We start from the raw sequence: 65,726 nt of genomic DNA, 5'->3' as shown, positions 1-65,726 counted from the left end.
GCGGCGGCGGCGGCCGCGGGCAGCAGCGCTGCGGCAGGGTCCAGGCGGCCGTGCCCTGCGAAGGGCCAGGGCCGGGCGCGCTGCGAAGCGGCGGGGCTGGAGCAGGCGGAGGGCGAGTGACGGCGAGGCGACGATCAGCGCCGGCTTCGGCGGGAAACGAATCAGCCGTAGGTGGGAAATGAGGGTCGCGTCTCCGTTCTCCCGAGGTGAGGCAGAGCACGGGGCTTGCGGCAGCGCTCCGGGAGACTGAGGAAAAGCCTCCTGCGGGGAGAGGCAGGGCGATACCCACTGAAGTCACATCGCGGGGCTGTCACGAGGCCGCGGCAGGTCCCCGCGGTGCGGGCATCATCCGAGCTGTCGCTGCGTCGGGCCGATGCCTCCGTGCCGCCTGACAGCGGTGTTGGCGCTGCGCTTTAGCCTTATTGTAGAGCGAAACCTTTCCACGCGGGATTTGGTCCCTAGCGCCGGTTTGCTGGTATTGCTGACGTCCCAGGAAAACATGTGCAGGATGCTCACGGCACTGCGTTATGGCAGGGGTTCAGTCGGCTCGATGCTTGAAGCTGCTAGATGCTGCCTCAGCGTTTCGTTAGGACTGTGAGAAGTCAGGTCACTGTATTGATGCAGGGAGCTGAAATACAGCATCGAACTTAAAACATGGATTCTATACATGGGATTGCTCAATCCAGGGTACGGGAGGGAACTTGGCCGAAGTCCTCTGAGGCACATGGAAGAGCCCTCAGGTGAGTTGTGCTGTAGAAGTGCAGCAAAACCGCAGGAGCACCAGCCGAACGTTAGTGAGTCCCTGCTGATTTGTTTGCAATAAATGTGACTGCTGTGAGGGTGTCTGGCACAATCACATTAGCAATCAATGCAATGACCGATTAGGTTCTCATTTTTAAGGTAGAAAGATGCAACTTTCAAAATATTCAACACCAGCCCCCTGCCCCCAAGCTATCTTTACAGTCAATAGACATGTAAAATATTCAGTGTGAAAAAAACCATCATGTGTGACTAGAGAGTGATGAAATACAGTGTGCGGCACTGCCGGCTCATGCAACAGCTCTGTGTGCACTGCCATGCTCACAAGGCTCAGCCTCCTCCTGTTCCTGGATTTTGATGAGAATCCAAAGAGCAGGAGGCAAACAGATCACGCTCCATGCACCTACACACACACACCAAAAAAAAAAAAAAAAAAAAAAGTGCTACTCAGCTTGCATGGAAATACTACAGAGCATGTTTTTCAGACAGTAAATCTGTGAGCAACTTTTTGAAGTTTCGGACATAACTCAATCATGTGAAAATCAGCTTCTTTTCTATTAAAGTAGCCAGCAACCTAACTATGCTGTATACCTCTCCCAAATTTCTTGCAAGTGCTTTCCTTAGGGACACTATTTTTAAATTTTTTTATATATATTTCACTGATATATTCAAAGAAGAGCTGGACCACTTCAGTTTCCTTAATCAAGCAATCTAACTGTTGTCAATAAAATATGTTCCTGAAGAGCAAGAATTCGCACACAGTTTAAGGAGGCTAATAGGGACCCATCCCTAGCAGCCAAGGACCAGCAATCTGTTCAGCGACTCAGGAATGCCCACTGGGAGGCCAGCAGTGACAGCAGCCAGGTGAGCCTAAGGAGCAGGTGGAATCAGCAAATGAGTCTTCTGAAATGCTAGTTTTAGTGTTTGTGAATGAAACTTACAGATCTCCTACTACAAAGTAGTGCTCATGTAAAGCCTATCTTTTTATGCCGTTTCCAGCAGAGATCTGTGAGTACTGAACTAACAGTACATGCATCTTAGTGCAGTTTCAATTTCTGTGAAGTCATTTTTGCTCTCGGATGAGGATTGGCCTTCTGCACATCAGCCTGGAAGCAATCAGCCCATTTCCAGGGCCGCTGCCTCTGACAGCCCCATCTGGCCCAGGACCATGCTCCAAAATAGTGATGCTGTATTAACAGACAGGTTTCTCTTTGCTTTGCCCATTCCAATGCCTCACCACTCTTTCTCATTTAGAAATGTTTCTTAATATCCAACCTGAACCTTCCATTACAGTTTCATCTGAGGAAGCTCTCTGATATCCCAAATATCTATACAGACACTGTGCTTAGCCACCTGATCCACAAAACTGAGGACTGCTTAACACCTGTGAAATTTCACAGCATGACAGCAGAGCTGAGGCTGGAAGGCACATCTGGAGCTCCACCGGTCCAGACTCCTGATCAGAGTATGGGCGGTGAGAGCACGTTCCCCGGGGCTGTGTCCAGATGGGTTTGGGGTTTTGTCAAGGTTGGAGACTCCACAGCCTTACTGGGCAACCTGTTCCAATGTTCAGCCACATTCATGGGGAAAAGTGCTTTTCACATGTTGAATGAAATGTTCTGTGTTTCTGTTTATGCCTACTGAATAGCATTACGAAAAGTCCAGCTTCATCTACTTTACCCCTCCTATCAGACTTTCACACACTTCAGTAAAGTGTCCTGTGCCCTCCTCAAGCCTCGCTTTCTCAAGGTTAAGCAGCCCCAGCTCTGTCCTCCCACTCCTTACCTCTGTGGCTGAACACATGCCTCCTCCCTGCTTTGCTGTTTGGAAAAAGCACTTCATTTCCTCAGACCTCAAAACCTCATTAGTCAGCTACTGTGCTCCTAATGGATTTTTCTTCTATCCTGCTGTTGTGGGCTGACCCCAGCCAGATGATCAGCACCCACATAGCAGCAGGCTTGCTTCTCCCCACATCCTCCCCCAGAGGATAAGGGAGATAATAGGAAGAGCAGAACCAAAAAACCTCATGGGTAAAGATAAAGGCAGTTTAGTAAGTGAAGAAAAAAAATGATGGAAGACAATCACTCACCACATCCCAAGTCCCACCGACAGCCTGATGCCCAGGCAGTCTCTCAGTGACAGCAGGCTCAGAAGGCAGCCCCTGCCCCCACACCCCAAGCTTTATTGCTGAGCATGACGTTAGGAGGTATGGGACATCCCTTTGGCCTGTCTGGGTCAGCTGTCCTGGCTGCATCCCTTCCCACCTCCTTGCCTATTCAGCCTGCTTGCTGGGGTGGGAGTGGGGCAGTGAGCAGTGCTCAGCTGCAGCCAAAACAGTGGTGTGTTATCAGTGCTGCCTTAGCCATAGCCCCACAGAGGCTGCTATGAAGTACATTAACTCCATCCCAGTCAGCCCCAGTGCACCTGCATCCTTGGAGGAAAAGATTTCCCCCTTTGAAATTCCCTTGTTATGGTTATGGCAGCCAGACTCAGCAATGCCACTGTGCTCTATCAGTTTCCCCAATGCCTTCTTACTGTCCAAAAGAAGAGAAGGTAGCACATTAAACCATGGAAAAAAAAAAAAAAAAAGGAGAGAAACAGAAGCTGAGAAAAGTTAGTATACAACTAAAGAGTTAAATATAAGAACCTGGACAAAAGACAAAAATGTGTACTCATTGAAAGTAAAAATGTTAACTCAGAGACAATGACATTGCAAATACTATTAGTATGTTGCTACTGGATGTAAAAAAAAAATAGAATTGCCTAAAAGAATGTACAAAAGCAGAATTATTTGATCAATATTTCTGTTGTATATTTAGTAAACATAAGCTGGGCTTTTATATTACATTGAAATACTTCCCTTTAAATCAATAATATAAAAGGACAGTAAAGATCAGCAGAATACATTAAACAGTTATTTTTAAAATGGCAGGTCAAGGAGTTTTCAGAAAAATAAATGAAAGTAGAGTTAGGTAGCAATATTAATTATTAAAATCGATTCCTAACATTTTCTGAAATGCTAAGGAAATTTCAGAGAAATAAAAGGAAGTTAATACTGTAACAATATTTAAAGGGTAAATAGGATGACCTATTTAATTACAGGCTCATCAGGCTGGCAGCAAGCATGGGCAAAATTATGGGAAAGGCAGGTTTAGGACTCAATTGCAGAAAGGAATGAAAGGGAGAAGAACCGGAATTGCCAAATGCCAGGCAGTGGGGCAAGCTGTGCAGCCGTGCAGTCCCTGCCTGCACCGTGTGAGTCAGAGTGTTTCCCAGATTTTGGCCTAGCCACTGCCTCTATTTTTGCAGTAACAGCCACCAATAAAATGAGCTGGCAGAAAATACTCTTTGAAAAACTGTTCTGATATCATTTCAGAGATGCCACTTTTTTTTTAAGTACTTACATAGAAATCTACTTGAAATCTTATGCGTTTGGATCCCCATTGACATTCCAATGAAAAAGCTAGACTGACACAAAATCAACATTACATGCAATGCACAGGTGTACCAATAGGCTTTAATTCATGCTACATACTTTTGAGTCTATTTAATATTTTAATCAGTGAAACAAGAGATTGCAAAACACCAAAGATGAGGGAAACTAAAACTAATGGCAGAGAGAGACCTCTGATGGTAAAACTCTAAGCTCTTCGGTTTGTTGGATACAATCTAAAATATTTCAGAACAGATGTGAGAATAAGAACAAATTACTCATGCTGTTTTTATATGACAAGAAGGAGAAAAAAATAGATATGGATTTTAACAAATATAAATGATGCTGTGGCTAAAAATGGTAGAGCACTTTTGGGATGTGAGAAACTAATGTGTAGCTTTTGATTTTACCAAGAAACTTCTGTTTTACAAGGAGTAAGTTAACGGATGATTTTATCATTGTTGATAGATTAAGTCATAAAAACAAAGTATGAGTACCATATGATACACAGATCTAATTTTGCAGTACTGATGGAACTTGGACAAGAAGATGTAGAATTGTGTGAGCTTTTACATGTGGTAAAGTAGAACTCCAGTCCTGCTGTCACGTGATAAAAGACTTACAAACATAAAGCAGAAGCTGTACTAGTCAGATAACAAACAAAACTTAACCATTAGCTGAAGTACTTACTTCTGTTCATCCAGACCAAATTTTCTTTTTGTAAGCAGAATTCTGCTTCAAATAATCATATTGATTTCAAATAGATAGGCAATACACACCTAGCCTAGATAAAATCACTAAAGAATAGGTAGAGAGGTGAACTTACATCACTAATTAAATACCTTTTGTATCCGCTCGCCATACGGATGGTTCCAGCTAGGGGTGACTTCTGTGTTAGGCAAAGAAAAGAATCATCAGTGTTCAGCTACATTAATAGTTGTACATACAGAGTTAGAGAAAACCAAAATTAGGAAAAAGCTCAATCTGAGTTCAGACTTCCATGAATACTGCTTAACCACAATGTACAAGCCTATTGTAATGGTAGAAGGTGTCAGAAAGGCGGGGTTCAAGAAGGAAAAGGTCAGAAAAACAAGAACTGGTAACAGAGGAAGTTATTTAATGCAACACAAGGAGCTTGAGTACCGATCTGAGGTGAGGGAACAGAAACAGCTGGAGCAGAGAACACTGATAAAGCTGATGGGGCTAGGAGTTCCAACAGAGCTTCTCGCAAACTTGACACTGCAGCAATATGACACAGAGGCAAATATATACCAACAAAGCAGATAGATACAGGTGTCTCAGGGCCATAGGATCATAGAGTATCGTGAGTTGGAAGGAACCCAACAAGTATCGTTGAATCCAACACCCAGCTCCACACGGGAACACCCAAAATTCAAACCCTATGCATGAGACCACTGTCCAAAAACTAACAGAATTCTGGCAGCTTGAGGCCATGACCACTGACCTGGGAGCCTTTACCAGGGCCCAGCTACCCTCTCAGCAAGTGATCTTTCCCTAACCCCCAGCTGCCCTCCCCTGGCACAGCTGCATGCTGTTCCCTCGGGCGCTGTCGCTGTCACACAGAGCAGAGCTCAGCGCTGCCCCTCTGAGGAGCTGCAGCCGCCCTCAAGCCTCCCCTCAGCTCCTCTGCTCCGGGCTGAGCAAACCCAGGGACCTCAGCTGCTCCTCTTGCCCTCTAAACCCTTGCCCTCTAAACCCTTCACCATCTTCATAGCCCTACTTTAGACTTCTCCAGGCAGTGAATCAAACTGTAGGAACACTGAGTTCTGTTTCCTAATGACTTCAGCGATTATCCGAATGGCATCGCTTAGTGAATCATAATAATTTCACTGAAAATAATCAAACACACCCACATTATGAGATAGCTAATAACTGTCTGAAAATATTTGATAAGAAAATCACATATACCCTGCTGTGCCCACAGAGGTGTTCCTTTGGTGACAGATCTTCAGCTCTGAATAAGCAATGAGAATACCAAGCTCTGTGACCTTTCTTTAAAACTTGTTCTCATCATATATAGGAATATGCAGCATCTCTTATCCAAATAGACTTTTTCAATAGCCAACGAATATCCTGTGACAAATGGTTGCTATTTAGAGCTCACGCTAATGCACTGTGAAAAAAACATAGTTATGCCAAAAAAAAAAAAAAAAAAAACAACAAAAACCTTACAATGAGAAATGTAATAATTTATTTAACAGTTGGAAATCCATTGAAAATGAACAGGCACTTTGAGTAAGTGCTCAAGAGAACAAGTAAGAATGGACAGTGCAGTCAAAATGTCATTCGTTTGTTTAGTGAACTTCCTTTCATCTGTAAGACCAGCAATGAGGGCACTCTAGAATCCTTTGGAGCTAAACTACTGGAGTCTTTTCATTTATGCTGAACATAGCCTGCACCCGGTTTGAAGGTATACAGAAGGGTTTTTTCTGCTTCAGCACTAACAGAGCAGGCTTCAGTGCTAGAAGTGAACTATGCTACTCTCCAGGACCTACACAGCACATCTTTCTCCCGTCGTTCCTCTGTGTTTCTGTCTACTTAAACAGTACAGAATAAGGACCCATGGTGCACATTTTTTCTCACATTTCTCGGAATACTTTCTACAAACAAGTGGCAATAAGATCTCTAACTGGCTTCATGGAGTCCTTTTGGATAAAACCTCCACTTAATGGACATTTTCGCACTATTTTTTTTTTTCATAATAATTTAGAGATGTAAACAGGGTGTCACTTGTGAGTGAGTTGGGAGAAAGACCTGCCTTTTCTCTCCCACAGGTGGGATCTCATGTTTTGGAAGCATCCTTTGTCCCAGGTGGCTCCCGTTCTTTCACCTCAGTTTTGAAATACCTCAGAGAATCATAGCTGTCATCACGATGCCGACATCAAAAACTAGATTCATCTAACAGCAATTTGAACCTTTTCTTAATTCCTAAAGAAAATTGCATAAACTATAAAGCAGCAAAGAGAAGCACACTAGGAGCCAGCAAAAGGGAATGTGAGATTAGATCTAATATGTCCACAGGTATATAAGCCGTGAAGAATCAGGCAGGAACATGACATCTTAGGAATAATTGGTAAAGTGGCAGAGAAAATATACAGCAAAAGACTGAAATTTTCAAATATTTATACCCCCTGGCTACAAGATAAACATGCCTTGGCCAGAGTTGCTTTTGCTTCATTAGACATTAGTTTGTACTAAGTGTACCTCATCATGAGAGGAAACAGCATCTCTGTAGCAATGGAAAACAAGATAAGTACTTGCACAGAATCAGCATAATGCTGGTGTGTCAGTATTTCACAGTGTCTCAGTGCACTCATCTCATGCAAGTAGTAGGAGGAAGTAGAAATAAATACAGAAAGAATGTTGCCCAGTATCTCTCTTTTGAGTTCACTGGGAAAATGATGAGATCCACACTAGCGCTGCGCCAGGGTGTCATCATAGATGTTCTCTACTAGTAAGGTCTTGTCTGTACTGAATTCGTTGATAGATTTCTTATTGATTTCAGTAGAATCAAGATGTCCTCCATGTAACAGTAAGAAAAATAAAAGTACTTTCTCGTTTTTGTGCCATGCATTTTTACCTAATCACTGTTACTATTTTTGAATGTTCTTAAAGACAGGAATATTTGAGTGAGAAAATCTCACAGAGTACCTACTTTCCAGTTACTCCAGACTACATAGCTGCTCATTAGATCATGCAAATTTTGAATACTGCTCTATGCTGAAAAATGACTACTGCCCAGACAAGCCACCCCTTAACAGGAGGTAATTACCAGTCTTGGCAGATAAAGCCTATTCTAAATCTAGACAGCACTGTGTTGGGTGGCTCTGCCAGCACTCACACACTTTCGGAAGAGGATCCTTCTACAGGGACCAGGTAGTGGGCTATCAGGATGAGCATCCCAATGGGACTGAATCAGTTCCAGGTACATTTTCTTTCTCATCGAAAAATAGTTACCAAATACAATGGGGTGGGAGTTAGACCTATGAAAGCAAACATGAAAGGAGAGGCTGCTGAAAGACATCAAATGTACCCAGCCTATTCAGTAATAAATGGATATTGGAAAAATTTTTCTAGTTTGAGACACAGGAAGGTTTTACCTGAACATAGACTGATAGCCTTGTAGTTGTGGGTGGGTTTTTGTTATCGTTTTGGTTTATTTTGTTCCTTTCCATTAAAAAATGATGTTTATTTCCATAAAAGATGCTATGTATCTACATTATTTGAGAAGCAGAGCTTCTTTTTAGTGGCAAGAAGACTTCTCTTCTGTTAAATGAAGACAAAGTAGCTTCACTTATTGCTTCACTATCATCATACCTTACTACAGAACTATTATACTGTACTATTAGTACAATTCCAGCCATTCACTCCCCTGGAGCAGATCACATCCTGCCTGTTTTCTGCACAGTTTTCCCCCAGAATCCAGTCTGATTTAAGACATTATAATGGTATGGAAAGAAAGCACCCAAGCACAAACCATCCCCTGATAGCTAAATGTGGAGATTGTGTTTGTAATTTAGTTTATAAAACTATTCCAAAGGCCTGATATCCAGGTCTTTGAAATTTTTCTTGTTTTGTTTGACCTACAAACCACTTTGAGCATCATCTGATTGTTAAAAATGTCTTATGCACTCTATGCAAAACAAGACAAATTTATTTGCCCTTGTCATCAATAATTAATAAAGCAAACATAGGTCTTAAAGAATTAAAATATTTATTTTTCCTATTGTACAGGAAAGGAAAAAAAAAAGAGCCATCAAGATATCAGCGAGATCATTTAATGCACTTCTGGAATGCGTTCAGATAACCATAAAGGCAGAAAGCAGCATGGCCAGGAGTGTGACTGGATCACAAATAGTTCTGCACAACGATCTTGCAATGGTATTAGTTAGTCACTACTATTAGGGAAAACATACTAAAAAATGAACCACATGAAGAATTCCATAACCTCAAAATTCCAGAGACCATGAGAAACTTTGGTGATCATACTGCCCATTACATTCTGCATGTACACAGAGAATGTAGTTGTCACATTTACCAGATAACAATATGGGCTAGACAGAAAAGGACAAAGATACCAGCAAGCCATATTCAGAATTAACTCTTTAATAATAATTGTATACTTCAGAGAGCAGAATGATGTAAGCAACATGGGAATTCCTACCAACTGTGCTTTGTTTAGTTTATTTCACTAAGCATTTGGTTTTTGTTGTCAAAGCATATGAAAACATGAAAAGAATCAATTGTCTATGACTTTTAGGATAGCATCTTTGACAGTGAGTAGGAACCTCCCAGTAGCTCATCCTTTTTTACCAACAATATTGTAATTCAACTTAAGCAGCTGTCTACCTACCATGTTCCAGGTCACCTATAGACAAGACCTACTGTATCAAATGATTGAGCAGAAAAGCCTGTTGCATTATGAATGTTATGACACAACAGTTAGGTGATTTATTAGCTCATTTATCAGAAATAAAAACAAGTATAAGAGCATAAAGAAATGAAGAGATGCATTCACAGTGCTATAAAAACTTACCGAAACACATAAAATGAGAGCTTTCCTTTACTGTCATAATCACTTGTTATAATGTCAAAGAAGTGTGCAGTTTCCGTAACAGGATTTCTTAATAGTAGACTATACATAAACTTTAGCCTCTATAGAGAAATACCTTCTTACTTGAACATAAGGTGCTGGTTGATTAGAGCTATATATACTGAGACAGGCAGATAACAACAGTGTGCTCAGAAGTCTTATGCTCACAGTCTGTTTGCTATGAACGCTTTTCACAACTATATATTTGAAATTATAAGCAAATCTGGCTGTAGAAGGGGTACTATTTCTCTGCTAGCTGCCCATGTGTACATGGGAATGGAGATTACCGGAAGCAAGCAGAATTGAATAAATGATTTTTTCACATAGCTCTGAAGTTTGTATTCATTCTTATTCAATATAGATGAAAGCTCATCTTAATGAAGGAACAATTCTCTAATGCTATAATTATTCTCTTGAAAGAGTGTTTATTTTTGAAGAGCATGGGGGGTTATTTGTTTATTTATTTTTTGGTCAAACATCAAATTCTGCAATATTGAGATTTAAAAAAAAAATACTTAAGATTTGCAATTTGCCTTCTCAGAAAACTCCTATGAAATGCCAATGGGAATATGGTTTGTTTCATATGAAGCAGATGGAAAGATCCCTCTTCTCTACTTTTGAGCCCTCTGACAGCTTGGTGGGAGTTGCTGCAATGCCACCACAGACAGTCAAGGTGATCCTGACATGGTGACAGACACCACAGTCTCATTCCATTCCAGCATTTCCAGTCCAAGTATGGGTTGCCACCGAAAGCACAGTCCCACAGCCTTGGCTCTGCAGCCTCACTGCCACATTGTGCCAACCATAGTGCTCCTGGGGGGACTCCAGGAACTGCTCTGACTGAAATCTCCCTTTTCTTGGTGAATTTTCAGGTAAATCTGTTCTTTTCAAACATAACAATAGACAGGAAGGAACCAAGAACATAGGACCACTGGCAGACTCGGTTTGGAATGATCTAAAGTAGTTGGGACAATACCACATCTTTGATTGTCACTCTTTAACTCTAGTACTACTTTCTGATTGGAAAAGGTCTTCATGAAGAGTTACTTTATCTATCTAGAGCTTCTGTGCCCTTGAGGATGTATCATAGAGGAATTACAGGTGACTTCTCTGTGCTCTACGAGGTACATTCCATCTCTTGTTTCTTGGTTTCACATGAAATCTTTTTTATGTCTCTGTTAGTTTGTCAAGCTCTGTTAGTCTGCTGCAGTGCTCAGTTAGCCCCAGCTCACCAGCTGGTAACACATCTCCATAGTGATTTCTTTGCTGGACTAGCATTACACAGTGCTGCTCATATGCTGCACTTACAGCACTGTTTCGCATTTCCCAAATAGGGAGTACCTTGCATGATGTCTTAATAGCTAGGGTATGACAAAGTGCAGGCACTCACATCTGTCAACACAATGAAAGCAGCTGACTTCAGGAATTCCTGAGCTGTGAATCTTTGAGAATGGGAAGGTGAAGCAGCAAGTATTCATTCCTTCATGCTTGCCTTATTCTTTCTTTCTTGCCTGTGCCAAGGGATAGGCCACTGGGCTAAATGGTGACCCCGAAAAACATTGCTAACTCTCTGGAACCTGAAAGAGCCATCAGCATCAGGACATTTTGTTGCCCACATGCCCACAGTCCTGCTACATTTACAAACGCCTGCCCATTTCACTGAGAGGCTGAGAGTGTAATAAAAAACACAGTACATATTAAAATTGCAGACTACAGCACACTACACAAGAGCATTTTTAGAGAAGAGTTACTATGCATCTTCTGAGCAGGCAGCCCATGGCAGTGGGCACAGCCCCAAGCTGCTGGAGTTTCAAGAAGAATCTGGGCAATGTTCTCAGACATAAGTCTGGGTTTTGGGGATAGCTGCGTGGAGCCAGGAGTTGGGGCTCAATGCCTATGGGTGCCTTCCAATTCAGGTTCCTGTGGTTCTGTGATTCAGTGAAATCATGAAAAATCAGTGGATAAAGCCTCCCTTGTAGGAGCAGGGGTTTGAGGTGAAAGCTGTGGTTCTGGGCTGTGTTCCCTAATTTTTCTTCCAGGCACTTTACTGCTGACAGGTTAACATGGAATACATGTTCAATACAGAACGTGTAAGCGTCCCTCCTCGCCTCAGGCAAGACAGCCATCTCCGTGACAGGTGCCTAGAGATCATCCAAACTCCCTTCGGCCATTTTTCTGTATTCCAGCCTACAGACGGCCGCGCGGGCACCGCTATAGGGCGGATGAACGCAGCACCACTCTCTCGGGGGAGGCGGCAAGAGGACCCGGCCGGCCCGAGCAGCTCGGCGGGCTCTGCTCTAGGGGGCAGCAGCACCCCGCCCGCCGTGGGGCTCTGGGGCGGCCCGGCCCGGCCCGCCGGAGCCCGGAAGGCGCCGCGCTCCCTCCCGTCGGCCGCTGAGTGGCGGCGGCGTGTCACGTGTGCGCGGCCGGGCCGGGCCGGGCCAGGTCGAGGCGCGCTGCCCCGGGCACAGCGTGGCTGGCGGCGCCGGCGCAGCGGTGCGACATGTCCCACCAGACCGGCATCCAAGGTACTGCCCTCTTTCCTTCCCTGCGGGCCGTCCCCGGGTCCCTGTTCCGCAGCGTCGTTCTCCCCGCCGCTTCTTTGTTCGCTCCGAGCTACCCTTTCTCCCGAGGTTACACCCGTAACGGAGCGAAGCGGGAGCTGCCGCACGGCGAGTCGGAGCCCCGCGGGTGACGGTTCTGCGTCTGGCCGCGCCCGGCAGCCTCGGGGCAGCGTGGATCGGGTAGGGTGCGGCTGGAAGGGATCTCCCGCAGAACGCCCGGCGCGGCGCCTAAGGCGTGCCCTGCACACAGGTGTCCTCCGGCGGCCGGACGGGGACCTCCGGCCCCGCGAGGTATCGCCGCAGCGCTGCGGCAGCGCCCAGCTGCCCCGGCTCACTGAGGAACCGCAGCGCTGGAGGAGGACCTTGAAAGAGCCGGAGCTGGGAAGGAGGAATCCCGGCGAGCCCTTGTGACGAGGAAAAAGTACAGGAGAGCCCTTTTTTTCTCAGCGTGTCCAGGCCTTGGAGAACGTGAGGAGCAATTGGAAGACTGCGACGTGCTATTTCTCGGGATTATCGGCCTCGCAGCATCACAGCACTGCTAAGCAGGGATAATGCAGCAGCAGCAGGATTATGGGGTTTGCGGTTTTATTATTTGCTTTCTGCAGCCTCGCTCAGTGACTAATGTGGTGTACTTTGTCTGCTCGTCTGCATTTATGGTTGCAGGTGACTTTTGTCCCGGTCTGGGTTGCTCTTGACTACTCTTCAAACCCCTTTTTGGCTGCTGAATACGTTTGTTCCGCAGCCTGTCACCTCTGTTCTCTTCCTTCCCCCCCCCCCACCCAGTGCCAGCTTGCCATTAAGTTGATGTGGCCACTTGTTTTAAGTTGATTGTCCCTTCCTGGCCTGGGGTGCACCTCAAGCAGTGTTTTTCCACGTTGAGGAATACTGTTCCAGTGGCTCTTAATTCTCTTATGCTCCTCCCTCCAGCCCCAATAATAGGGAAGGCAAGAACACCCTGTTGCTTACCATGACCAAGAATGGCTAAGCCTCTTCTTTGAGAGCCTTTTGTCCTCTGAAGAGAGCTGCAGTGAGCTCAGCTGCTTTCCTGCCCTGATCCTGCCTTGGCAGGCTGGGATGCAGCCCAATTATCCAGGGTCTCATTTGTAGTAAAGCTTCTGCAATTGGAAGAGGGATAGCATTTGTTGTGCCGTTGCTGGCATTAGCAACAAACAGGCTACTGTCACTCATAAACAATCACAAGATTTGGCAGCATGGAGCGCTCTTTTCTGGAAGCAGAAATGAAGTAATGGGGACAGTGATGTGTACCAGGCGAATGTTAAAAGGACGGGGCTTTCAAACAAAGCAGCAAATATAAATAGTTGCAGGGTGCATTGAGCTGTGGGAGATTCACAAGACTATGTTCAACTCTTCCAAATTATTTCAAAAGTGTATTTTTGAAATAAGTCTCATTGCATTTCAGTGTTCCATATTACAGATAAATCACTTTGAAAGTGCAACAGAGTAAGTTGTTGGTGTGTGTGTACGTTTACAGGCTGTTTTACACAGTCATTTGAAGACTGTAACCAGTTTTTATAAAGGGACTGTTCAAATACCAAAGAGTTTACTTAATGCAAATTTGCTCATTGCGGAAGGTAGCATGTTGGTTGCTCTAAAGTAATGCCTATTTATTTCTTTGGAAACTGGAGCAGATAAAAGAGCACTGTAACGCTATTTGATAAAGCAAAACTCTCAGCTACAAAGCTACTTTTCAACATAGTCCCCACTATTAGCTCTGCATTTTGGCCACTGATGAACAAGAGCCTGCGTGCCATGCTCATAAAAATCCGCACCAGCAGAGGTGACCCCTGTAGCTGTTGTCACTGCTGAAATGCACCACTCGCTGCCTCAGTGTGCTCACATCCACTGATTGGTCTCCATAAATGTTCAGCAAGCATTGATGAATGTCAGTGGGTGCAATTTTTTCTGCATGGAGGAATTCAGTTGCATGCTTTTACTTCATACTCACTTCTATGTCAGACATCATCGTGTCAGGCTGCCCTTCTGCTGCCATCTGTCACACAGCAACAGCATGGAATGGAATATTGGTGGGACGGTCCACCATCTACTGCCATATCACCACCATCTACCTCTGGATGGTGTCATGGGCTGACGTAATAAAATAAGAGGCATTACTTAAAGAGCAGACCTCATGCATGTCAGCTTGTCTATCTTAGCTCTGTATGTTGCATCCTTTGAAAAGCGCCTGAGTACAGCAGTGAAACAACAGATAACTTGCACTGCTGGATAGAATAGGGTATGTAGAACTAAGACATATCCCATGTGTTTCTTCCCACATGTACAATGAAGTATTTCCACTACTGAGATATAACTTCTGTAACAAAAGCAGTGATGTATATGGAGAGAATTGACATGTTTATCATCACATGTTTATCATCATGAATGTTTTTTAGAAAAGAAATTAAACTGCAAGTTGGCCAGTGAGATTCCAAGACCAAACTGTAATTGAGGTCTTTGCTCTGCAGAAGGTTTAAATAGAACATTATATTGCTCTGTTGTGAATTTTCTGATCTCTGTATGGAGAGAAAAAAAGCGTATCTCACAGATAGTGAGTCTGTCTCTCGATCACTAACATCTTGTCTCAGAAAATGACTCCAGGAGCTGTTGTGGTTCTGGTGTCAGTGCAAAGGACTGCTGTGTCTCAGTGTTGTTTTGGTGTGCAGGGTTGATACAAGAGTACAAACAGCGAGGGATTGTAGACCTGAAGAGGACAACCATTTCCGGGGGAATTGGGAAGTCAGGAAAGTGGTGTAATGTTTGTGTGCTGAATGGAAGTGCAAGGAAAGGCAGAGATGGTTGGAAAAGCTGATTACAGAGGGTCTGCACTGCTGAGTGGGAAGGTGCTAACTGAGATGAAGGTGGGCTTGGACTGGAAATCCAGCACAGTTCTGCTTGTGTAAATGCCCATGCTTCGTCTCCATCCCCCAGCCCATTGTGGAATTCCAGAATGGACCTGCCCTTTGCTTTCATGGACCTGAGTTTTACATATTTTGAGTATGGGTAGAAATACAGCCAGATGCCGTCTGTTCCTTCGGCCTCATTGTGACTGTAAATAATCCTTTTTCTTTGTTTCCTGGTTTGCTGTTTGTTTTGCGGGTGCTGTCCTCTGTGCTGTGGGATTACTTAAAGGACCAGCTTGCAACAAGTGTTCTTTAGTAAGTGCAGGACAGCCCCCTGTCCGGGGTATAATTAAACTGATCTGCGCACAGATCATTTAGCAAAGCAGTTGAAATTAGAATAACGTCTTCAGGACTCGAGCACGGTTCTTCCTCGTGCTTACAGAAGGGGTCGATCATACTTGTATTGTAATATCAATGTTAATTACAGAGATTTGTGAATTCGTTTAATCTGCCCTATTGTGATGGGTCAGGGATTGGAAAGTGTCATCAAAATGCTTGCAAGGTCATGACTTGATAGAAAAGGTGAATCAAGAGTGTTAGCCTTCCTTGGTACCCTTCAGAGAGGCATCCTTAGGAAAGGCAGGTGATTTTTGCAGACAGGCTCTAACATTTTCCTGGCAGGCATCAAGTTTGTGTCCGCAGGCTTACTGCAAACTTTCAGACTTCATGAAGCTCCTGTAATTGGAGATGCATTGTATTTGTGTTGTGTTACTGTGTGAACTGGGAAACCTGAGAGTGATGATGTGATGTCACCTTGAATTTTCACAATGTTGAAAATGATACGGTATTGCAAGTGAGCAGGGCTCTTTTGCAGATGTTTGTGATGTTGTCTGTGATCTTTCTGTGGCTTGCCTGTGGCTGGAACAGCATTTGACCACTCCTGTGTTCCTTTTTCAGTCCAGCATCATAGTGGTGGGCCAGGCGTATGCTTTTCCAGTGTCGTTTTTACCTTCCTGAGTACTCTTTGTTGTTGGAAAGAAGAATGTGTTAATTTGCGTACTTTTATTTTCTCTTTTTCAGCAAGTGAAAATGTTAAAGACATCTTTGTTGGAGCCAGAAATGGAAAATACAGGATTTTGAAAATAGTCATTGACAATGGTCAGTCAAGTTTTACTATTTTTCCCGTATTCTTTTGGATATTTCCCTAACTATTTCAGTGATTTTCATGTTGAATTATTTAAAAAAACAAGAACGCTTCAAAGCTTAATCTTACCAAGGTCTTTCATATCCTGAAGGTAGAATTTGAGTCTTGGTGATGCTAAATTAGAATTTTTCTTCCAAATATCATTTCATATTCTCCCAAGACCCATTGCTTCTTTCAGAAGTACATTAGTACCCATTACATGCCCACCTCGTTACCTCTTTTTTTTCTTCTTCCCAAAGTTCACTCATTACAATACACTGAAAAACCTGTTAGCTAGAGAAAGGTGTGTGTGTACATGCATACACATACATACGTACATTTATTGTTAGGTAAGTAACTTGCTGTTATATTCTTTATGTTTGCTTCAGTTTTTCCCTGCTTTTCTCAAGGAAGCAACAGTAATATTATAGTGAGATCACTGCAAGTCTCAGCAGCACGGGTTACTAAGTCTTGGCCTGTATTTTTTTATTAGGAAAGTTAAAACAATGTGCTTGTGTGTACATGATACTTCTTAGTACAAAATGAAGGTCATAAGTAGGGAGTGTCTTCCATTTTTATCTTAAACTTTTTTCTCTGTGTGCTTGTGTGTGTGTATATGTATACACAATTTGTCTGTTTGTGGAAGTAGAGACCAGCTTAATTCTGTTTTCCATAGTTCAAAAAGAGGCTTCTAATGCTTCCAGAATGCTGGAAGCAAAATGGTTGCCTCATATGTCTGCAGGAGCTTTCAGCAATGCCCTTAATGAGTAGACAACACTCAAATGGAGTTCTACTAATTTGAGTGAATAAGGGAACTGGTTTGCTGCTGGGCAATATAGTTGCCGTGTTTATTTTTTTGTGTTTGTTTCTTTATTAAATTCAAGTGATTATAAAGCCACCTAGAGCTAAGAATTGCCAAGTACGTTCTGGGTGTCCTGGTTATCTATGTGTATAGCTTCAGCTACTTTGCACCTAATGCAGAGAAGTGCCAAATGCACACTCTCTCTCTCTCTCTGAGCTGTTCATGCTCTGTGCCTTGGAAGACTACTGTGGGAGAGAGCCTTGTCTGAAACATTCTGCAGTTTAAGACTGTTGTACATCTGTCTGAAGTATTAAAGACCAGGTCCAAGGCTCTCAAAAGATACTATGCGTGCCAGCTGCTATGGGCCCTTAAACTGCTGTGGGAACCGTTTAAACAAGGTGTTTCTCCTTTGGCTGTGCGGTCTAATATTTGAAAGTTGGTAAATGTTTTGAAAGATACTGAGTAATATTTTTCTTTAGAAGCTGAGATGTGATTTATATGTGAGCGAGAAATCTTGTTGCTACAGTTGTTCATATAATTAAATCTCATCTGAAGTATTCTTTATGGATTTAAGCCAATTATACATAATAAACAACTTCAGTAATTTAAAGAGACTGCAGTTATGAAGCTGTATTAGTTTATCTACATACATAGTCAAATTAAAGTGATTACTGCAAGCATGTTCATTCCAAACTCTTTTCATTGTGCAGCTGAGTTACTGTCCTTACCATAAGTACAAACATTGGAGTGTGTCAGAAATCAGTAATTCTAATCTTAATTTTTAAAAACCTACTCTCATCTTATTTCTATTAAGTATTTCATTTTAAAAGTAAATGAACTAGCAAAGGGCAGTTTTTATTTCTTCTCTGTACGCATTATGCTAAACACTGATATCAGTCTTACCTCTTCAGATCAAAGAACTTGATGACAGCCAGTGCGCTGCTTCTCAACTAATTGTATTTTGGTTAAAGGAAGTTAGGCTTTATGCATACACAGCTTTTGCAGGAACTCGCTTACTATCACACTGAGTGCTCCTGACTTCCATTCTTGTGGGCATGGTTACAGAATATGAAGTGTTTGATTAATTATCATATATAATAATAATAACTAATTTTGAAAAACACTATCAACTATATATTTGCTAACCTATGGTTTTGGTTATTGGTTTTAGAGCAACTTGTTCTGGGATCCTCTAGGCGGCCACTTGGATCATGGGAAAAGGATTATGATCCTTTCGTTCTTCCTCTTCTTGAAGACAAGCAACCGTGTTACATTTTATACAGATTAGACTCTCAGAATGCTCAAGGATATGAATGGATCTTTATTGCTTGGTCACCTGATCACTCTCCTGTAAGTAGTAGTCACAGAATCATAGAATGGCTTGGAATGGAAGGGAGTTCAAGGATCATCAAGTTCCAACTCCTTGCCACAAGTGGGGTCACCGACTTCCATATCTTATACTAGATCAGACTTACACTAGATCAAGGCCCACCCAACCTGGCCTTGAACACCTCCAGGGACGGGGCATCCACAGCCTCTCTGGGCAGCCTGTTCCAGCACCTCACCACTCATAGCAAAGAACTTCCCCCTGACATCCAACCTAAATCTTCCCTCCTTCAACTTAAAACCATTTCCCCTTGTCCTGCCATTATCTACCCTTTTAAAAGAGTTGACTCCCCTTCTGTTTGTAAGCTCTCTTTAGGTACTGGAAGGCTGCAATGAGGTCACCTCGCATCTTCTCTTCTCCAGGCTGAACAAGCCCAGCTCCCTCAGCCTGTCTTTAGAGGGGAGATGCAAAAGACATATATTTGTAACATTTATTCAACAGTATTGTTCGATCCAAATCCTAGATGAGAAGGATTTGGGGAATGAAGCATTCCCCAGCCTTCATCACACTTTCTGCCAAGGAAACTGTAGAGATATCTTCCTTGAAGCTGATTGTGAGTCTAGATGGAGTGTAGCTGGTCCAACTTATTTCTAGCTTGGTCAGAGGAAAAGCACACATTATCGTGCTTTTCTTTCTGTCAGTGTTCATGGAAATAATAGAAGAACATAGAACAGAAATCCCCATTGGTGTCGTCATAGAGAGAAAGATTATAGTTTGAGCTAAAGCTGCTTATTCTGTTTGGTTTGCTGGCAGACCAGTTGGCATCTGGGAGTCTGTGACCCACCTGAGAATGTCCTCTTTCTTACAGAGCGTGGGAGGAAAGGGAAGTCAGCCTTATCAATTTCTAGGAGAAAGTAGGGTAGTAGCTCCAAGTTCAGTAAATGTGAGATAGGGGAGGACAAAGTAAATCTATTCCCAGATTCCTGCGCTACTTTGGATAGCACTTAGGAAACAGTAGGAGACCAAGAGCTGGAGTGCACAGAAGAAATTGAGTGGAAAAGATTGGGGTATTCTGATGAGGATGGCATGGTGGTGAAATAAGCTGGGGAAAATGGGACTGCGGGGAGAGGAATATGTATGTTGGATGCAAATTGATAGGAAGCAAGCATCATTAGGTCTTGTGCTCTAGAAAATTTCATTTTTCCATTCTGTAGTTGAACTACCAAATCAAAAATAATAAGGGTTATTTGCAGTCTGTTCTTTCTGTGATGTATCACATTACAATAGACAGACTGGTGACAAATGATCTAATCTGTTGTGTTTATTTTTTCCTAAACAGAAGTAGTAAGGATTGTGTTCTGTTCTGTTTTGTGGGTTTTTTTTAAATTATTATTATATTTTTAAAGCTCCTGCTCTAATTAAAGCTGCAGTTTGGCTTAGAAATTAGTTTAATAATGATGCATAGTCAAATGTCTTACTGTGCACTTGAGAATTTAACACATATATTAGCATCACGCTCCAGAACTCATTCTGTTCTGTTATTAAGAAATGCAGTTTCAGACTGCACTTTCAAGTCTTAAAATATTTGTTCAAGAAGGGCTGTTTATGGACTTGATACCCCAAAATGCTGTTGTTGTACACCTGAGCTGTGTACACTACATAGAAGAAAGAATTAAACAAACCCCTGTTTTATGATATATCAGGTTCGTCAAAAGATGTTGTATGCAGCAACCCGGGCAACACTTAAGAAAGAATTTGGAGGTGGTCATATTAAGGATGAAGTATTTGGAACAGCAGAGGTATGTTCTCAGGAATGCTAATTATATTAGATGATTTTACTGGTATTAATTTGTGGTGATGTTGCTCTATTTGATGAAGGAAACAGGGGGTTGAAAATTTTGTATGTTATTCAAACATTAAAATGTAATAACTCTCATTTGAAAAAGTAATTATATTTAACAAGTCAAGATTAAGATGTCCTTCTTTCAAATGGGTATTAAATCACCCATGACTAACAGTACAGTCTTTTAATCTTACTGCATGTTTATGAATCCTTCAAAAGCTGTAACCATTAAAACTTCCAGCCTAGTTGTTTACAGAAGCCATTGTGGATGTAGGGGTCTGAATCACATGGGCTACAACAGCTATTAGTGAGACTTTGGCAAATGAAAGCAAACTTTTTTATCTTAAACCAAGGGCATGAAGTTGTCTGTTCTTTAAAATTTGACTGTGAAAGTGGACTCAAGTCCATAGTTGCCATCTTAATTTATGGAATAAGAATTTTAGTAGCTAGCAATTTGTCAGTGAAAATGCTAATAGCTGTGTGTTCAGTTATGATAAGATAGTTCCAAGGTGCATGCATAAAGAGGTCTGAATAACTTCATGTATACCTCTGTTTTCACAAAGACTTATTTTTGAATTAGTGAGGTAATTATGGGCTGACTGGAAGTGCTGCCCACTGTACAGTTGGATATAAGAGCAGCCCAGGGAATCCTGCTGTTCAGGATGCCAAGTAGAGCTTGCAAATGCACGTAGACTTGTAGTCTCTGTTTGAATAAAATGAATGTAAATATATGGGAAATAACTGCTGCATGAACTGTGTTAGAAAAAATACTTCAGTTCTGCAAATGATGAGTACTGATACTGTGCTTTCAGGATGATGTTTCACTGAACGGATATAAAAAATATTTGATATCACAGTCCGCCCCTGCACCTCTGACTGCAGCAGAAGAGGAGCTTCGACAAATTAAGATTAATGAGGTACCTACAGCAACTTTCAGCATGGTTCGGCCATTGGATGCACAGTTCCTGATGTATTATAGGCAGAGGCTTTTCCAGAGTAAAAAAGGCAGAACAGAAAATCAAAAACTTCAGTAAGTTTTTGAGTGGATGAGAATATAAATGTCTCACTCAGTGAGTAGGGACAGCAGGATGCTGATGGCTGGAGACAGAGCAGTGTGATCTTGCTGAGCTTGCAAGGGCCAGTGGCTTTGTCGCAGGCCTGCTGCCTAACATGCTTTTAATACCAGTGGATGTGCTTCTGTGTGAGGGTTACCAACCAGTGGCACAGGTTGCCCTGAGTGTCTGTGCAGTTCCCTCATGGGAAATCTTCAAAAGCTGCCTGGAGTGTGGGTGTGGGTACCCTGCTCTGTCTGGGTGGTCCTCCTTGGGCTGGGGGTTGGACGAGGGCACTTTCAGAGATCAGCCACAAATACTCTCTGGTAGCCCACATTTCACATGGTGGCAGAAACTGTAGAAAAAAAACAAAATAGCAACTGTTACAGTGAGTAATTCCGAAGAATATTTCAGCAGCCATTATCTGAGCTTCCAGAACCAGTTCACTTGTCTTTAAGACTTGGAAGAAATAAGACAAAGTTCAATAAAAGTAAAAACAGAAACCCAAAAGAACTAACCATTTCTTTTAAAAATATCCATTCGCTTTTCCCACAAATGCTTTATGGAAAGACTATTAGCATGTGCCTTTAAACAAGTAATGGGATGATCAATTGCTGTTTAGCCAATGACTGAAATGTTTCAGAGGATTCTCTTCTCAATTTTTCCATCATTTAACCTATGTTTGCATTCAGACATGTCTTAATAGATCTTGTGTTGATCTTATGAGTTCTTCAGCCTTATTTTACAGCCATTGTTCACATGTTTGAAATGTGGCATGTTTTTCCCACTGGATGCCAGCAAGCTATCATGTTAAAAACAGCTCTTTATCTTCCCTAAAATTTTCACTCCCTAGTATGCTTTTGCTGTAACAGTGTTGTTTTTTTTAACATTTATTTCTTTGATGTCTTTGCTTTCCAGATCTATTTTTGATTAATTCAGTGTAGAAATATGCTCATAGTTACCAAACACTTCATTTTAGTTGATTAGCTTTAGGCAAAACAACAACAACAAAAAAAACAAACCAAACCAAAACAAACATTAAAAAATGTAAAACTTCCATGGTATCAATGACCACTTACTTCTGATGTCATTGTTGTCTTTTATGCCCTATGTGCATGTTGTGTAACAGCCAATTCACGCTGACTAATAGTTCATGTTCTGTAATGAAACTTCAGGTTGATGGTTGGACTTGATGATCTCAGTGGTGTTTTTCAACCATACTGATTCTATTATTCAGCAGCAATAGCAGTGCTTCTCAAGGATGCATTAACTGTATGTTGCTGCCTTTTTGGCTTCATTTGGAACATCTTGAAGTATGTTGTGTCATTTGTATCTTTGTTATTTCTGTCAGTATGAAACCTGTGGTTAGGCTCAGTGGAGCAGTATTTCATTAACTTTCATGCTTTAGCTTCCACAAACAAAAAGCTTTCTGATATTAAGGGAATGTATGTGTTTAAAAACTGTTTGGATGTCCCTGGTGCTCAGGGACATGATTTAGCAGAGGGTTGTTAAAGTTAGGGTAGTATGGTCAGGTTGAGGTTGGACTTTTGACAGTCTTGAAGGTCTTTTCCAAGCTGAGCAATTCTATGATTAAAAATAAAAAAATGGATTTTCTACTTTTTATGTTCTTTCATAATTACCTAAGAAATATTTGAATTAATCAGATCAAAGGTTTACCTTACTGCTGCCAAGACACTGAGTGAGCAACAGCAGGAATCTGGGAGGGGTGTAAGAGCAAGATAAGAAGGGCGTGATAATTCCTTTGAATATTCTTTGGGGTCTGGACTCGATGATCTCTTGTGGTCCCTTCCAACCCCTGCAATTCTCTCATTGCCTCAGCCTTTGCAGATAGGACTCTTCCAAAGCAACATATGATGTTTTACTATATGCTTTTTTTTTTTTCCCATCCATCATGCACAGTCCTGTCATTGTTCTAAATCCTCATAAAGTTTTGTTGGCCACAGATCCTATAGCAGTGTTATTACAGCTTGGCAAAGTACTACGTAAAGAACTGCTGCCTGCTATCTATGAACTCATACCCTGACAGACAGCATGGGGAAGGCAGAGAAAAGCCATTCCTCACTTTTTTCCCCTCACTCTCCACTATATCCACAAGACCTCTGCATTCCTTACCAGTTCTCTCTTCTGGGCTGAAAAGTCCTCATCTGTGTACTTTTTCCTCCTGAAGTAGGCATGGCACACTTCTGATCCTTCTGCTTTTCTCTGCAGTTTTTCCAGTTCTTCTATAAAATTTATGAAAAGGAGGGGTGGAGAAATCAGAACTGCATGTGGTATTCAAGATACAGGCATGTTACTGATAGCTGAACTGTGTAATGATGTATTCTGTACTCTTAACGACTTCTAACATTTCATTTGTTGGTGGGTGGTGCCTTGATTGCTTGGTTGATTTTTGCCTAAAGTAACCACTGGGCTGACATTTTCAGATAAATATTCAGATAAATATACTGAATGTCAGTAGCTAGTTCATCACCATGCAGGTAGAAGAAAGGTATTTTTCCTCCTGCATATAATGTTTTACATGTACCCACATCAAATTCCATCTGCCACTTTATTACCTCCTTGGCAGCCATCACTAACAAATGTGATGGTATGATTTAGGTCTTTGTAAGTGACTTGGATGTTCTGTTTAGCTTTAGTGGACTTATATATGTTATGTCATGGACAAGCAGATTTGGTTCCTTCTCCTAAATCTAGTGTTATGCTGGGTTATTTTCTTCTTGTCCCCAGACTTCGTAGCTGGCTTTTCTAGTTTTTAATGTTTTTACTACATTTTGTTCTGTGATGCCAATTTAATAACATTTATTAGTCAGATTTTATGCAGATATATATATTTTGCAAATATTTGTCATACGATTGTATTATGAAATTTACTAAAATTAATACAAAAGTAAACTCTTCTGCCTACCTGATTTCACATTCTCCTTCCCTGATGCTGAGAAGCTGTCCTTTAAAATATGAAGTACAATTTAGTATTGCCCCAAGTATCTTTGTTTTTCATTATTTTCATCATTGTTGAATATTTCACTATCTGAACATCTTTCAGCTGATAGATCTAAAACCTACACTTTCTATTTTGTATGCTTTTCTGTCTTCTTAACTGCCTCATCACAAATGTTACGTATGTTTGTAAAATTGTAAAAGGAAGTCAGTACATTCAAAAGCTAATACTTGCACAAAAAGATGAGGTTTGGCAATGCTGGAGGCCAGAGCTCATTTTCAGAGAAATTGTGCATGAATATTAAGATATGCCACACAAATTCTTGAGAAGTGTCTTTAAAACAGCTGTCCTTTTATCTCAAATAGTTTTTGTGTCTACGATAACTAGAGTATGAACAACTGTCTAGCTTGCAGTTACCATAGGTTTTTGCACTCTGTGTTAAACCTAGAAGTCAAAAATCAAAGCTCTGCTTGTTTATCTGTTTGCTTTCTTTTGGATAGGCTTTTTGAAGGAGGATGCTGAAGTGGAAGGGAGGGAGGGAAGGTGCTTCTTTTTTTTCCTTCAAGAAGATCAGTCTCTCTAAGACATGTTTTTTCTCCATTCTTTCCAGAATGTTGGCTTCCTATAATCACATTTTCCTATTCTTGTCTAAAACGTATCACGATAAAGTTCAGGAACAACACTGTGAGTTCAGAAGTACAGTGCAGCACAGGAAAATCAGACTCTTTGCTCCTGGCTTATTCTATGTTTGTACTAGAGTTTAGCTAGATCTTCACTGACACTTAGGCAGTTCTCTCTTGTAATTCCATGGGTTCTGCTGCTTCATATATGAAACTGTTTTCAGGTAAGCAAGCAAATGTGACCTGTTAGTTAAAAACAAAACAACAAGTTGTTCGTATAAGGGGACTGATGGTTTGGCGTAGCATATTCTTGTAATAGCTGCTGACAGCTCTGTGTGTAACCACATGCAGTGCATTCTCAGAAACCAAATGAATGCCTGCAAAGGTTTCTGTTCATATTTTCATTGGCTTGTGTTCCAGGTACAAACGGATGTTGGTGTAGATACTAAGCATCAAACTCTGCAAGGAGTAGCGTTCCCTATTGCTAAGGAAGCTATTCAGGCTCTGGAGAAATTGAGAAATAAGGAACTCAATTACGTGCAGCTGGCAAGTATAAGATACTTCAGATCATTTTTAATAATAGGTACTAAATACTTGCACACCAAACAATGTGTGTTGATGCCATATACTGATAAGTTACCATTCTGTACTTGAAATCTTTTTTTTCTACCCTGTCATACTCTCTCGCTTGTTTTCTGTGTATTAACTGTATGCCATTTTTCTTCATTAACAGCAAATTGATATGAAAAATGAAACTATTATTCTAGCCAACACATTTCATACTGAACTTAAGGACTTGCCAAAAAGAATTCCAAAGGATGCTGCACGTTACCACTTTTTCCTGTATAAGCATACTCACGAAGGAGACTATTTGGAATCCATAGGTATGGGGAAATTTCCCAACATGAAATGTTGTTGGTTTGTTTCAAATACTTCCATAACCTTGAGGCAGAGAAAGACGCATCATAAAAGCAGATAACTTGGAGTGTCTGACCTCTCATTGTATTCATAAATTTCAAAGTCACTTGGTTGCCAGACTGATTTCTGAAGAGTCTTTATATTTAGAAAGTAGTGAACTATTCCTTTTGATTATAAGCAACACACAGATCGGTAGTCATGTGAAAAAATAAAGATACTTCCTTTTAGGAATGAAACACTTACTGAAGTAAAATGCACAAAACCACATTCTGGGTGTTTTAGCTTTCATACTATAAAGTTGATTCGCACAGTCTTTCTGCTGTAAATGATTCTGTGATACAGGTTTTGATAAGGTTTATTTTTGTTCTGCTTTTTTTTCCCCTGCAGTTTTCATTTACTCCATGCCAGGGTATACTTGTAGTATACGGGAGCGAATGCTATACTCTAGTTGCAAAAGTCCACTTCTAGAAATTGTAGAAAGACAGTTGTGGATGCAAATAATTCGAAAGGTGAGTACACTGGGAATACGCCATCCCTCAATTCCCTTTTTAATATCTAACCATAATTGTTTCTGCCACCACTTTCTGTAAACAATGAAAGGTGCTGTATGGCTATTAAAGACCTATTTAAGAGCTTGTTCTGAACAAGAAATACTTATTAACTAAGGTTCATAATTTCTACGTAGTTTTAGTAAACCTGTTCTCGTGCGAGAAGGTCTTTGAAAGTACTCTGAAGGACTATTCAGAAGTAACATGATTTCTTACTAAAAGGCCTGTCATTCTTCAGATCACAGCACATTATTGCTGAACTCTGAATTCCTTTAAGGCCAAGGTTTCGTAATGATTTTCAAAATGAAGGAAAAAGGAAGCAGCAGTTCTGGAACTTAAACTGACTCTTAGGAGCCTTTGATGGGTAATTAAGGACTTAGGAGAATGCTGGTCTTTCCAGTTGCAAAGATTATAGTACTGTGCATAAAGAACAAGTGGCTTCTCACTTCTAGAGCAGAGACCACAATAACGGTCCATGTAAATGTGAAATATGTGACCTGTTAATATTTCTATTCTAAGTTCAGAATAATTTTGAGGTTTGGTTTCTGATAATTGTCTACCTGAAAGAAGTTGTTACCGTGATGATGTAGCTTGAGTACATACAATTGCTGCATGGTTTTATATATCATTCCTCACAAATTTCTTCATTAGAATGAGACAAATGTACTACGTGGTGCCTGAAATTCCTGTAGACCTCTTTCTGAGGCATGTACTTCAATGGCAATACAGTGGCTGGCAAGTGCTATAGTTAGGGGGCCGTGAAATGCTGAATGCTCACATGCAGTGCCAAAGCATTTGTCTGAACTCTGAATTTGTTGTAATTAAAAACTGGGCCTTGGCTTCAAAACAGTGTTTTCTTCAGGTTTACATTCTTCCACTTAAAACAAAACAAACAAAGAAAAATCTCAGGCTCTTTGTTAATTAAATTTGTTCTATCTTTTCTCTGGCATGAATACTTGCTGAGTTGCAGTACTCCACTAATTGTGTGAGTTGTTTGTACTCTCACTTTTGTTCTCAAGAGACAGCAACATATATGCACATTGCTTTTACAATTTTTTAATGCACTTTATAGTGGAAAAAAAATTCTGAAAGTGTGAAGATCACATTGTGGAACTATTTGTTTTTGCTTTCGAAGGGAGAAGAAATAAAAGAAATTACCAGTTCTGAAAGATGCTGCTCTCTTTTATTATAAAGGAGATTTCTAACAAAGGACTAATAAGCACTTGCTTTTACATGGAATGTGTACTCTTATTTATTATTATGTACACTGTGCTAAAGCTTGGGGCAGGAGAAGTTACTTGGTGTATGCATTTCTGCTTTTATTGAAGGAAGAGCTAATTAAATCAAAATGCACTTAACTCGATACTGGTTAGAGTATAAGAAAAGCTATTCAAGAGGAGGTGAAGTGCTTAGGCACAAGGTAGGGAACATCATGCTGGACTCTGACTATTATTGCACATATTGGTTTTCATATAGCATTTACAGCTTCAGCAGAATTTCTGCATTTTATTAAATACATCTTTAAGATGAATGTAACTTTTTTTTTTCAGATTGAAATAGATAATGGCGATGAGTTAACTGCTGACTTCCTTTATGAAGAGGTTCATCCAAAACAACATGCACATAAGCAAAGTTTTGCTAAACCAAAAGGTCCTGCGGGGAAGAGAGGAATAAGAAGACTCATCAGAGGCCCAGCAGAGACTGAAACACCCAGTGATTAGAAACTGTTGTTTGCATTAATGATAGGGTTTTACAGTAAGAAAAAATGAAATCCTGACTTTTGCCAATGAACTGACACCATTCCATTTATAGATGCTAGAGAAAAAAATGTTAAAAATATTCTTTCTACTCTCCCCTCTTCTGAACTCAGTACTTCCTTTGTTGTTACACAATTATATTTGTTGACCATATTTTACAACACCTGGAAGTGTTAATTATTTTAAAGGTAGAAAACTAAGCTAGTACTCTTTTGTTTTAAATTAGAATCCATTATTTAATAGCAATACACGTGATCATAAACTTCACAGACAAGACTATTAAGCCCACATTTTCTGTGGGTAAGTAGCAGCTGTATGTGTAGATAATGAACCTGCATTTGTACGAGTAGCCTACTGAAATCTGCAAGATTTCACTTGTATGAAGAGTTGAAGCTGTCATTGTCCCAGATAAATCTTTATTTTACCTGGTAACTTTCATGGACAGTAATGCAACAGAATGTTTTCTTCTGTTTTTTGATGTGATGGATTGTTGGGTTTGGGTTTTTATACTACAAAGATTAAAGTCCATTATCTGTTAGTTTATGCAAGTACTTGTTCAGGAATAGATTATTTTTATTTTTTCCTGTGCAAAAGGTGGTCATTTCAAATTTACAACTAATTGGGTGGGCTTGTCTCTTAAAGAAATCTGACATGAAACCACTACAGCTTTTCCAGACTTAGATACCACTCATCAGCCTTATATATTACTGAATGACCAAGTCTAATGTGATAAAATATGCAGTCACTAAACTCAGTAAATTATGGAGCTGCTTTCAAAGCAATAAGCTTAAGGTTTCTTCCAAATCATTGATTTTCTGTGCACTTGGATCTAAAACTGCAAATTCAGTGAAAATGGGAATAGACTTGCTTCGTAATGCTGACTTACTGAGATCCTGGTGTCATTGCATTATCAACTGCAACTTGAACTTTCAGGTTATTGTTTGAACTTTCATAGTAAATTAAATCTTAAGCAAAATCCAACTAGGTCTTTGCCTGGCACCAGGGTAGCATTTTGTGGAATTTGTCTATTTTTTCTGCTTCTCATCTAAACACTGAAATCAGCCAGGATAATTGAACTGCAGCGAACCATGAGTCATCTGTTTATTAGGAAGAGGAAATAATAGATGATTTTAACAAGGAGGTTAAAGAAGAAATAGATGTAGAAATCAAATGACCTTAAACATTTTAAAATTGTGTGATGAGGCAAGTTCTAAAGGATAGATTATGTTCCCCAGTGGGGACTTGCTTGTTAGTGTCTTGTATTGAGCTTTGTATTTTTGATTATTTCTTAAAACTAATGGGAGTTGCAAGTCTTGGATCACTGCATATAGGTGTTGGCTGTACACTTAGATATCTGAATCATTTGTTTACCTAATGGAAGGTAGATCTTAGAATAGTTCTGTAAGGAAATAAGGCTTAAACACTACTAGTTCCTGACGAAAACAATTTTTATCTCACGCTATTACGCCGCTTGGTGATCCTAACTTGTTAGTGACATTTGAAATTGCACTGTGTAATATGAAGTGCAATACTTGCTAGTTTTATGGTGTTTTTTTTTTTTCTATATGCAGTAGAGATCTGACACCTCAGCTTTTTCATTTAATCTTATACACTACATCAGCCCAATTCAGTAGCTCCTGATGATCCTCAGCTCATCTCCCGCCCTCAGCTGCTGTTCCTTTTCTGCCTCTTGCCTTTCCCTTTAGGGCAAGGAGCGGTCTGAGGAATTTTTCTTCTTGTGTACATGTCACACAAGCATCATTGTTCTTAAACATTGTTAATGTGTATGCAGCTTGCACACTGTAACTACGTTTATTTCTAGTTGAAATCTAAATCCTATCAGCACCAAATTCCTTTTTTTTTTTTTTTATAAGGTAAACATGTGGCTGTAGCAGTTTAAAAATGACTTTGAGAGGGCTTTTAGTTTGAATTTAATAGTCCTGTCTGCATCTCAGCCATAAGAAGTGCACATACATTTTTACCCTCATTTGAGCTTAGCTTCTTAATATGAAATATTTTGAATAAGGAACAGTTTGGCCGGATATGCTCATATGCAGGTTGTGGGGTTGTTTTTTTCATCCCTTAATCCTGCCCTGGGTTAGCGAGGGTAGGAAGTAGAAAGCTTAATCTGGAGGATGGCCAGAGCTGGTTAAGTGATTACACGAACGAGTTTCTAATGAGCTGCTGTACAGTTCAACCCAAAGCAGACAATAAGTTATTCTACTAACTTCAAAATATTTCATGCTGTCGTACAGCCAGCCAGCAGAGTGATGTCCTGAGTGTATTCCCCTCTCCTTTTTCCATAAAAGAGAAAGCTTGCAAACAGTTATCTTTAAATTATATGAAGTCTTGCACTGCCAGCTGCCTCTCTTGGCCCCTTGTAGCTTTTCTCCTGACAAAGCAATAAGCATCTTTCTTACAGAAAGATCTACCATGTTTACATCTGCATAGTTGCCTCACATAACACTGCTATTGTTAAAGAACAGTCAGAGCCAGCACAAAGTGAGGGCATTAAGAAAAGTTATTCTGTAAACTCTCTGGTCATTTCATAATTGAAAGTGTCCATTCAGAATTGTTGTTGGCCTTCATAAATGCCCCACAGCAATGCAGCTGCTTGCACTTAATTCATAAGCTATTTAATAGCTGCTAATTAACGTGACAGGTAATTATTTTTGAAATGTTTATGTTGCCAAGTAGGGAGAAATTGATCTAATAAACTTCCTGTCAAGGGTCTGTAAAACTAATCAAAGTAATAATTGCTCTATCATACAGATAAACACACTGATAAAGGAAACTTTTGATTTACTGTGTCTGTGTATTCAATGAAAAACACCTTCAGGTGTTGAAATTACCTATTTTGTAATCTACTTTATAAATAAAGATTGATGCTTTAGTTGGTGTTTGAATCATTTTGTGTTTTGTCTCTTACGAAGATCTAGAGGTGAACATCATGATGTATAAGTAACAGTAGTTTGCTTCTCATCTTTCTATTGCCCTCAGAGAACATTCAGTGTTCTAGCTTTTTCTTTTGACGTATCCCCATGGGGAAGTGCACGATGTGGCAATTGGGTGGTGAGAGAAGGAAAGTTTCAGATGCTTTGAATTAGGAATTGAGACAGTACTTTTAATGCAAAGGTAATACAAAAAAAAAAAAAAAAAACAAAACAACCCAGCTACTTTTCTAACAGGAACAACAGAAGAGGAAGCTCAGTGCTGTGTGAGCATGAATATCATGGACTTATCTGTATTTCATCCACTGACCAAAAGGCAACTCAGCCCAAATACAAAGATGAGATGATTCTTCACATTTCCATACAAATAAGAAATACAGTGGCTGATGAAAATTGTGTAGGCTCAAAAGAAGCTGGACAAAGAAGAGATAAAATCTGATAGAGGTGGAACAAGCAATGAAGACCTTGAATCTTTCTCAAAAAGTTAATGAGCTGCAACCCACAAAACCATAATGCTCCACTGAAGCAGCACTGCCTGCACACTGTCTGTCACAGTCACCTGTCCCTCAGCAGCCACTACTGGCTCATGTCCCAACCACTTGTGGCTGTGCAGACCCCTGTGACCCACAGCACACTTCCTAGCATCTCTGGCTGTTGCCAAGGAGAGAACTGTTGCCCTTCATATATATACATGGCAACAACATGGATGTATTTTAGCCCTTCAGCAGTAAGAAACAGAAAAAAAATCTAGTAAGAAACCTTCAAGTAACAGCAAGAAGAGTTGTTTAAAGAATTACTTAAACAGATTTTATTCTCATTTCCAGCAGTTTTTTTTTTTCTCCTTCCAGCATTTGAGGTCCAGAAAATACATTACGTGAAGACAACCTCTTTCACTGAGTAGCTGAGCAGTAGCCTGCTGGTCCAAAGTATCTAGAATCTTATTCACTTCATTCAATTTTGAAACTGCTTTGATATGTCAATCTTTAAATAAAGCCATACAAACAGAAAACACCCAAACAAAAACAAAAACCCCCAAACACGAAAAGCTTTCTGCAGTAATTTTATGTATTTTTATACTTCATTAATATACATACATGTAAGAGCTTAATGATTTGACTAAGGAGAATGCAGAATTAGTCCTAACATTTGACTCCTTCAACAAAATAAACCATCAATATTTGCAATGTCTCGCATGGACTCTTCTCCTGACACATAAAAGAAGAAGTAACTAAGTCTTCCTATGAACAGTGATTAAAAGGTTCACCAGCAGAGCTCACCAGAAGAAAGCCACACATTTCTGCATTTGCACTGTGATGTAATTGCTCTGCCTGCAAAACCTCGAAACCTAAGAGATGTTCTGCAGCACTTATTTGAATGAAACAAGCCCTGAGAAGGCTTTCTAAAAAATAGTCACATTCATGTGTGTCACCAGTTTGTTCACACTACTATGAACTCTCAAGCTAAAATGCTAAGTTTGTTTTAATGTGGGTACTGCTATTGCCTTCTGCCAACAAGATAACACAAGTGCCATTTACGTCTACTAAACGTTTTTGTGTTCAGTAAAGAAAGGTCTAGGAGGTCTTCTCAAGAAAAAAAATTGCAGAAAAACATCCACCTTGTTACTACCACATTGCTTTGCTGAAGATACTTGATATGTGGCAAGGAGAAGTCAGAGAGATGGTAATACAGAAATGTGCTTAAAAACCTCTTAGAGGCTGTATCAGCAAGGCAGTTTGTTTATACCAAAAGAAAAGAAAAAAGGCTTTCTCATGCTGAAGGTCCTGTGGCTATAGATGTATGAAAAGGTGCCCAGTTAGTAAAAAGAAATAAAAAAATAAAAAATAGTGCAGTGACAAGACACCTGCATGTCTTATATGTGGACCAGAAAGTTCTGGGAAGCAGAAAGGCTGATCATGTCACAGTAAGTGCTAATACAATTCTCTACTTGCTCCTGGTCTGCACTCCATTTAGACAACAGGTGTATCAGAAATGCATGTCACGTTTTTATCTCTTGTAAATACTGCTGGACCTGCAAGAGAACAGCGAGAAGTACAAGTAACTGATACCATAGCTACAAACACCAATGGCTAAAAATAAGGCTTCAATCTGACAGGCTACATACCATCTGAATGTTTGGCCTCCTGTTTTTTTTCTCATTCAGACACTGATCAGCAAGTGAATACATCTTATGAACTGAAGCTGCATCCCAGTCACTCATCTTTACATCAACATAATCCTCTATTGTCGCCTCCTCATCCTCAATTTCATCCTTGATACTTAACTACAAGAGAATTGCAACCAATGAGCAGAGAATACCGTAAGCATCTGAAGATCATAGATTCCACACAAACACTTTCACAACTTGCTTTTCACTTCTCTTCATTTTTTCTATCGCTTTTCTAGACAAAGAATTACAATGGTTGGGTAGCAGAATTATTCATCAGTATCTACCAAAACAACTTACAAGACTATAATGTGTAATAAAAACTTGTCAGTTTTTGAAGCTAAGGATGCCATATTGTCTCACACTGCACACTCCTTGTGCTCCCAAAAGGACATTAGAATAAACAGGTACCAATCAAATCAGAATCTAAAATGGAGTATAAAGTCTACCTTGTGAAAAAAAAAAAGCCTGCTTTTAAAAAAGAAGATAAAGAAAGGAAAGAGAAAAGCTCAAGGATTGTATCTGACAAGGATTTGAGTTCTCCAAGGTCATCACAGTTTAGAAGGATAAATATTATGCCACTCCAGAAGATACAGCTTAGAGAAAGTACTCTATTAATAGTACACAGGTATTCCTAAAGCTGTGTATGTGTAAGAGGGTGATCAGCTATCCAGTGGTGTGGAACAAAACCAAACCAAAACTCAGTGCTATTTCATATCTAGTAAACAACTAAGTCTCTATATGGAAAATCCTGGATTAAGCAACTTGAAATTTAAACTAAATGAAAGGCTAAATTAAGAGAAAGTTTATAAAATTTGTAATTGGAAAGAGTAAGCTCAGAGATAGAGTTTCCAAATTAGCAGGCTGAATTTCTAATTGAATATTAAAACCAAAACATCCCCAAATAGCCCTTACATTTCCAACTTCCCTAGGGCCAAAAACTAAGGTACTTGCAAATAACTAGGAAAGTTGAAGAGGATGGAAAATGATGCAGGGCTAGTAAGAAGCATGAAGAACTGAAGAATCAACTGAGATGAATACTTCAAAATGTTCTGGTGAACGAGGAACTATCAGGGTATCTGGTAAAACAAGGGTATGCTGGTAAAGCAAAATAGCATTGCAACAAGAAACAGTATCAGAACAAGGAGAAATACAGTACAGATTGGAAGGAGATGACCGTGGGCACTGGACACTTTCCTATCAGCTAAGAGAAAATTTACATAACTATTCATTAAGAGATGTAATTTGCTCCTCTCACCACCTGTGAACTGACGACTATTTTATATGAAATGATCCTGGAGGGAGGAAGAAAGCAGAAAAATAAAAATACCAGCAACTGTGGCTCCCGGTTTTCATCTACTGGTGGCAAACCTGTTATTACTTCTAGTAAGACCTAGAAGAAAAAAAAATAAATCAGAAGAGAATACATTAATCCTCAACGTAGAGACTGTTCAAAGAATCAGAAGAGGAACATGATCCTCAGCCTTTCACACAAATGCTCACAGGATCAGTAGCTGTCCCACTGCACTGCCCACTACACAACTGATTGCTTTTGCTGTCCCAGGCCTTCTTCTCACCATCTGCTATTAGCAGCGATGTTTGGCACCTTTCCACATCCTACAACTGTGGTGCCTCTAAACAAGATGGAAGAATTTCCCAGATACTCAGATACAGTATTTGGCCTACATCCCCATGGAACTAAATGCCACAAAGAAGGGAGTGGATTCATTTGTCTCCCAGATAGCAAGCAGTTGTTTGGGTTTTTCTGACTGGCTATTCAGTACTCAGCTTTCAGTCAAATCCCACACTGACACCTTCCATTTGGTGATGAAACTCACTTTGGATTGTTTTCTTTAACATTTTCAATCACCTCTGTGTGAAATACTATGGAAGAAGTAGAAATGTTTTATGTTAATTTAAGCTTGCTAGAAGTTGAAATGTTATTTTTCTCTGGTCTTCCACGCACAAATTCACATTTTAAGATAAGCACAGCAAGCATTAGCAGGTGCAACATTTTAATCAACATATTTAAATGCTTTTAAACCACTCCAAGAGTAGAAACACTATTTAAGTGCACATGCACAGGGAGTAGGAGAAATAATAGATCAAAGTGGATTGCTTAATTTCAAACACTCTTGATTTTGTACCCTTCTATCAACATTAAATCAATCAATACAAAAATGCAATCGCATACAGCTCCCCTCATTCTACTTACTACCCCAAAGCTGAAGATATCAGATTTAGGAGTTATTTCTCCTCGCAGAGCTTCAGGTGCCATATAGGCTGCTGTTCCCACAACTCTGTCTGTCATGATGGTTCGTGTGAACGTTACTGATGCTCTTGCAAGTCCGAAGTCCGAAATTTTGGGCACGTACGTCTCAGTCAATAAGATATTTGCACTGGTGAAGAGGGGAGAAAAATGAAAAGAGTTTTCCAAAACAGTATCTGGATTTTAATACAGACTAACAACTCTTTAGTAACCAAATGCAAACTGCTATTCTGAGTGTTTCTAGGAATAACAGATCACCCCAACAAAACACAAAAGAAAAACACAGCAAAATTGAGTAGCGGAGCATGCTGGAATTCTTAACCGTTAGACCTCTACTCAGAACTAATAAAAGCTGGCTTTAATGGTTTATATCTATTATCTAATGAAATGTCAACTGTTACAAATTCCAGTGTCAAATGATTATCAATACTTGTATTCTCCTGAAAGAGAAACAATACTGCTTAATGCTGGAACAATCTACGTGCTGTGTTTCTCTTTATCTCCAGCTTTCTACTGGTCTTACAGAAAATCTAACAGTGAAAATGCAAGAAGTTGCAAAATGGAATTGAAGCGAAAGAAAAACAAAGCCAAATTCTATCCTGTAATACAACCAACTCACAGCAGTTAGAAAAGTAGCATAAGGTAAGAAAACGCGTTCCTTCCAGGCACTGCCCATGTCCTGATGCTTAAGCAGGAAAGAAAGAAGAAACACGAGTTGTCAAAGCAGCAAGTACCTTTTATGGGTGAGCTGAAGCAAAAACTACTTCCTCACAGAATGGAAGTTCACAAAACCTATACAGCCTACATTTAGCAGAGATGTCAGAAGCCAGAAAGCCACTGAAACATTCATCCATGACACCCAACCCATCGGTTGCTCCTTGTCAACCTACAAAAGAAGTGGGGTATCTGTATCTAGGCATTTTCTTGAAAAATTTTGACTGCTTTGTCATAGCAAAAAAAACCAAAACAATACAAAAAACAACCAAAGCATCAATCTTGCTGTAACAAATAAGTGGGCATACATCAACCTTAAACATCCTTAAGCTTCATAAACCTGATTTCAGACATTTTAATCTCTTCATATTAAATAGCAGGAAATAAAGGAGGCACTCAGAAATACTCTAGGGAAAAAAAAAAAAAAGACAGAAAAAAAAAGACAGTGGATTTTGATCTGAAAAACTCCCAATTTAAAAAGTCCCAATGTTCTGTGACAGCAGCTCTTTTGTTAGCAGCAATTGCAAAAGAACAGAACTCCTACGTCCCTTTGCAGCACTCAGATAACATTTGAAAGTGACAGATTACAACAGCCTCATAATTATCTTTAGAAGCCTGTGTAGTCATGTCCTTGTGGCACAGACAAGATTATGGTGATGGATAGCACTTGCAGAAAGGATTGCGTCCTTGAATAAAGCACTGAATCTTTCAGTCTGTTTTCTCTAACAGACTTTAAAAGGGTACAGCAACAAAAAAAGCACTCAGTGTCAGTAGCTTTTACCTTTTAATGTCTCTGTGAATATGATTATTGTCATGCAAAAAGTTGATGCCATTGGCAGTACCTTGAGCAATTTCACACCTTGTATTCCAAGAAACTGGTGGAGTGCCATCCTTGAATAAGAATGGAGAAAGGAAAGCATAAATGTGAAAATCCAAAGTATATTTTTTCAAAGTATAACACAAACAAAAAAACCCAACAAAAACAATCCAGAACAACTACTTGCTATGTTTTATGGCTTTCAAGTAATTACTTTTAAAAAGATGAATGGTATAGATCTCTCAATTTACATTTGCTGAGATATAGGCATTTGTCACCTCTCTTCCCCACATTCTGCATTAGATTAATTCACCTGGTGCAAAACAGTTTACATTTAGCTCTGACAATAAAAGATGAGCTGCACTGCAAAGAACTACCTACACCTACGCACACATTGTGCTTTCTATCAGCACTTCTTAATCCTGTCATAGCATCCTGCTGCCTCCCTGGCTCCTCAAAGCCCAGGCAAGAAGCAGATGACATAAGCAGGAGTTAGCAAATTCACAGTGACTCCTGCTTTATCAGCAAGAACACACAGTCAGTATACACATTCATCGTGCATTTTACCTTACCAGATGAAGACTCTTTCTGAATTTATATTGTAAATTTGTACCTTTGTTTTCTACTTTAGCTTTCAGTTACCACAATTCCTCTCAGCTCACTCACTGCTAATGGTCAGCAAGTGGACGGATGAACATTTCTGTACACACCCCTATTGAGGACAACAATTTCTACAGGTTAACTTTCACTGACTAACACAAACTGATGTGGACATTCAGCTAGCAGGTTACATCCAGCTGACTGTTTTGCATCACTCTAACAAGTGGCAACTAGTCCTTTCACCAAACAAAGTCACTTATTAAAGGCCAGGGCCACAAGATACGTCATTTGATTAAATCAGATGAAAGCACTGTTTTACACAAGATATTAATTTTAAAAAGTACGCCCTGTTTCTTTGAGCACTTCCAACAGAGACATGCAGACTATGAACATCATGTTACAGCTACTATCACAAGGGCAGTGAGCAAAGGGCAATTTCACAACACAAAATCTAGGAACAAGCAGGGAACAAGTCAATGTCAGATGCAGGAACAATAGTGCAGCACCCTCTGCTCGTAGCAAGTCTGCAGCATAGCATGGACTTCAGGATACTGGCATATTACATTATACTGCTACTCCGCTTTAACTAAGCAACACTGGGCCAAAAACATCTGTATACCATGTTACTGGAAGACTAAGTATTATCATACATGTCTTACTTCTAGAACTCAGCAGTAGCAGAATACTGCTTGGCCATTACAGTTCCAAAGATATTTCAAAAATAGCTCCACTTAACAAAGATTTTACTTACCAGACAAGCAAGTCTGTCAAGCAGCGAACCATTGGGCATGTATTCATACACCAAACAGGGCTGAGCACCATCACTTGAGAAACCAAGCAATTCTACTAGATTTTCATGTTTACACCTAAAGCAAAACAATTCCATTCAGAGATGCTCTGCAAATCTCCTAACATTTGTGATCTCCAATCCCACACTCCAGCCTCTCACTCACAGGTACCAGCCATGTTTCTGCAGCAGTACTTAAACGTAAACTGCTTGTGATATGCATGAAACATTCTCACTTAAGCTGGAAATTTAAGTTACACTGATAAAACAAAAAATAGGGACCACAGTGACTAAGGTGTTATCTGCCAACTTAAGACTCTCAGAAAACGCTACAGTGACATTTATGGTCCTGTACTTACTTTGCCATAATTTCTATTTCTTGATCAAATTGCTGTTTCAAATCCTGTGCACTCACATCAACCACCTACAAAGAGAGTACTTGACATCAATATTGCTGGATGTATTAAATTGCATGATTGCTCACAAAAAAATTAAATTGTAAGCCTTTTTTTTAGTTAGTTACACATGACAACTGCTTAATCGTTTATCAGATTTTTTTTTTGTCTTTGAGTTCAGTTTAAAAAAAAGTATCAGAACATGATTTTTAGTTTTTTGTATCACGTAACATCATATTATTGGAGTAATCAAAACAGTTTCAGCGGTCACCAAGTTACCATAGCAGGCTTGGGTTAGACCCTTACGACTATCTGATTCCAACCCCCTGCCCTGGGCAGGGCTGCCACTCACCAGAACAGGCTGCCCAGGGTCCCATCCAACCTGGCCTTGAGCACCTCCAGGGATGGGGCACCCAAAGGCTCCCTGGGCAGCTTGTGCCAATGCCTCACCTCCCTCACAGCAAAGAATTTATTCTGATCTAAACCCACCCTCGTCCTATCACTACATGCACATGTAAAAAGTCCCTCTTCAGCTTTCCTTATGCCCTCTTCAGGTACAAGAATGTCACTATATAATATCCTCAAAGCCTTCTCTTCTCCAAGCTGAATAAGGCCAGCTCCCTTAGTCTGTCTTCATAGGAGAGGTGTTCTATCTCTCTGATGCTGATCATCTCTGTGGCCCCCTCTAGACCCATTCCAACAGACCCACATCCTATTGCTGGGCAGCCCAGATCTGGATGCAGCACTGCAGGAGGGGCTCACAGAAGCAGTGGAGGAATACAGTCACGTTCCTCACACTGCTAGTTACTCTTACGATGCAGCCCAGGACACAGTCGGCTCTCCAGGCTGTGAATGCAGATTGGCAGTTTATGCTGTGGTTCAACCAGAACTCTCCTCCTCAGGGCTGCTATCAATTCATTTTATATCCAGCCTGTATTTGTGTATTTTATTTCACTGCAGTTTTCTATTAATAGCGCTCGCTAGTTATAAAATATGTTATTCACAGAAAACAGCTATTACAAAGACTAAAATTATATGGTAATGCCTATCTCCCAAAGCACTGTGCCACAGAAATTAGAAGGGAAACCTCTTCTGCCCTTCTTGTGTGCAGGGGGAAGAGGGGAACAAAGGGAGCACCCAGCTCCTCCTAAGGACTGTCTGAGCCACTGCAAGAACTATGGAAATGCAAAATTTCACCTCTGGTCACTGTGACAGCTCACACCACCCACAGGACTACAGGACAATGTTCTTGAACCCAACCCATATTTAACATGGTGATACTTTCTGGAAATGTATTACTCAACTCTTCATAGATGATCAAGTCTATACTATCAAGAACAAAGTTATTAATTGGAAAAATGCTGAGGACAACTCACAGCAGCAAGTTTCTTGACAGCCACATTTCTGCCATTGATGTAGCCTTTGAACACAATGCCAAAGCCACCTTCCCCCAGCTTATTTCCTCCAGCTGATTCTGGTCGTTCATCAAAATTATTTGTAACACTTTCCAAGTCATGAAAGCGAAAATTGTGGAAATCTAGAAGACACAATTGACATTTAGCACAGAACCACATTTTCACTCAAATAACAAGTGTATTAAATAGATCCTCTACTTGCTACAACACAAATCTTGACACAATGGAAACTTATTTTCAGAGATGATGAAGATACCATTAAAAAAAATGCAAATACATACATGTAATCAGCTATGCATAACTTTCTTCTCAGATAGTGTGTAGCAGCCTTCTGACCATATTTTTTTTTTTTTTAATTAATGCTCATAATACAGGTAAATAAACTAAACATGAAGCAGATCACAGAGAAAGCCACACACTGTGTCAGATGTAAAGATATATACACCATGTTTCTGGCAACAAAAGTTGAAATGCAGTGGACAAATTATATACTAGATTACTTTCTTCAGTCAACTTTTTTCAAATTTCTTAGTCATTTCTGATAACTAAAATCCAAATTCAAAGCATAAGGTGCAAAACAGTCTACAAAATCAGTACTGAAAGAAGGTAACAGAATTACATATACAATAAACCACATTACAATTTCAAAGAAGCACAGTATTACAGGTGTTGGAAGAGACCTCTGGAGTTCATCTACTTCAACCCTCTGCTAAAGTGGGTTCCCTACAGTAGACTGCTCAGGAGAGCATCCAGATGGGTATTGAACAACTCCTGAGAAGGAGACTCCACCACCTCTCCCCAGTTTTTCCCCATGTTCAGACGGAACTTATTGTGTTCCTGTTTGTGCCCACTGCTCCTTTTCTGTCACCATACACAGCCAAAAAGGGCCCAGCTCCACACGCTCAAGAGCTGCCCATTAGATACTTAGGACTGATAAGATCCCTTCTTAGTCTTCTCCAGGCTGAAAAGGCATCTCAGCCTTTTCTCATAAGGAAGACACTTCATGCCCTTCAAAGGGCCTTTGTGGCCCTTTGCTAGACTATCTCTAGAAGTTTCCTGTCTTTCTTGAACTAGGGAGCCCAGAACTGGACACAGTGTTCCAGATGCGGCCTTACCAGGGCAGAGTAGAGGGGGAGAATCCTCTCCCTCGACTGCTGGCCACACTTTGTAACACGCCCCAGGATACCATTGGCCTTTTTGGCCACAAGGGTACACTGCTGGCTCATGGCCAACCTGCCATCCATCAGAACATGCTGGCACATCTCTGCAGAGCTCCTTTCCAGCAGGGCAGCCCCCAACCTGTACAGATGCATGTGGTTATTCATCCCCAGGTGCAGGACTCTACACTTACCCACTAGTGTGGCTACATAATATCTCATTTTCTGGTGTCATATTTTCATAGGCTGTATTCACAGTCACAGAGAACAAGATTGAAAAGCAAAAAAGCACAAAGACACAAATAGTCATTACTCCAATGCATCCCTAGGACTTATTTCACACAGGTGAAGGTCAGATCAGCATTTTAACAAACTAAGCACCTACCTGCGTTACTAGACTGCGCGTTGCTATTTTCTTGACTTAAACATGGAGGGACTGAAGGTTGCTTCTCTGTATTCTGAGACAAAACAGGCTTTACAGATGTTACTTCTTTTTCCTGTGTAGGCTGTTGCTTCTCATGTACAGGCAAAGTTTCCTGTGAAGAAAGAGGTAATGTAACTTCTTGTGCCATCCCGACAGCTTCTGAAAATGGAATTTAGAAAAAGTGTTAACCAGATTAGAAATCAGAGAACATAAATAACATTATGCCAGTGTTTACTAAGGTTATATTTTTCCACCGCATGTAAACTGTAGGGCTTTTATTTAAACTTGGAAAATCGTAGTCCACTTCATTAAAACTCTTATTGTAAATAATGTAAAATATATCCTCTTTTGATTATTTTCACCTAATCATTTCTGATCGTCCAGTTACTGTGAAGGTCACTAGCATCATACAGATATGGGAACACAGCACAGCACACAATACATACGGGTAACAGTTACCTGGAAGCAAAAGACTTGCTGGTGCCAGAAACTGGTTCCTAATCAACAGATCCACAAGGTCACCAACCGTACAATTTGTTGTTCCCCAGTCATAAAGCAATTCACACGTGGGACTTTTTCCCATTTGCACAAATGCTTCAAATCTCCTTAAAAAGAAAAAATAAAGCTAACTTTGAAAAGAAAAGTAACATGGAGAACCACAAAGAAGGGAGCGTGATTAATGGTAAACAAAAAGACACAAAATTCACCATGTAATGAATTGTACTTCAGCAGTACAGGAGAAGTACTGCTACATACAGACATACAGGAAACGCAACTACACAAAATAACACCAAAGAAATGCAAACTTGGGTAAAAGTACACATTCTACATTTGTCCACAGCAAATAGTCTGCGGGGCTTATTTGGATTTCCTCAGTCAGTTCTCTGTGGCTCTCTTAGAACCGTTTGATTTGCAACAGGCTCTCATAAACCATCCATAGACCCATCCATAGACCTGAACAGGGACACCCACGGCCAGAGCAGGCTGCTCAGCGCCATGCCCAGCCTGACACCGAATGTCTCCACGGATGAGATGTCTCCCCTCATTACGTCTGACACCATTTCCCCTCGTCCTATCACCACAGACCCCGCTGAAGAGCCGGTCCCCTCCTTTCTCACAGCCCCTTCAGACACCGACAGGCCGTCCTCAGCTCTCCCCGCAGCCTTCTCCTCTCCAGGCTGAACAGCCGCAGCTCTCTCAGCCTGGCAAGACAAGTCTCGCTTATGTCAAAAGCAAACTAGAGAGGAACTACGAGAGTTCCGCCGATCCAGCAGCAGTGAACGCGGTTACGTCACGGGACGGCCACGCCAGACCTGATGTGCGCCTGGCTGTATCTGCTCTCTCCGGCCTGGTCGGTGATGGCCGCGGCCAGCCGCTTCCAGCCCTCCTGCGGGTCGAGGAGGTCGGCCAGCCGCCTCAGCAGCCCGTAGCGCAGGCTGCGGACGTAGGTGGCGGCGGTGACCGGCTGGCTCATGGCGAGGCCAGGAACAGCGGACGGACGGGGCGGAACCACAGGTAGGTAGCCGGAACTCGATCCCCTTGCCGGGGCTGCCGGCCGGCCCCCAGCTCCCGCCGTTCTTCCGGGACGACACCGCAGCACTTCCCCGTTTCGAAGCCTTGACGTAACCTCCGCACCGCGGAGGCAGCGCCTCCTCCCGCTTCCTGCAGCGAGGAGGGCCCGCCCTCCCGCAGCGCGCCACAGCCGGCAGGCGAGGTTGGTGGGGGGGGCGGGTGCAGCTCTTCGCGGCCGTTCCCCCTCTCCTGGACGAGGTAGCGGTGGCCGGGGGGGGTCGGTACAAGCGGCGCCCCCTGGCGGCCGCTATGGGAGCCGGGGCGGCTGTGCCTGCAGCCAGCAGTAGGGGGATGATTTCCCTCCGTTTTCTGTTTTCCCTCTTAAAAAAAAAAAAAAAAAAAAAAAAAAAAAATAGTGTTGTTATTAATTTTTTCTCCTCTCGCAGCGGCGGGCAGGGGAGTCATGCTGCGCTCCCTCAGTTACGTGACCGATCATACCGGCTTCCGCGGGACGATCAAGAAGGCTCCCGCTGACTTCGTGGTGAGGGAGCTGGAGCTGCCGCAGCGCCCCGCGGCGCCCCGGGACGTCAGCCCGCCGCAGCCCGACCTGCCGGCAGGGAGTCCGCCCGCTGCCTCCGCCTCAGCCAGCGCCGGGGCTGGGGGCGCGGTGGTGCCTGCCCGCCGTGACCCTGTGTCGTACCCTGAGCAGAGCCGCTGTGCTGGGGGCGTGAAATCCGGCCCGGAGGCAGCCGCTCTGTTGGATTCCCTTTTGGGAAAGCCCGCGAGTGAAAGGCTTACTAAATTTGCTTGTGATCTGAAGGAGGCGTGGGACTCAGAAAGGGCTTGTGATGTCGGTGCCGGGGAATTCTCTTTGGGAGCCGTGGTGGATAAGAGAGATCGGGCCGATTTGCACGGCGCCATCAGGCAGAGATTTCCCTTCTTAGTCACTGTGACAAAGGACAACGAAATGGTTGTGAAAGGAAACGCTGACTACAGAGAACTCTGTCAGCTAGTGACTGAAAAGGAAACAAGCGATTTCTTTAAATTTTTAGACGCCAAGCTGGAAAATTCCACCTTTTCTTTTGAGCCTGATGGAAATAAGGAGCACAGAAAAAAGGTTCACCACTTCATCAATAAAAAATTTGGGAAAATTTTAGAAACAAAGTCTTTTACTGTGGAAGATGTCAGTTGTAAGCCAAATATGTCAATAATGGTAAGGTTTAGAGAGAAAAGTTGCTCCAGAAAGAGGTCTGCTGATGGTTTCCAGATAAAGCAAGATCTTTATACAGGTAAACATTACATTTTTAGTGGAAGTGTGGGGGTACTGTGGTGTTCTGCAGTAATACCATCAGAATCATTTTAGAATGGTCAGTATGGTCCAGTATGTGGATTTAAGAAGATGTGTTCAGATGCTGGGCAGTTTAGTGAGTTCAGATTTGATTTTATGATCTCATTTCTTAAGGGCGTTGCTAGCATGAAGTCAGGTTACTGGAATTGCATTGCATTTGATCAGGTACCACTCTGAAAGCCAGCAGGGGTTTTTTATTGTTTTCACTTTGTTTATTGTGTCTTTATTCTTTTAATACTGAAAATGTCCTCTTTCCTTTAGTTTTGTGGAGTGGGAGTTGTCTCTGCAGTTGTCATGCTGTTATGGTTTGAAAGGAAGAACCTGAAATCAGCCATGGCAGAGCACCTGTATGATATAGAAGTGCAAATTTCTAATAATTCTGGGATGATTGTTTCAGCTTTCACCCTTCAGAAAGAAAATCTAGAGACACTGGAAGCAATCAGCTGCTTGGCTGCTGAACTTGGAGTTCTTCCCTCAGACTTCAGTTACACGGGCATCAAAGATAAGAAGGCTATTACGTACCAAATGATGGTTGTGAAGAAGGTTACTCCTGAGAGGTACTGACAATTGGGATAGCACTGTTCTAATTTGCTATTAAGTACCAAGCTGCTGCAAGGTTCCTAATGCTTTGTCTTTCCCTCCTCCTGTCTTAGACCACAGTGGCAATGGCTTTAATGTTTTGTGGCTTCTGGGTATATACAGTGTAGCACTGAAGTCCCCCAGTGGAAATTTAAAGAAAAATTTTCTTGTCATACTATGAATATACAATATTATCTATCCTTCTAATTCATGATCATGTGATCCACTTCTTAATTTAAGTTCATCTGCTAGCTGGAAGAGAGAGGAAACCTATACAAAACCCAGCAGTTTTGTCTTGTGATACACAGACAACAACGTAACTTACAGAGAATAAAAAGAAACAAGCAAAATTACCTTTAAAGTAAATAACTGCATTTGTACTTTGGACAGATGTTTATTTTGAGTGTTGAATATGAACTTCTATTATATTGTGCATCACAGAAACATGAGTCTAAGTAAAGAGGATGTCAGCATTCATGAGGATAGAAATACATTCTGGATAACTTGCTGATAACACAAGATGTTCTCATTTTTTGCCAACTCAGCGGGTAAAAAATAAGTATTAAAGTTCTGCAGTTGCAGTAAAAAAAGTTGCTGGTGTAAAAACCACAACTTATTTCTTCCTCAACTTTAACTTTCAAATAAAAGAAACTAGAATTTATGCTTTCAGGGTTCAATATTAATTCAAACAACTATCAATAGTAAAATTCCATTGCAAACTAGGCCATTTGTTCAAGAGAATTAGCAAAATGGTTGCTTCCAAGCTGCTGGTTAATCAGGAAAAATGATTTACTGAAGTGTTAACATGTTGTTTAAAATGTAAGCTGAAAGTTTCCCTTGAATTTAATTACTTCCTTATATATAAGAACAGAGAGATTGAGTGGATGCTTTAAAGGGCAAATACTTGAGCCATCAGCTGCATTTCCAATTACAAGCACGTGCAAGCATGCTCAGAGAATTGGTGTTCTGAGTTTGTTTCTTTAAGACTTACTTAACAAGAGCGAGCAAATTGTTTTGGAGACTGCTAGAGTGGCAGACATTGCTTTTTCCTTTTTCTTTCTTTTTCTCCTCTTCTATTCTCTTTTTCTTCTCTCATCTCCTGTTTTCATGAGAAACAAATTTCTAGGACTTCTAACTTCTTTGTTCAATAAAAAGAATAAAATTCACTTTGGGTGCCTTGAGAATGTTCAGTGAATTGCTTAATTCCCATACCTGTCAAACTACAAAACATAACTGAAGTTATACATAGTCTGAAGATATTTATGGACTGCAGCTAAATCTTTAGACTATCTCTAAGTTTGAGTTTACTTTCTCTGTTTTAAATCTCTTTTGAATTCTATTAAATCTTTTTAATTCCAGTGCAAAGGTGAAGAAGACATTCTATTACAAGTTGTGTAGCTTTAATTGCAGGTGGCTCATATTTTCTCCCAATTATTTATACAGGTTGAAAGACATTGAAAGCAAACTGGAAAAAAAGGGCATGAGAATACACAGCATACATTCAGCACACCAGCATCTTAGACTTGGTCAGCTGAAAGGCAATCACTTTGATATAGTTGTGAGAGATCTCAAACACCACAGTCATGATTCTCCCGTAGATCTGAAAGAAAGAATATCTGAAGCAATGGAAAATATTGAGGTAAAAAGCCACTTGGCTGCAATAAAGAGCAGGGTTGCGATGGCAGAGTAATAGCAATGTTTCCTTCCTTGTGATACTTTTTTTGCTATTTTATGGCTTTCTTGCATTACTCAAGGAACTGGGAGCAAAGCTGCACCCTGAAAGGTGACCACGTGTGCATTCATTCTGTGTTATGGATCTGAGTCCCTAATGTGGTCAGAAAGACAGATGGGATGTTTGGTAGTAAATGAGTATTGAGGTATGGGCTGTCGTGGTACAGATCTAAGGCCAACCAAAGTGCTGTGTTTTACAGTAAAAAAATACACATGTCAACTGCTTGCCTTTTTTGTCACATGAACAAAATATGGAGGCTTGGGGAAAAAAAATATGTATGTAATTTCCATGACATAAATACATCTGAAATGCCTTTAGAAGACAAAGAAGATTCTCTGAAATTCTATGGATTTTGAGTGTAGATCCACCCTGAAGAAAACCTCATCATCAGGCATTCTGAAATCGCTGAGAAGTGTAGAAGAAAGTCATGAAAAAGAAAAAAGTTTAGGTGTTTCCTATGGCAGTAATTTTCTTAACCTTTCTTTCTAAGCAGTAACTGCTACACAGATTAAGATGATAAATCCTGAAATAAAGACTTCAACAAAAACTATCCAGTGTGCAAAGACTAAATAAATGATATGTGCAGTGAAAAATTTTGGAGATTAGTTTTACTACTGAAAAAAAGAGCACATAACCAAGTGGTTCTTTAATGCTCTTCTGTCTTCTACATCTCCCTTTTTTTTTGTTTCGCTGTTTGGGAAAATGAACAGAAATTCCTTTGGTGTCCTGCTTTCTTAGAGTTAACCTATTGGTCAGATGGTGAATGACAGAAATGGCATCTGTATTGATCCAAAATAAGGATTTTTCATCCTCCATGGAAACAAAATCGCATGTTGGTCCTAGGGGAATCCAAAATAAGGTTAGATATTTTGAATTGACTTTCTGCCCCATGAATATTTGTTAGTTATTTTTTTTTTGTTTTAAAAAAGGGTGGAGGTCACGTGGCTGTGATTTTACTGCCCTCGTGTGACTTACCACTCATCAGGAGATTTGAAGTCCTGGTTAGCAGAAATGCTTACTCTTGCTCTTTACTATGTTAATAATCATGCAAACAATCTCATGAGAAAGAGGATGAGTATTTTAAGGAAAAAATATCCAACAGCTGCTACTGTTCATTACATCTGCTGTGCTTCATTTGCTTCAGTAGAGATTTCATTTATTAGAGATTCGGCACATAGAAAGAGCTCAATTACTTTGACTTGAACTGTGGTAGTGCTTATAATAATGACACAGAAATTGTCTTGTTTCATTTACCAATTTTTTATAAAAGGAAGAGTAAGTCTTCACTGTCTTTTTAGATGTTTCTAACTCAACAGCTAAAATGTAATGAAACAGGAGTTAAGATTCATCTGTTATTTCTAATTTAAAAAAGCAGCGTATATGTTTTGGATGTAAATACAAGTCTGTGTGTTGAATGCTCAATCTCACTAATGGTATCCATTATTTTGATGTTTTTAAAATATTTGTTCTCTCTAATTCTAGGCAAAAGGTTTTGTGAATTATTATGGACCTCAGCGGTTCGGACAAGGACAGAATGTTCAGACAGATCAAATAGGATTGGCTCTACTGAATGAAAAAATGGTATTTTCACTGTGTGATTTAAATACTTACTGTCAAGTTCATTTCATGTTATAGTTGCCATAACTGGTGCTCAGTACTGACCTTCCCAGTGAGCAATTTCACTTGTGACGTGAACCCATATGTGTGCTGGAAGTAGTTGCCAAATCAGTTTTGAATCAGTTTTGAACCTTCATTCTGAATTAGAAAAATCTGTTTTAATCAGCAGGTGTAGCTGTAAGCTGTTCAGGAATTGATTCTTCTGTCTGTAGTGTGATTGTCATCATGCCTCTTCTCAAGGAAGTGGCTGCACTCTTACAAAGGTTGAACACTAAAATGAAGCTGTGTTTATGTACAGTGCTTATCTGGGGTACTTCTTGTCTCCTAACCTATAAACTCTTTATCCCACTGGAGGTCTATAGTGTTACAAATGTGGCAAGATACTACATAGGACCATACAAAAGGATTTGCTTTTTCAGTACCATGCTAATTTGTCTTCTGTATAGCAGAGACTTCTCCTTTTCATAATTCCTTGGCTACCTTGCCAAAATCTTAGTTCTGAGCAAATGTTCCCTGTAAGCTAAGGAGACCTTACTTATTAAGTAATCATTTGTAAGATGAGAGTCATATACTTTCCAGTGTATGTAGCTTTGTGTTTGGCCTATGTTTAAAACAGAATCAGACTCTTAAAAGTCAGATGAATACTTGAGTATTTTCTTCTTCTAATCTTGTTTTGATTCTGAGAAATCAGGAAAATTTATCCTGCAAATATAGGGGGAATCTGACATTTTGCATGTTAATATTAGGAGTTCAAACCACGTATCAATTCCTGCGGAGTAATGATATAAGTATCTATAGCAAAAAAGTAACTCAGTTACTTTTGAATTTAAAACATGCAGAAACTACTATTTGTATTTAAAATGTACCAATACACGAACAGTTCAGTGCAGAGGAGGACAAGAATAAAATGTTAATAAAACAGATAAACAGAGATAGTCACAGGTTGGTTTTTACAGCAGCAAATTGATTCTCTCCTGGTGTTGCAAGTAGCAGGGGTTAGCTTAATGTTTTCCCAGTTACTGACCCATTCCCAGTGTCAGATCAGTGTAAAAGCAGTTGTTGCCTCTCTGTGTGACACTATGGAAAGTGCTGTGTCTGTGTTACATGAAACATGCTGGAGACAAAGAAGAAGGAATCTTCCAGCTCAGTGAGGTCTATGATCACTCTTCATCATCATAGAATGATGGCACAGATTTGTATGCATTGCTGTTTGTTTCGTTGAGAAATGGTTATTTTTAAATGCAATGAATGTAAATTATGGCTTTTAAAGGTGAAAGCTGTAAAATTATTCTTCACACCTGAAGATACCGATGACCCTGTGAATAATGCCAAAAGATACTTTCTTCAAACTGGTAAGGCCACTTAAACTGCCTATAAATCTATTCATTGTAGGTACCATGAGGGAATGAAGTGTTGCTGCTCGGAGTGACACTTTTTATTTTGCTGCCTCTGTACTGCTTATAGCTTATTCCAAGGGACTCATTAGAATTTCATATCTGATTTTTGAAAATAAGATCAAAGTCGGGCCTCAGATGTGCAAAATAGTGGAATACTACTGTATTTCAGGTGCAAGACAGTGCAGAAACCAATGCTCTGTGGCAGTGTAATGCTGGAAAAGACTGCGATCGTTTTTTTTTGAAGCAATTTTGGCCTGCTTCAGCCTGTTTTCTTTTGAAATATAATTTTTCCTCTCTTAATTTAAAAGGAACTATGGAGAATGAGGCACCTAACTCACATTCAGCACTTAACATGGTTGGGCATCTAATTTTCAGAATTTTCTATATTAATCTTATGTCTTGTTTTTTGCATCTTTAGGCCTGGCTTTCATGTCTTTTCAATTATGTGTTTTCTTCCATGCTTTCCCATGATCCACATTCTTTGTTTTTTTATCTGAATTCAACAAAATATACCAAAGACACAGTGTGCTAAGTAAAATGCTCTTTGTCATATTGTTGTTATCATTCAACTTAACTTTCTCTCCAAAACTAGAAATTTTGAATTGCTCTTGACTAAAGATGCTTGAACTTTGGAAGTCTTCTTCAAGGTAGCCTGTATATCATTATACATTGGTAGAACAGCTACACTGTATAGCTTCAAGAGGCACAGATACTGTTCATTGCACAGATGAGATGATTATTCTGTGCCTTACACTGCTGTACGGTGTACTGAAAGACATTGGTGCAAGCTCTGAAAGCAGCAGCGTGCCTTTTCCTAAAAGCAAAAGGTAAAAGGCTGTGCAATGGCTCCTTCAGATAATCACTCTTTAGAAGAAAAATTAAATAGGAAATATATGCAAAACGTAAACATTTAAACATTTAGATAATATAGTACAAATAGGATTAAATATAATTTCATCGTGGTTGAGGCTCAGACCTGAAAATCAGCATAAAGAGGTTATCTTCATTTTTTTTCTGACCTATTTAATCTGTTTAAGTGTGGTTTTCTTTTCCTGACAGGAAGTATTAGAAAAATCAATGATAACTTATGTGGTTATTTTTGTTTATCTCAGAAGATGCAAAGGGGACACTCACAATGCTGCCAGAATTTAAAGTGAGAGAGAAGATGCTGTTACGTGCTTTACATCGCTACGGTGTAAATCAAGAAGGCTGTACTAAAGGATGGCTCAGTATTCCTCATTCAATGCGCATATTCTACGTCCATGCTTATTGCAGTCAGGTATGGAATGAAGCAACATCATACAGGCTGAAGACTTACGGTTCCAAAGTTGTTGAGGGTGATCTGGTCTTCTCAGAAGAAAATGACGAAAGCCTTTCCCTGAATGACAAGGTGAGTTTTTTACAAAGTAGTTCTTGTAAAGAAAAATTTGCTTAATATTTCTATATTCATTTACTTGAAGACATTAAGGTGTCAGACAGTAATCGAGTGCTTTCATTTTGATTTGTCCATTTAAATACTTAGTGACAAAGGTGAAAAAAGTGAGCATTTAAATTTTGGATTACCACCAGTAGATATATGTTCTAGATGCATTTTAATAGCCCTTATCTATTTTGACCATTTGTTTTATTCAACGGAGGAGGAGAAACAGAATGGCAAAGTTGATGTAAGAACTTAGCCTGCATGGTGTCTGATGCTCTTCTGAGGACCTTCCTGGGGAAAACCTTCAGGGTGAACCTATATTCCTAGAATCATACAATGGTTTGGGTCGTAAGAGCCCATTAAGATCACCTAGTTCCAACCCCCTGCTACAGGCAGGGACACCTCCCTTGAGACCAGGTTGCTCAAAGCCCCACCAAGCCTGGCCTTGTATGCTTCCATGGAGTGTATTAACAACTTCTCTGGGCAGCCTGTCTCAGTGTCTCACCACTCTCACAGTGAAGAATGTCTTCCTAATATCTAGTCTAAATCTGCTCTTTTCCAGTTTAAAACCATTTGCCCTCATCCTGTTGCTACTGTTATCAGTCAGTGTAGATCTCAGTCTTGTTCTCAAGGTTAGACCTTACCATTCTTCCTGTGGAGGCATTTAACTTTCTCCTAATTATCAGGTAAAACATAGAATTTAGCAGTGTTGTACCTCATTTCTTGAGTGGAAATTCTTATAGATACGAAGCAAGAGTACTTCAAAGAGCACTGAACAATTTTCAGTCTCTGAGAAGAATAATTGTTTCCATTGTGATTTTTCTTCAATAATATTTTTGGGAAAAGATGTTAATAAATCAAGTAGGAAAAACAGAGCTGCCAAGTATAATACTAAGTTACTGAGTTAATATATAATCCTATTTATTGTAATACATTCCAATTCATTTTTTTCCTTGTGATGATGTTAACACAGAATTGTAGCTGACTTTATATTAAGCATCTGTAATATTTTTAGATTGAAATAGATTATTTGCCCTTACAGTAGTCAAATAACATCAAAATCCTTGAAAATTTTAGGAGTTCAGTGTGTGATTCCTATAATAATCTGTATGTTTTATTTGAGGAAAGTTCGTTTTTCTTAACATCTCTTTACATGTATTGTCAGGTTCATGTTGTCACTGCTCTAGAAGAGTCAGCTAACAAGTACTCTGTACACCAAGTAAGTCTGTGTGAAAAATTCTGTGTTGTTGATTTCTACTTGATTGAAAGTTTTGTTTTTAAAATAATATGATAAAATTAACTAGTGCAGTCTCATTTCCTACCAGAATGCATACTGAAGAAAACATGTGTGAACTAACCTGCACTCTGAAAACAAAGAGAAGGAAGAGTACTTACTTTGTAGTGGAAGTTAGTACAATGTCATTTGCAGTATGGTCATACTCTTCTTGGAGTTGAATGTAAATTCTTTGAAATCTTTTTAGTCTATTTCTGGGAAAAATGCTCAAGGGTAACTGATGTAATTTTTGAAGGTTCAGAGCATCATGAAGTCATACATATGCAACTTAATGTCTTCTTTGCTGTGCCTTTCCCAGCAAATTAGGTAATTCATGTTAGTGTACTTCTAGTTCATTTTAGAAATCATTACACATTTATTATTTTGTTCTGCCTTTCCCTTAAATTACATCCAAGATACCTGCCTTGCACAGTTGTTTTTAAAAAAAAGTAGCTGCCTTTTAACTATTTCAGGCCCCAAACGCATTTAAAATTGTAATCATATTTTTTAAAGGGAAATCACTGAGCTTTATTTATTTATTTATGTATTATTTTTTAAAGGTTGTTCTTCCAATGGTGGGCCATAGTATCAAGTATCCAAGTAACAGAGTTGGGCAGTGGTACCGTGAAAGACTTTCTAAGGATGAGCTGCAGATGTGCAAATTCCGAGTGCCTGCATTGCAGCTGAACATACCTGGGTGCTACAGACACATCTTGAAAAAGGTTCAGAATCTTTCCTATTTTTTGGAAGGCAGTGAAGAAGGAAGCAAAGTTGAAGACAACCATCTGAATGAGTCAAAAGTAGCTCTTCATGTATCATTTGACCTTGATCCTTCATGCTATGCAACAGTCTGTCTCAGAGAAATAATGAAATGTGACTTTTAAGATTTCAGTTAATGAAAGACTGCAGGAATTTTATACCAGTGCTTATATTTTTGTATAATGCAAAAAAAGAAAAATAAAAAAATCACAATTTCAAACCAGGAACAGCAGTAATTAATAGATTGAGATTCATACTGACTGGGGAAGAAAACCACCGGAGTCCCAGTTCCAGAAACATTCCAAACCCTGAATGCAAATCTAGAGTAAAAAAGGCAAAGCTGTGTGTTGTGTCAGACAGGTTTAACAGAACTTAAAGAAACTGGGCTGCAAGCATGAATTTCACACTTGCACAGACATCCAGCCTGCAGTTGTGACCTGGAAACATGTTTGCAGCAAATAGACATGTCTTTTATGTCACAGTTATTTTTTAAAAGCTGGTTGATACTAAATATTCGGGGACACTGAGTAGCAGTTATGTCACAAGTTGTAACCTACAGGAATCAGCCAAGAAGCTGCTGTACTGAGATTCACTGAATTTGTTTTGTTTTCATTGCATTCACATACAAAGTACTAAAGGTAGAAGTCCTGAACCACGAGTAATAGATTACCTGGCACACTGTCAGTCATTTGAATACTACAGTTTAAATTAATGCTGATGATTCCAGGACTAAGTTGTACATAACTTTCTAGATAGTGCTTATTCAAGTAAGCTCAGTAAGATGAGGTGTGTAATTAATAAATTGCAAAAAAGTTCATAGTAAAAACTAAACGCTGATTTATTATTTATAGGGAGGAGATTCTATTCCTATTACTGTAAGGTCTTATGGTGACAAAGACTTTTTAATGGAACCACTTCTGGGAAAAAAAAAACACAAACTGTTATATTCTTTTTAATATATTTAAAAAGTTAACTGTGATAAAATGAGTGCATTTGTGGACAAAGGAAGAGCAAAGAATGTAATTTACCTTGACGTTTCAAGGCTATTCTTGCAGCAAAGTTCAGAGGTATTTTCTAGATGAGTTTACAAATGAGATAAAACAAAAAAGTGGTTGGAAGAGGTTAGAATAGAGGTTAATGGATCATATCCTTATTGGAGTGAATACCCTAGGGGTTTCTCCTGGGCTCTGTGCTATTTAGTGACTTTGTCAGTGACCTGGAAGGGGGCATGGAGTTCACCTGCAACAAGTTTGCAGTTCACACCAACATAAAGGAACAAAGGGAAATACTGGGGAATCTGTCTTCTAGGGGGACGTAGACATGTTGGAGGAATGTACCAACAGGAACCTTACAGGAGTTAAAGAGGAGAAATGCAAAGTGCTACCCCTGGCAAGAAAGCACCCCTGCAGCAGGCCAGGCTGGAGTGCAGCAGCTATGTGGGAGCAGCAGTGAGCAGCTGAGCAAGGGTCAGCCATTTGTCCTGGCAGCAAAGGCCTCCAGCAATCTCCTGAACTCTGTTAGCAAGGACAGAGCCAATAAATCAAAAGAAAGATCTAATTTTTCTGCATGTTAGATCACATTTAATTCCTGTGCTCAGCTTTTATCTCCAGTGCAACCAAAAATGAGTTTAATGAAGAACTCCCAAGCTAGTTGGGGGCTGAGCATTTGTCCTTGGAGGAGAGGCTGAAGGAGCTGGGCTTCCTCAACCTGGAGAGAAGACAGGTTTGGGGTGGGGCTGGGGAGCCAGCAGCAGCTCCCACTGCCTGTGGGGAGGTTAACAAGAAGATGGCACCTGGCTTCACAGAGGTGCTTGGTAGGAGGAGACATAAACAGGCATAAACTGAAATGTTCAGCCTGATTATAAGGAAATACTTTTTTTCTGTATAAGGACAGTGGGGGCAGTGGAACAGTCTGTGCAGTCTTCAACCAAGGAGATTTCCACAGCCCAACAGAGCAAACCGGTCTGATCTCAGATGTGACCCTGCCTGGCCTAGAGAGCAGAGATCACTTCCAGCCTCAATTACCCTGCTATTCTAAGCAGAGTGGTGTGTCTATTCTAGCTGTAGATGGCAGCATGACTTAAAAGTAGGACGGAGAACTCAACCCATTTTTACAGAGAGAATTAATATCGTGAGTTTTGTTTATGGCATCAGTCTTTCAGTTGTTGGAACAGTGAGGCAACGCAAATCTCCAAAGGTTGATAAACCACTTATTTATGCAACTTTTATAGATATACAACTCTCAGGATTTCAAAGCTTGCATAAAATTATGTAGCAATGACAGATCTGGATATTTCACTGCTTTAAATAAGAGGATTATTCTGTAAGTCTGTGTAAGTCATTCAAAATGTGACCCTTAGCATTAGTATGGGAAAATAGGTTGTCATGCAAACAATAGCTGCAGAGCCACTGGGGGCAACTTAGAATGCTTGCTCTATTACAGTGCTTACATTACACCTCAGTTTTATGGTGTGCATCCAAACCAACTGAAAAATCCATTTCCGTGGCACAAGCCAGCCAAGACAGCTTCGTTCCTGTCTTTGCTTTTCAGTATCACCTCTTCTGTCTTCCACCTGCACTTAAAAATACCATTCTTTATTCTGTAAAATGATTTTTAATTTTACAGAATCATTTTGCTACAGTGCTGCTCAAAAAGAGTTGTCAATACTCACGTATGAAAGTGCAGACAAGATGCTGCATGCAGTCACAATAACCAGAAGAAAAAAACTGGCATTTTTTTCTACATAATTCTACATAAACTACTGTGGTCTTCTTTCACATAGCTCAAAACAGCCTTGAAAACTGTCTCATCACAAACAAGATTTGAATACGCAGCATTAAAAGTTGATCCTTGTTTTGGAAAGATGTGAAAGGTCAGATTAAAACATTTTTGACTGAAGGCATTCTATTTAAAAATGAAAGATCAGAAGGTGGAGCTAACAGAGTTCCTCTATAATCATTTTAGGCTCATTTGTCAGTACTACTGTTGAACAATAAAAGAGCTAATCTTCTTAAGCAAATCATTCTTTCAGCAACTTTATGTGGAAGAGCTAATTATGTGTTTCGGTGGGTTAAATTCCTTTAAGATAAAAGTTCTAGTAGGAACAAGTCAGGTTAGCTATTAGAGTGTTTATATGCTAAACATCCTGATTATTTCAGTGGGCATTTATTGCTAAATCATTCTCTAAATCTCACCAGCTTTTTGCAGGATTATGTACATGAACTGTTGAATTAAGGACTTTTGTGTGAGTGCAGTACTCAGCTTTTTAAGGCTAACCTACAGAAGTAATACAGCTGTGTCCCTGTGTTTGGAAAAGAAGATAATCACTGTGTACTGATCTGAGTTTAAGGAAAAGGTTGATGTCTTGGTGATCTCTCTCTTAAGTACTTGTATTGCCACCATCCTTTTCTGATAAGCCTCAAAGCACTTTGCTAATACTAATGAACACAGGTCTCTGACTCTGTTTCTAACAAAAGGGGTTTTAAGTTGAATAGCGAGTTGGTTTTTTCATTGGATGTGATAGGTAATCAAGTATTTGAATGGGAAAGAATGCAAATGTTCTTAAGCTGTGAAACGTTGTTACATTTAATTTCTTTTGAATTTGACGAGTATTATCCTCAATAAGTATATACAAATTTTCAGATTTTCCAAAATGAGATGGGTTAAAATTACATTCTTATCATAAAGACAACTCAGAAGCCAGGTAGATGTGTGAGTATTGGCCAAATCCATTTATCCAACCTCATTATCTCTTCTCTCAGTGTTGACATCTGTCAGCCGATGGTCTGATCCGCCGCACCCAGCTGATGAGCACAAACTCCTTTCTATTCCCTTGAACAATTTCTGCCCATTATAAAAGCTCAAGGAATCAAGCTGAGAAACTATTAACACTTTCTCTCAGTCCCCAGCCGTGCCTTCCAGCACATTGGTTCCTTTTTAATTTCTTTAAGATGAAGCTAAAAAGTGAGCTCCAGCTGCACACTGGGCCCACTTTACGTTCAGATAGAGGAACAAGGGTAAGAAACAGAAGTTGATAATTTGGGCAGCTTCAAACCCTGCACGAGTGTGTTCCATTGTGAAGCCTAGACAACATTAAGTACAAAGTGAAAAAACTGAATCATTTTAAAGGTGGAGGGTCCTCAATACTCCGAATGTATTCATCTGCTTCTGTTGCACCTAATAGCTTGTTCATGTGGCATTAGTCGAGCACGTCATGTTTGCAAAGAAGGCAGAATCAATGAAATCCTGTTTGCAGCATCAAGGAGAATTTTCTTCATTCCTCTTGGTGGAAGTCAGAATCTTGTATTATGGCAGTTGAAACATGTTTTCAGCTTTTACACCAGTGCTTTCACCCACCTAGGATAGTGGGGTTTTTAATTAGCTTTAGAAATGATTGATTGAAATAAGCAAAGATTGTATCTTTCAGAGCATTCCTGCAATTAAAAACTTAAAGCCAAGTCAGTTCTTTCCTGTTTGACATTTGTAACAAAAAGTAAGAATCAATTGCTTGAAATTTGAATTTGGGAGACAAAAGGCCAAGTTCTGATCCAGATGGAAAAGGCTTGGAATTCATGTGCTGTATTCACCAGATCATTCTACAATATGCAACTGGCACAGCTATAGGCCCACTGTTAGTACTTTAGGTCCTAGAAGTAAGATATCAGAAAGACTGTCCATGCGAATCCTCCTCCAGAAAAGTTTTGGGATGAGAAAATGAGGAGATGTTTAGTTCATTTTCTGCGTACACAGCAGCAGAACTGAGATAAGGTGGGAACTCAGATTCCTCAAGGATGTGCATGTGCTAAGCAGGAAATTTGAGAGTGTTGATAATAACGCAACTATTGCTGAAAAGCCAGTACTCAAGAGGCAACATCTCATAGAAAATCAAGCTAAGCATTCAGTTGTCAAATATTAGGTCTGTAAGCTGGGGGTTAACAGTATCAGTTAAGAGTGTATCTTTTTAATCCTGAATTTATACCTAAAGATCTGATATAATATGACTGCAAACCACAACTGCCTTTGCCACAGAGGAAACAACCGTCACTTAACAGCAGCAATGCAGAGTCATGGACTGTGTGCTTGTGATACATCCCAGACAACAAACCAACCTCTGACTCGCCGCCAGCATCCCATTGGAGTGATGCAAGCATCACTTCCCTCATGCAGGCAGAAATTATGAGGAAGGCGAAGCCTGCCTCTACTCTAACCTGCCAGAGTTCATCTGATGGTTTGTAAAGTCAGGCATTTCTGTTCATTTTGTCTAGTGTCTTTCTTGGCATACCTAGCCTGGCTGACAGCCATCCCATGACAGCAGCCAAAAAGAATGATGGTGTTTTCCTGAGATAAAAGGTGTTTCAGAAAAGAGGCAAGGGGATCTTGTGCTAGGAGTAAGAACGTGTCAGCCTCCTCAGCCAGTCCAGCCCAGCCAGGCCACAGCAGGGCTCCAGCTCCCCACAGCCCTGCCCTGCCCTGCCCTGCCCTGCCCAGCCGTGGGTCCTGCTCAGTCAGTCCCACTGTCAGGCCTTTTGACCAGCCCAGCCTCAGCTCTCCCCCAGGAGATGTCCAGTGCTGGGGCTGGGGCTATCCCAGTGCCTCCAGCTCCCCTGCCATTGGCTGGGGTGGGAGAAGCCTCCAGTGGCATGGTGCCTGACAGCCATAGCATTATCTCCTTCATAAAACATCAATGGCACCTGGTGCCAACAGACCACAGAATTTCCAATAGCTTCCTTTGAAAAGCGACTTCTTTTCTACACCTTGCAAATAATGCTTCTTCACTAAATGGCTGCCAAATCACTGAACTCACTTTACTCCAAAAAATACTGGAAAACAACAGGGTAGAATTTACTACCTTGCATGGGCTGTGAGCCCTGGCAGGACTCTTGATACAGATACTGCTTATCTCCTACCAGTGTTTCCAAAACAAAGACTAGATTTCTGTTTCACAACATTTTCACAGAAGCACACACTCAAGTACTTCAGCAATGTCTCAAGTAGGCCATTAGTTTCTTATTCTCCCAGAATATATTCTAGAATATCACTGAAAATTAGCTATCTGCTTTTCCCAAGGAGAAAAGCAAAGAAAACCAGCAATATACTTCAAATTAAAATCTCTCTCAACAATAGAGAGTTCTGCATCTCTTGTTTACTCAGGTTGCCACAACCAGGCTGAGTGAATACATCTCGTGGTGGGTTAAGCAATACAAATTCATTGCCTCTATTATCTAAGTGGAGAATAAACATCGGGGTGGATACTTTTCATGACTGATCTAAGAGAATGGTGATGAGGAGATGATTTGGGAGGCTGGTACGACTGCACTGTCAGAAGGAACTATTGACACGATTGATCCTTTGCAGAGCCATGTTGGGAAAGGCAGGAATTCCAGGAGAGAGACGGCCTAAGAAGGAAGCAGCTCTTGTAAAAGAGTGGATTTGGAAAGTGAAGAATATGAAAAGAGAATGTCAGTAAGATAATGAGAGAATTACATCTTAGGTAAATTGGCATAGCCATATTTAACTCAATATTTCTGTACATACGCATGCCAGATCAGCATCTGGCTTGTACTGACTCACTATTGTCTTTGCTTGAGAGAAGAAAGCCAGCTTCTGAAACAGCAATTGTGTCAAAAGCTGTGGTAAGAGTAATGGAATCAACAGTGCTTAACAGTACTTGAAAAGATGGGATAACTGCTGGAAACACTGGGTATTGTGGAAAGTAAATGCTAATGGGCTTGATCTGATACTGCCTTGCAATTTATGGGGGCATTTGTCCCTACTCCAGAGAAGATGAGATCAGAGTTTTGCAGCAGTGTCACGGCAGGGTGAGTTACCATGCACATCTGAAACGTGCTCAGAGGCACTGTGGTGGTTGGCTTCAAACACTTCGGGTCAGATCCTTGTCAGCATGACTGACAAGAGCCAGTTGAGATAATACAGGGTATATATAGCACAGAGGGGTGTGGGCTGTCAGACACCATGGTGATGAAAGGAACAGTTTAAAATAGAAGAAAATCTAATGGAGAAAAAACATGATTTTGGTCTATCTCACTATAAGTGAAGCCTCAATATCATTATTTTATTCCTAGTTTCAAATGGGCCCTAAGTTTGTACTTCATGCCACTTGTTTTCGGAAGTAACAAAAATTGTTTTCCACAGCTGCTTTTTAGTACTTTTAACCAGTAAATAGGGGAAAAGGAATTAATCACAGCCTTCTCCCTCTTCTCCTCCCTACACAATGCATGGTATTTTACTCTCTTTTATTTTATTCTGAGTTCTTCATTTCAGCTTCAACATTTCCTCTCTCTTACATGCTGAGAAGTGTCTTCCCTTTATGAGGCAACAAATCACTTACACCCATTTCTCATGGTCTTTGGTATAGTAAGAGCTGCGTAAAGCAGTACTGCAGGGCAGAGGTTCAGAAAGCTGCTGCCTCATTTCCTTACCAAGCTCAGCCCTTCAACACTTGAGATGTCTCCAATCTTGGCTCAGTGGTGAGTGTTGGACAGAGAAAGAAGAGATCTGGCAGCACCTAGAGCTTGTCCTGCCCAAATTTCATATACAAGAAAATTATTTAATACAATAATTTATTTATTTTATTTTTATTTTTATTTTATTTTTATTTTTATTTTATTTATTTATAATAATTTAATACAAGAAAAAACCTTAACAAACAAGAAAAATAAGATCACAGAAGGCTGATTCTGTGATCTTCTGATTAGTTCTAGCAAAGCAGCTGGCCTACAGGTGAAACTTGCTTTTTCTCTCAGGGCCTTTTAGATGCTGATTGTGTTCAGGAATTGTAAAGTGACTTGTCATCTTCAAAGGGCAGGTTTGTTGAGTGCTTTTAGGGCTTAGTTGAGCACACAGGTAATGTGCTATGCATGTGAGTGGGAAAACTTTTCATCCTTGAAAGTTTCTTCGTCCTGCTCCATATATTAAAGCAATGCAGATGTGGAAGGTAAATCCCTTACTGTGTGGGTTGACTGTGTTTTATGCTGTGGCCTCTTAAGCTAACAGGAGGAAAGGATATTAAAGATATATCAAATATTTTTCCTTTGTGAAATACAATCCTTACTTTTTAATACAATTTTCTTCCAGTGTTGTAATCCTGAGAAAGGATTCAAGAAAAGAACAGATTAGCATTTCTACTGTCAGGGCTTCAGCTGCCTTCTGAACCATTATTTACTGGTCCCTTTTATGTTCTCCATTGGGGAAGGTATGAGCAGTTTGTTGTGCCTTCTAACATTCTTGTTTTCAGACAGACAAATCGTGCAGGTGAAACAACAATCCACAGCTCAGTTTATTATCAGCATAATTGTCATCTGAGGTAAAAACATCACAAGAAATTTGATTCTAGACTTTACGTTGCTTCTAGGCAGATCTCCAGACTGTCATATTTTTAATGAGTGAGTAAAGAATAAAACAGCTATTGTGCTGAGGTTCTTGATGTAAGACCATCTTGTGGCTGTTGAGGAATGCTGAGATAAAATCAGAGCCAGACAAATTCATCAAAAGTACGCACGTGGAAAGGGCCCTGAGTTGTACATAGCATGGAACCTGACCACCAAAAGGTTACGTGGGAGGCTCATTTAGGCATGAAGCACACTGAAGCAAGGTGTTCAGTCAGAAGAATTGCTGCTTTCCAGAGAAGACCATGGAGGAGAAAATGTGAAAATAATAAGTGTCACATTGCTAGTGTTCCATGTTCTAAAAAGTACACCGAGGTGTGCTTACTGTAATATAATTTGAGATGCATTCCTGATTTCTGGAATATCAAATTGACGCAGTTCATATGAATCAGATTCCAAAAGAGTCTGCACACACAGACACACAAACATGTATGCTTCTGAAAACCTCTCTGCCCGTTTCTGGTTCCCCGGAACACCAGAGGCAGAAAGACTTTGGCAGGGTTCTCTGTAGGCTCCTTCCTGGCAAAATCTCTGCACCGGATCCCCAGGTTTATGTGTAGCTGCTTATTTCAGCTGCATGCAGATTGTTTTTCCACTGAGTAGAACGATTTGCATTGCAGTGGGTAATAGGAGCTAGAAAATGGGCAGTTGGCTGCAGTTACTACATTTTCATGGTTTATCTACCATTAAAAGCAGTTAAATAGAATTAAAAATCTCTATTAATGAACTGTAAAAGAAATATGTTGCTTTGCAGTGCTCACAGTTAGCACACTGTGCAACTTCATTTGTGGATGTAAATTCTGTATCTGTATTTTCTTCCACAATAGATTGTATAGTTTAGTAGGGCTTGCTGGATTGTTGTGGTATATTGTAGTGTTGGGATTGTCTGCATACGTGAAAAAGTGACCTTAAGGACCTTATATATAATATAATTTATGCAATAATGGGCAATTTTCCAGGGCAAAAACCTGGGAAGAATCTAAAGAAATTCAAGACAAAATAGTGAATAGTTTTTTAAAGCAGAGGCGTTGCTGGTAGTTCAGAACTGTTTCTGCCCAGAAGCACAACACAAAGCTGGTTGCAGAGAGTCCCTAAAGGGGAAGTTGGATGTTCCATGCATTTAAGAGTGGAGCCAACCCCTTTCACCCAGTGTGGATGGATTAGAAGTGCTGTGAGCCAAGCACACGGTGAGACCGTCCACTCCCAGATGCCCCGAGGGTGGCTTTTCTGAGCAGTGTGTCCTCAGCTGAGCTGCAGAAGAGAAGAGAACAGCCAGTGCTGTGGGCAGCCCAGGCGGGGCTTTCCCAGCCCTGAGCCTGCTCTTATCCTTCCTGTAAGGAGCTGATCTGTACACATAATTTGTGATTCCACATTAAAGAGTGTCTTGGGTTTGAGTGGCTTTTCTTGGAAGCTTAGGAAATTACTGCCTAGAAAGCACATTAAAAGAATATTATGTTTGCAAATGGAAACATACTGAAGCTCAGATTCCCTGCGCAACCTTAATTCAATCTTCAGTGTCTCTGTTATTATACAGCCCTTTATTAATTATTTTTCCCACAGGAAAATGTGAAGAATGGATCGAGTTCTGAGGAAGACTAAGAAATGCGCAGTGAAAGAGTCTTTGTCTTGTGATCTCTACTTATGGTGGAGCAGTCTATAGAGAAAGGAAAAATGGTCTTTTGTTTTAGGCAGCTGAATACAGAATTGTAAAATGTGGAACTGCAGCAGTTGAGTGTTGTGGAATTAGATGATGTCCTTGCCTCCAGCGCAGAATTGCTGTGTAGTACTTGTCAAGGCTTTCTCCCAAAGGCTTTTTACAAATGTGTCCTCCCTTTTGACAGAAGCTCTCATGAAACTGTGGAACCTCATCTGCAAAGTGAATTGCAGTTGAAAGCAATGACGCCTTCTTCATGCTGAAAATTGAACTGTGAGCATCAGCTCAGGCGCCTTAAGTCAGTGGAGATATTTTCCTTTAATGTCTGCTCCCCCAGATGGAGATAAATGATTCTCTCTCTTTCTGAAGTTTTTTTTGTGAAAAATTATTTGTAGTTTGTGAGTAATGGATGCTACTATAAGATAATGAAATGTCCATGAGGAAATCAATAAACCTCTTCAGAGAGGAGTTTGAACTCCTTCATGGACCCTACAGGAGTGCACTGAATGCTGAGTGCCAAAGAGCATTTTCTGTCGCTGTCTGCCTGGTATTTATGGCTGCTCTGTCCCCTGAGTGAAACGTAGATCTGTGGAAACAGTGGATATAACAGTATTATTAAAGTTATTTCCTATGAGCCATAATTGCATTTAGTGGTATTTTCTAATTGTGCATTTGACCATTTAACCTTAATATTTCTGCTCTATCTTTTTCTGCACAGGACCATTATGTGATAGCTTCACTGCTTTAACAAATAAAAACAGATCCTAGAGCGACTGGATACAACAACTCTTCTGCAAATATGGCCTCTTTTCATACGTAGCCTCAGTGGAGTAATTTATTTTGATTGAACAACCATTAAGGGACTGACTGTTCCTCAGAGATAGTCTGGTTTCATCTTTGACATCAACGAAAGTATTGCATTATTCACAAAAAGTCAGAGCTGACTACTGTGATATGACCCTCAGTTTGCTGCTTAATTTGAATGTATATATGGTCATCATCTCGGATGCAGAAATATGTAGTCATCAGAGGGTGCCTTTCATTTGCTGCTGGTTTGGGCACAAATTCAAACAAAAACTCTGAAAATTCTGTGTTTTTCCATTTGTCACTAATTTTGTGGCCACCTGCACTATCTATTTGGATGAGCATTTAATTCCAAGAGGTAATGGAACAAAACTGACAGGAGCAATTGGAGCTAAATGCAGTATTCTGTACGTGAAAATATCCCATCCTTGCTCTTTTGATCCAAGCTGGGGCTTTGTCAAGTGGAAGCTGTTTCATGAAATACAAACACTTAATTTAACTGAACTAGGATGAAATAGCAGGTGAGAAATTCCCCATCATTATGAAACAATGCTGTCTCTTGTATGTACACTACAGCTGTCTAGATCTCCAAATTAAGGTATTAACCGAGATCAAAGATATCCATAGAAATGAAATAGGAAAGCCAAAACTTCAGGTAATAATGCAGGTAACTACACACCTTGACAGCGCAATGATTTTCATTTGAATCAGCGATAATGCTGGTATCTTATTTCTGGGGGCTATCGCACCTTTCATTCAAAAGGATTTTCTGAAGTATCCAGAAAGGAATCATTTCAGGTGGCTGAGGCACTGCAAGGCTGACACCAGGTTAAAACACAGCCCGCAGCGGGGTATCAGATTGCCCTGATGCAGCCTTCTTTGAAACCTGCCCCATTCTCCTGAGAGCAGCAGAAAGGACAGTCTGCAGAGAAAGCTGAGACTGGGACTTTACAGATGCAGGTTCTCAAGTTTTGACCTTTGGCCCTCCTAAATACCCCCAAAACCCCAGCATTTAATTCTTTGACGTCCGTGTTTCCTCCTGATATTTTGGAAGCAATAGTAAACCTGGTTTCTTCACACTGAAGAAAGATGGGATGTAAAATCAACATGAAACCTCCATCCATTTAGCATTAGGAAAAGCCCAGACCACAGCTTCTGTGTTTTGCCCCAGGATGTGATACTGAAGAGCAAAATGTAGAGTCAAAATATCAGTAGTCACTAGGGAAAAAAAAAAGAAAAAGGAAAGAAAGAAGGGAAGGGAAGGGAAGGGAAGGGAAGGGAAGGGAAGGGAAGGGA

The 65,726-nt window shown here is 40.3% G+C and overlaps 3 protein-coding genes across 6 annotated transcripts; 2 read left to right on the top strand and 1 right to left on the bottom strand.

Annotated features, from left to right (window-relative positions):
- The first annotated feature begins 12,252 nt into the window (after positions 1 to 12,252).
- On the top strand, positions 12,253 to 31,130 carry TWF1 (twinfilin actin binding protein 1). The gene is made up of 9 exons (XM_042816214.1): positions 12,253 to 12,334; positions 16,309 to 16,386; positions 18,385 to 18,563; positions 20,244 to 20,339; positions 21,196 to 21,300; positions 25,435 to 25,560; positions 25,748 to 25,898; positions 26,320 to 26,441; positions 28,031 to 31,130. The coding sequence occupies exons 1-9, from the start codon at positions 12,310 to 12,312 to the stop codon at positions 28,199 to 28,201; spliced, it is 1,053 nt and encodes a 350-aa protein (XP_042672148.1). The 5' UTR covers positions 12,253 to 12,309; the 3' UTR covers positions 28,202 to 31,130.
- An 851-nt stretch (positions 31,131 to 31,981) lies between these two features.
- Positions 31,982 to 43,494, bottom strand: IRAK4 (interleukin 1 receptor associated kinase 4). Of its 2 annotated transcripts, none has more exons than XM_042816213.1 (11): positions 43,244 to 43,494; positions 42,390 to 42,535; positions 41,892 to 42,089; positions 40,311 to 40,471; positions 38,899 to 38,963; positions 38,504 to 38,618; positions 37,117 to 37,226; positions 35,568 to 35,751; positions 34,683 to 34,745; positions 33,311 to 33,469; positions 31,982 to 33,217 (listed from the first exon to the last, which is right to left on the bottom strand). In XM_042816213.1, the coding sequence occupies exons 1-11, from the start codon at positions 43,402 to 43,404 to the stop codon at positions 33,185 to 33,187; spliced, it is 1,395 nt and encodes a 464-aa protein (XP_042672147.1). In that variant the 5' UTR covers positions 43,405 to 43,494; the 3' UTR covers positions 31,982 to 33,184. The 2 variants fall into 2 exon arrangements, with proteins under 2 accessions (XP_042672147.1, XP_042672146.1); XM_042816212.1 differs by lacking the exon at positions 43,244 to 43,494 and adding an exon at positions 43,017 to 43,237 and having other exon boundaries at positions 32,236 to 33,217.
- On the top strand, positions 43,389 to 53,794 carry PUS7L (pseudouridine synthase 7 like). 3 transcript variants are annotated; one of them, XM_042816209.1, is made up of 9 exons: positions 43,389 to 43,445; positions 43,889 to 44,731; positions 45,188 to 45,347; positions 46,813 to 47,008; positions 48,584 to 48,682; positions 49,989 to 50,070; positions 51,228 to 51,505; positions 52,701 to 52,754; positions 53,369 to 53,794. In XM_042816209.1, the coding sequence occupies exons 1-9, from the start codon at positions 43,403 to 43,405 to the stop codon at positions 53,690 to 53,692; spliced, it is 2,079 nt and encodes a 692-aa protein (XP_042672143.1). In that variant the 5' UTR covers positions 43,389 to 43,402; the 3' UTR covers positions 53,693 to 53,794. The 3 variants fall into 3 exon arrangements, with proteins under 3 accessions (XP_042672143.1, XP_042672144.1, XP_042672145.1); XM_042816210.1 differs by lacking the exon at positions 43,389 to 43,445 and adding an exon at positions 43,629 to 43,644; XM_042816211.1 differs by lacking the exon at positions 43,389 to 43,445 and having other exon boundaries at positions 44,659 to 44,731; positions 45,052 to 45,347.
- The last annotated feature ends 11,932 nt before the right edge of the window (positions 53,795 to 65,726 follow it).

Source organism: Centrocercus urophasianus, unplaced genomic scaffold (assembly GCF_019232065.1).
Source record: "Centrocercus urophasianus isolate 14NV4802_14NV808 unplaced genomic scaffold, USGS_Curo_1.0 seq_15, whole genome shotgun sequence".
Classification (NCBI taxonomy): domain Eukaryota; kingdom Metazoa; phylum Chordata; class Aves; order Galliformes; family Phasianidae; genus Centrocercus; species Centrocercus urophasianus.
This window is presented reverse-complemented; position numbering and strand designations above follow the sequence as displayed.

Coding starts and splice junctions, on each gene's coding strand:
- TWF1 (XM_042816214.1), top strand. CDS start 12,310: ATGTCCCACCAGACCGGCATCCAAG. Junction 25,561..25,747: donor AACTCAATTACGTGCAGCTG/GCAAGTATAAGA, acceptor CTTCATTAACAG/CAAATTGATATGAAAAATGA. Junction 26,442..28,030: donor GGATGCAAATAATTCGAAAG/GTGAGTACACTG, acceptor TTTTTTTTTCAG/ATTGAAATAGATAATGGCGA.
- PUS7L (XM_042816209.1), top strand. CDS start 43,403: ATGGCGAGGCCAGGAACAGCGGACGGACGGGGCGGAACCACAG. Junction 43,446..43,888: donor CGGACGGGGCGGAACCACAG/GTAGGTAGCCGG, acceptor CTCCTCTCGCAG/CGGCGGGCAGGGGAGTCATG. Junction 50,071..51,227: donor AAGATACTTTCTTCAAACTG/GTAAGGCCACTT, acceptor TGTTTATCTCAG/AAGATGCAAAGGGGACACTC.
- IRAK4 (XM_042816213.1), bottom strand. CDS start 43,404: ATGAGCCAGCCGGTCACCGCCGCCACCTACGTCCGCAGCCTGCGCTAC. Junction 42,536..43,243: donor TACAGCCAGGCGCACATCAG/GTCTGGCGTGGC, acceptor TTTCTTTTTAAG/GAGATTTGAAGCATTTGTGC. Junction 33,218..33,310: donor GGAGGCCAAACATTCAGATG/GTATGTAGCCTG, acceptor GTTCTCTTGCAG/GTCCAGCAGTATTTACAAGA.